Source organism: Pecten maximus, chromosome 3 (genome assembly GCF_902652985.1).
Source record: "Pecten maximus chromosome 3, xPecMax1.1, whole genome shotgun sequence".
In the NCBI taxonomy this organism is placed as follows: domain Eukaryota; kingdom Metazoa; phylum Mollusca; class Bivalvia; order Pectinida; family Pectinidae; genus Pecten; species Pecten maximus.
Genome location: NC_047017.1, coordinates 46,539,071 through 46,594,798, shown reverse-complemented (window position 1 = coordinate 46,594,798; position 55,728 = coordinate 46,539,071). Strand labels below are relative to the sequence as shown.

Below are 55,728 nucleotides of genomic sequence, written 5' to 3'. Positions count from 1 at the left end.
TCTACAGATTTTGAAACAGACATTGTTCGATTAGAGGAGGTCTTTAACAGAATTCGTGGTGCTGGATTTAAGATTTCTCCAGAGAAATGTGACCCATTTCAAAAGAAGGTCACTTTTCAAGGTCATATTGTCTCAGGACAGGGCATATCTACTGCTCCTGCTAACGTGGACATGGTAAGAGATTGACCACAACCGCAGAATGTACACGGCGTACGCAGCTTTCTGGGTACCTACTCCTACTACCATAGGTTCATCAAGAACTTTTCGAATGTTGCTAAACCTTTAAGCAAGTTAGCAGAGAAACAAAGATTTTACCTGGACATCAGACTGCGAGGAGTTCTTCAGAAGACTCAAGAACCTGTAAATTACAGCCCCAGTGCTACGATATCCAAACATGGAACTTTATTTTGGATACAGATGCAAGCAACTTTGGAGTTGGAGCAGTCTAACCACAAGTAGAAGATGGACAGGAAAGAGTAGTCGCTTATTAAAGTAAAGCTTAAAGTAAGAGTGAATGTAACTATTGCGTCACTCGATAGGAATTATTAGCCGTCATTTTTGCAGTTAAACATTTTCACCATTACCTATGAAGTGGAATTCCTAATAAGAACAGATTATGGAGCGTTAAACTGGTTACTCAAGTTCAAGAATCCTGAGGGACAGATGGCCAGGTGGCTAGAAGTTCTTGGAACTTATAGAGCAACCATACAACACCGACCTGGCAGGCTCCATGGCAATGCTGATGGAATGTCTAGATTTGGTTTGGTTTGGTTTATTTTGTTTAACGTCCTATTAACAGCTAAGGTCATTTAACGACGGCCTCACGTGCGTATGTGTGTTTTGGGAGGCTGCGATATGTTCGTGTTAACTCTCCTTGTGATAGGCCGGAACTTTTGCCGATTTATAGAGCTACCTCACTGAAGCATACTGCCGAAGACACCCGTCAGGACACCCCACCCCGTCACATTATACTGACAACGGGCGAACCAGTCGTTCCACTCCAAATATGCTGAGCGCTAAGCAGGAGTAGCAACTACCATTTTTAAAGACTCCGGTATGTCTCGACCAGGGGACAGAACCCAAAGCCTTCCTCACAGGGGCGAACGCTTAACTAAAGGCAAAACGTGAGGCAGTGTCAAGGGAGACGTTAGGAAGAAGAAAGTTGTTAAGAAAGAAGAGAAAAGATAAGATCCCAAATCTAGTCGCCTCTTACGACCATGCAATGGGGACAGCAGGTAGAAGACCGTGTCATCCATGTGATCATTGCAGCAATAAAGATGAGAACCTGTTGATAAGCCAATTCTGAAGCTGAGGACCACAAAATTAGTTGACCTAAGTCAACAATGGGAAGAACAAAATCTTCCTACAGACAGTTGAAAGATCCTGTATTATCTCCAGTCATTAGATGGAAAGAAACGTTTACAGAAAAGCCCAAGTGGGAGGACATTTCAAGTAATAACATAGAAAGTAAGGCCTATTGGTCATTATGGAACTCCTTACAACTAATAGACGGAGTCCTGTATATCAATAAGGAAGATGAAATTTCTGGACAGAAGATGTTGCTTGTCGTACCACAGTCAAAAATAAGATGAAGTACTTAAGATGTTATATGGCGATCCAGGTTCTGGACATTTCGGGATACATCGAACACTAGCTAGAGTCAAAGATCGGTTCTTTTGGACAGGATGTCAAGAAACCACAAAAAAATGGTGTACAAATTGTAAGATTTGTCAACAGAGAAAGGGAACTAACCCAACTCATCGAGACCTAATGAAACAATACATTGTAGGAGCTCCAATAGAGAGGGTCGCTATTGATATTCTGCGGCCCTTACCAGAATCAACGTTAGAAAAAAAGTATATTTTAGTCGTGACCGACTACTTTACACGGTGGACCGAGTGTTACGCCATGCCTGATCAGGAGGCTGTAACAGTAGCTACAATATTTGTAAACAACTTTGTGAGTCGTTACGGAGTACCTCGTCAGTTACATACAGACCAAGGTCGTCAGTTTGAATCTATATTGTTTCAACATCTCTGTAGCATGTCGGAAATAGACAAAACTAGAACTACAGCCTACCATCCTCAGAGTGATGGAATGATAGAGCGATTTAATCGCACGGTAGAAGATATTCTGAGCAAATATGTTACTCGGAATCAGAGGGTTTGGTTTGGTTGGTTCATTTTGTTTAACGTCCTATTAACAGCTAAGGTCATTTAAGGACGGCCTCCCATGCGTGCGACATGCATGCGTGTAGTGAGTGCGTATGTGTGTTTTGGGAGGCTGTGGTATGTTCGTGTTAAGTCTCCTTGTGATAGGCCGGAACTTTTGCCGATTTATAGTGCTACCTCACTGAAGCATACTGCCGAAGACACCCAGCAGCACACCCCACCCGGTCACATTATACTGACAACGGGCGAACCAGTCGTCCCACTCCTAATTTGCTGAGCGCTAAGCAGGAGCAGCAACTACCATTTTTAAAGACTGGTATGTTTCGGCCAGGGGACAGAATCCAAAGCCTTCCTCACAGGGGCGAACGCTCAACTAAAGGCCAAAAGTAAAGCATTGTCAAGGGAGACAATAGGAAGAAGAAAGTTGTTAAGAAAGAAGAGAAAAGATAAGATCCCAAGTTTAGTCGCCTCTTACGATCATGCAATGGGGGCAGCAGGTACAATTCTTACGCCCTACCGGCAGGGCAATAAATAAATAAGTACTGCCATAAAATACTGACCTATCCCCATAAAATACTGACCTATCCCCATAAAATACTGACCTACCCAGCATCAGATGTTTATGTTCAGTTCTTCAATATCGAATTAATTTTACAGCCTCACCAATTAAATCAATGAAATAATCAATGATTGATGGAATTCTATAATCTTACCATCGGTAAAAACTTATTTCACTTACACACCTCCTTCCAAACTTTGTTTAAAAATGTGAAAATATGAAGGGGAAATTTGCGTTGTACATGTAATTAAACATATCATAAAGCACTCATCTACCCTCATAAAAATTCATGTTTTGTTTGAATGCAGTATATTCAAAACATAAGATATAAATGTTTATAAAAGTAAAATTTTAGTGTATAATAATTCATTTCATTTCTACAGTATTTGATAATTACAAGCTTTATAAGGCTTCAAATTATTTCTCTTCAGTAAAATATCACAGCTATACATGTGTGCTGGTCACCTGTCTGTGTCACCTGCTCACACCTGTACTGTAATAACTATAATTAGCCCCCGGGGTCCCACAACACTATGACACCCTGTGTATTACCTGGGCTAACATGTGGAAACAATAAATTACAGATTAGATGATTAAATACTGCTTTAAATCTTGTATTAATGTAAACTGTTTCAGCTCATTTAGGGGGGGGGGGGTCAATATTTTATGCATAAAATAATGACCCGGGTCGGTAATTTTTAATGGGGATCAGAATTGTATAGGACACCGGCAAATCAGAAGAAAGCACCAATGGGAACCATGCGCACCATTAGACCGGATAGCCACAGACCTCATTGGTCCATTACCAAGGTCAAAGAGAGGGAATCGTTATATATTAGTAATCACTGACCATTTTACAAAGTGGGTTGGTTTGGTTTGGTTTATTTTGTTTAACGTCCTATTAACAGCTAAGGTCATTTAAGGACGGCCTCCCGTGCGTGCGACATGCAAGCGTGTGGCGAGTCAGCGTATGCGTGTATTGGGAGGCTGCGGTATGTTCGTGTTAAGTCTCCTTGTGATAGGCCGAACGTTTGCCGATTTATAGTGCTACCTCACTGAGGCATACTGCCGAAGACACCCAGCAGGACACCCCACCCGGTCACATTATACTGACAACGGGCGAACCAGTCGTTCCACTCCAAATATACTGAGCGCTAGGCAGGAGTAGCAGCTACCATTTTTAAAGACTCTGGTATGTCTCGGCTAGGGGACAGAACCCAAAGCCTTCCTCACAGCGGCGAACGCTCAACCAAAGGCCAAAAGTGAGGCATTGTCAAGGGTTTCTTATAGAAATAAACAAACTTACGCCACACTTCTTTACTTAAATTTATTAATGCCTTATCTCCACCACATGCCATTTCACATACATACAACCATAATATTGGACATATAACCATCAGATAAACCTAAACTATGAAAAAACACTTTTGGCAAAGACAATATATCCGGTTTACGACAGCTGATGTCGTAAACCGGACAATGTCGTAACATTGTCGTAATCGTGTGACTAAAGTTTCGTATATAAATACAAAAACTTAGGTCACACTTCTTTACTTAAATTTAATAATGCCTAACTATAGAGGGAAATATATCAAAATCATAAACCTGAAACGTGTTACTTCTGTACTGAAAGGCTATGCCATTGATTGTATAATGGATACTTTTCCATTGGCAAAAACAATAATTATGTCATTGCATATATGTCAAGCCTAAATGACCACAATGTTCTGGAAATATAAACATAATATATGTAAAATGTCTGACTTTATAACCTACAAACATTACAAACTATGAATCATACTGCAACCCTTTAAAACCCATATGTTCGTAGTCTACTGGCCAGGGGCCATAGGATGAACGTAATGATCATAAAAAACCTCTTTGGTTTTCCAGCGACCAATATGCATAGCTGTTTCAGGTTCACAACCTGACTTAATAGCTGCATTAGCAGCTGAGGGACGGAAACACTTGGGAGTAAAACCTTGCCCACCTAATCCTGCGACAGAAATTGATTCTGCAAGAATCGAACTGATTGTATTAGCCATAATACCCTTGTATGGTCTGCTCAATGACACAAACACGGGTCCATCCTCCGACACAAGATTTTTAGTACGCTCAAAGTAAGAACGGAGAGTTGATACTTCGTCCGTTTTATCACATGACGACTTGGGAATGCGAACTTCAAACCCAGTTCTGGTGGTGTCATTTTTTACTCCGAAGAAGTATACAGTAACTGACCCATCTGAGTGAAAAGCTACTTGTTTTCTGGAAAATGTAAACGCGCCACACGAGCTTGATGTTGGATCAAAGTATTGCCCACGAGGAGCTAGGTCCGAGGGTCGAGCCATAAATGCAAGAGCCAATAACGTTATCGCCTTAAGCCTGAGGTCCTTTAACGACAGCTCATGATTGTCCTTCCATACTTGAAAAAGATCCATAAACGCGACAATAGGCATGACCGAAGTCCGTTTAGCAGGCTTCGACGTACCCGATTTGATAAGCGCAGTCGTCAAGTTTCTCAAAGTAACACAATGCATGGGATTGTTACGTCCCAGTGAATCATACAAGCACGATATCGAAGCTGTCGCCATTTTTAATTGCGACTGTGGTCTGTCACTACTATCAGTAAGTGAACATAGAAAGTCAGCAAACACACTTGTCATTCCAGCGTCTGGTGGAAATATAATACACTCTTTCTCACAAAATGTACAAAAACGTTTCACATATCTATTCTACTGTGATAGCGTAGATTTAGCCCAACAACTCATAAATTGTTCAATAGCTCTAGCAGACCATCCAAAAGAACTTAATCTCTCGCGCCAGAAATTCTCCAAGCATAGATTTTCCATTGACGGTTTTTTAGAGGTTCCGGAAGTAAATTTACTGTCAAGCAAGACTTGGCGTTGTTCCTTATACGAATTGGCGGTGATATTGATAGCCGCCTCAGGGTATGAAGCCATGGTTTGCCTGGCCACCAAGGGGCGATAACTGTAGCTAACGCTTTTTGGCTGATGATAACCTGATAATTCTTGGAATGATTTTGAACGGGGGGTTGACAAAATTGTTGTGATGTAACCAGTCTCTCTGACCTAGACAGTGGATTCCCGAAGTAAGAGGGTCGTAATACAGGCTGTTGTAACATGGCACCTGTCTTGTTAGAAATGAGGCACATCTGTCTATAGTGTGTGGCCCCCAGAGTTTGTCTAGGTAACGAAAAAAGTCTTGGGTTTAATTTCCAGTCCGAGTGGGAAGCCACTCTGCTTAGAAAGTCTAACTGCTGGTTCCGACAACCGGCTATGTGCTTGGCTACCAATGTAACCTTGTTTTTTATCAATTCGGCCCATATCGCGATAGCCAGTTTTGTAAGTCGGTGACTTGTCCCGCCTTGATAGTTGATATAGGCTACAGTTGAAATATTGTCGCTCAAGAGCTGTACTACCTTGTTCCGAATATCTGTACGGAATGATTTTAGAGCGAGGAGAACTGTCATCATTTCCCTTACATTTGAATGTTCTAACGACATTTCCTGATTCCACAATCCGCGTGCTTCCTTGTTGTCAAACACTGCACCCCATCCGGTGCTTGACGCATCATGTCGCACGCACGGGAGGCCGTCCTTAAATGACCTTAGCTGTTAATAGGACGTTAAACAAAATAAACCAAACCGAACCAAACCGTAAGTATCTGTAAATCTATAGCTCGATGTATAACCTTTGTACCGTTCCACGAAAACAGTGCCTTGTCCCACCATTGAAGATCTTGAATGGTCCAACTGTCTAACTTTAAATTGTCCTGCCATGACAACCTCTGTTTGAGGAGTCTGTACAAATTACGCAATAACAGCTTCCCTGGCAAGATTGCTCGTGACATAGAAACACATTGTCCTGCAATTCTAGCTAGGCCTCTAGCAGTTATTATACCCTTTTTAAGGGCCACATTAATGTCATGTCTTACTTTTATAATGCGTTTTTTAGGTATGAAAATCCACACGTTGCCATCATCATTCACAGTATCAATGGTATAACCTATATAGTCTTTTCTACATTCAGGTTCAAGACTAGATTTTTGAAAATAAACATTAAGACCTAGTCTCCTTAACAGAGATAACACAAAATCTCTCAACACACAAATGTCATTGAAATTTGCAGATAATAAAAAATCATCAACATATACAGTGATACAAACGTCTAAACTTCGAAGGTAAGATCATATAGGCCGCAATGTCTTGCAGAAAAAATATGGTGATACTTTGAGACCAAATGGTAATCTTGACCATTTATAAATCTTGTCTTGAAATGAAATACCAAGATAATTTTGAGAATCCAAACTTACAGGAATATGATGAAAACCATCTTTAATATCTAAAGTAACTAATTTCTCATTAGGTTTTACAATATCCTGTACAATCTTAATATCTTCGTAATGGAATGATTTTTTGAGATATAAACTCATTCAAAACTCTAAGATCAACAATAAGACGAAGCTTTCCATTTTTCTTTGGCACACAAGAAATTGGCGAAATACATACTGGTATATCATCAAAACATTCTACCAATACTCCCTCATCAACAAGTCTTTCAATCTCGCTAGATATAAACTGCGATTCTTTCGCAGAAAATGATCTATTTGGTAAACAAAATTTCTGAGGTAAACTATCAAACGGAATTGTAACACCATGCGAAATCCAATCCAACGCAGTTTGAGGAGCATTAATATCTCGCCAGTGTTCAAGTGAACTATTTAGTTTTGAAACACACATTAGTACAACTGTGTAAATATAATTTTGCTATGACCTCGAAAGTCTTTGGCCTAATGTAAATAACCATCATCTGCAGGATGGTCTTGCGGAATGGGAGATTGGGATATGTTGTAACCCTGTCCATCCATCATAGCTCTATATGGCCGTCGTGGATATCCCCTGTCGAATTGTGATCTTCCATAAAAGTAAGAGTTGTCGCGCCTGCTGTACTGACCTCGGAAAGGTGGGACATACCTCTGGAATGTATTAGTATTGCCAGTTCTCTGTTTAATGGCTGATATCTCAGCTGCTGTTTTCAAATTGTTTAGACTTGTTTCAGTGAATGTGGAATTATTGCGTTCCAAGTTCTTAAATAATTTTGACGTTTCTTTGTCAAATGTATTCTGCACCAACAGACCAGTATACTCAGATTGCAAAACATTAATTTGCGCTGACAGGATCGTAAACAAATGTCCCAAGTCAACCACAGACACGGGTTTCTCTTCAATATTGATGGTCTGTAGCCATCTCAGGACAGTCTCTGTGTAACGCGCCGATTTACTGACCGAAGTCAAATGCGCCTGATCTATTTGTTTATTTCCCGTTTTATTATCAAATACTTTCAAGTCATTCGGGAGTTTAAGCTTGGACAAGGAATCTCGAATACTTTTATACTCCCTTTGAATGTCGGATTTGTCGGCTGCACTATATGTTCTAGTAGTGGGACCGGCCACCTGTGTTTGAGAATCTTCACTGTGATGAGCACGTGGCTGAAATAAGTAATCGTCTTTTCGTCGACTCTCGTTCTGTGAACGTTCCAAATCTATCAGTATAATGTGACCGGGTGGGGTGTCCTGCTGGGTGTCTTCGGCAGTATGCTTCAGTGAGGTAGCACTATAAATCGGCAAAAGTTCCGGCCTATCACAAGGAGACTTAACACGAACATACCGCGGCCTCCCAAAACACACATACATGTCGCACGCACGGGAGGCCGTCCTTAAATGACCTTAGCTGTTAATAGGACGTTAAACAAAATAAACCAAACCAAACCAAACCAAATCCAAATCTATCATCCGTGAATCGAACGACCTCTGTGACTCCTGTATAACTTTGAGACACGAAACTATCTCATCTAATTGTCCATAAATGTTCGTTTTTTCGTCTTCGAAAGACATGGTCGTCTACCCGTGAAATGGCACTTTTGGCAAAGACACTATATCCGGTTTACGACAGCTGATGTCGTAAACCGGACAATGTCGTAACATTGTCGTAATCGTGTGACTAGTGACATTACGAAGAAGAAAGTTGTTAAGAAAGAGAAATATAGGATCAGAAATTTAGTCGCCTCTTACGATCATGCAATGGGGCAGCAGGTACAATTATAACTGCCCTAAATGGGAGGTGTGTTTGAAGTTTGTAACAAATAATTAATATCTAGTGCGAGTTATTTCCTCAAAAATGTAGGGAAAAAAAAACTTTGTTTTTCAAGTTGATAGATAAGTATATTATTTCATGTTGTATTGTTTTTATTATATTAATACGTATATTGACTGTGAAATAACATTGCTTATAAATACGTTAGTATATACATGCACATTCATATTTTCATGTTATTACCTTGTAAGCCATGTACATTGTTTTTTCATATTAACCTCTTGTTACTCACTTTGTGTGTCCTGAGCGATTTAAAAATCTTGAAGTCTTGGTAAATGTATGCATCAAGTGTTATCAAATTTACCTACAAATTTTCCTAATTGGATGTTCGAGGTATTCAATTGAATAGCAAATTATGTTAAAATAACATTAGATATACCCAATATAAACCAAAAATCAAACCACATGATGGTATTTTAAGAAAAAAAACAAAACAAAAAACCATTTATTTTTAATTAATGATGGCATTTTTTGTCAGGGTTTCTAAACAATGCATATTTTTTTCTTACTCTCTTATTCTATTGTGGTTGGTGTCATACTAGGCAACTGGCATTTTGTCATGAATGTCTGAACACCACTTGTGACAATTGTAGATAAATGCAATATTGAAATGATTATATACGATTATACCTATAAATGATGATAATATAGTTTAAGAGAACATGTTTCGGATTAAGATAAGCATATTTGGAGCGCGTGTGCAATTAATGTTAAGTCAATTCAATCCACTTGTGACAATTGTAGATAAATGCAATATTGAAATGACTATATACGATTATACCTATAAATGATGATAATATAGTTTAAGAGAACATGTTTCGGATTAAGATAAGCATATTTGGAGCGCGTGTGCAATTAATGTTAAGTCAATTCAATTCAGTGCCAGAGCTTCACATTGTCTTTTAGAAGGGAAACGCTGTCTACCAGTTAGATTGTAATACCCAATGTCTAGCCAGGAACGTTCGGTTTGTAACCGCTGGAGATACTGTAGTCGATGGGCACGGTCACTAGGACCCCAGTCAAAACTCGGCTCTGTCAGGGTTATCCATTTCTGTGGATAAATAAGCATAGAATTGTAAGCGTCTTCACATCGAAATCGGAAATCGACACTGCGTATCGTACAATGTCTTTATCACGGACGTGTTGTCATTGATGATTGCGTTTTAAACTAGTTTTACCGATATATTATACAGTAATGGGTTACCAATACATAGGCAGGTGCATATTAAACTATTTTATGCAGAGCACTTCTAATATTTGTAAACAGACGGTCTGAACAGGTGTTTATGAAACATAATAACGATTCTGTATTAATACTATGTAGCTAATAAGAACATACAACGATTTATTTTTTTTTTTTTATCGTAAGATAATTTTCACATTTCCTGATTGGATAAAATAATACCACGTGTTGCACAATACAAATTTTATTGATCTGGTTGTATTTATTTTTCTAAAATACATCACAAATCTTGCATGTTTTTAAATGCATAAGTTTACAGGTCAGTTTGATTTTGCGATGTTTAAATGACATAACTACACAAAACAGTCTCTATTAGGACCACGATTACCCGAATTCGTCGATTTTCAAACTAAAAATAATTATTTAATGATAACTATTATAGCCAATTGATTCGTTCAATACATACTTGTAATAGCCAGATAAAGGTATTAATATCCGACTTCGCCTTCGACTATTTTTTTTCTCGGGTTAATAAAGCCGCGTGTCCACCTTATCGTAGGGCTAAAATTGTATACTAATATTTGACACGTTGACATTACCTCCCTAAGTGGTCCATGCAGCTTGATGAACTTGAAGACCATATAAAGTGGTATCGGAATGATAACAGAGCACGATATCACCCAGCCAATCATAAGTGTGTACTCCGGGTATTCGTACGAGCCGTACTTCGGTGGCCGATACTTGACAAAGCTAATCAGGAGCAGCAGCTGAAGCCAAGATAACGGATAATTAGTTTGAGTTTCTTTATTTTACATGTCTTACATTTTACCACTGAATTAGGTGAGAAATTGAATTTGATTTTATTATATTTTTTTTCTCACTGAAAGGATACACAGACCAAGTAGGCCAGGTGTAACAATATACTACCTACGAGAAGTAGGACAGGTGTTATGTAATATACTACCTACGAGAAGTAGGACATGTGTGATATAATATACTACCTACGAGAAGTAGGACAGGTGTTATATGATATACTACCTACCAAAAATAGGACAGGTGTTATATAATAAACTACCTACGAGAAGTAGTTCAGGTGTTAAATAATATACTACCTACCATAAGTAGGACAGGTGTGATATAAGATGCGGCAATTCGGAACACGTGAGGCATTTTTCGTCCAGTCATGTCTTTAACACCTAAGTCGACGCGATCGCCTCCTGCAAGATAATTTTAACTTCATCAATATCTATACTTTAAGCAACTTGTCTTTTTTTCAAGGTACTAAATTGAAAATTCTTCTTCAAGCCTTCAGGTACAATAACGACGGAAAATTCAGATCTACGAATCAACAACTGACAGTGCATATGGCGCATTGTGTTGATAATAGAAGCAATTCCAGGACAGGTCTATATATATTTGAAAACATGAAAATGTTTGATGAGCCACAGAAATGTTGTACACAAAATTTGAACATTCCAAAGGAATAGCTCCTATCATTACTATATATTTTCTTTGCATGTCTTATCAACAAAAATGAATATTCAGATTATATTTTTTAAATTTGTGAATAGCTCCATATATATTTTATGCATCACACTTACCATACAACCACATGATGGCGATAACCTCTAATAAGGCTATCACTACCACCGACCATGTAGGTAGATACCAATCTACTAGCTGGAACATGTAATGTCCCGCCTGAAATCAAGAAATATTTTTTCCATAGAATGATCTTTTGAGTTATGAGTATGTATAGGTTTGAGGACAGGGAATTTCTTACAAAAGGGAATTCGGGATAAGAATTAAAGGTTAAAAAATAACAAATCTCCCTCTTTTTTTAAAAAAACAAACCCTGCAAACCGCAAAACACTCCATCCTCGAAAACATTCAATTGCTAATCTATTGAAACAATTTTTAACGACTCTTTTCATATAATACGTATATCAAATTGGTCTGACAGCTATAGGTATATATATTTCCTTCTTTGTCTTTTCATGAGGATCATTAAAGATCTTTTAAAAGGCATTTGTACAAAAATATTAGACGTACGAAATTCGTTATTTTTCAAAAGATCTTTTTCAATATTCAATCAATTTAAATGTAAATAAAAATGTTATGTCCTTGGTCCGTTTACAGGGAATGGGCAGGGCACGGAGTACAGGCGTTCACTCCAAATAAATCCTTGTCCTGTATGGCGTAATAATTGCACCTGCTGCCCCATTGCATGATCGTAAGAGGCGAATATCTTTCTTCTTCCTCATATCTCTCTTTTGGCCTTAATTGGGAAGTTGGCCCATGAGGATGGCTTTGTGTTGGGTCTCCTGGACAAGACATACAAGAGCCTTTAAAATAGTAGGTGCTACTCATGCTTCTGGTCAGCATATTAGGATCAAGACGACAGGTTTGCCCGGTGTCAGTATAATGTGACCGGATTGGGTGTCTTCGGCAGTATGCTTTAGTCAGGTTTGGTTTGGTTTATTTTGTTAAACGTCCTATTAACAGCTAAGGTCATTTAAGGACGGCCTCCCGTGCGTGTGACATGCATGCGTGTGGTGAATGCGTATGTGTGCTTTGGGAGGCAGTGGTATGTTCGTGTTAAGTCTCCTTGTGATAGGCCGGAACTTTTGCCAATGTATAGTGCTACCTCACTGAAGCATACTGCCGAAGACACCCAGCAGCACACCCCAGCCGGTCACATTATACTGACAAAGGGCGAACCAGTCGTCCCACTCCTAATATGCTGAGCGCTAAGCTGGAATAGAAACTACCATTTTTAGAGACCGATTGCATAGTCCTAAACTATCAAAAGAGATTGCAAGTGTCTTTGTAATCATTTTACGTGTGCCTTCAACAAATGTCTTTCCATGTTAAAAGTTTCCGTTTTCATGGAAAAAAGCTAATGTTTTGCCTCTATATGAGAAGGTAAACGTGATGACTTCAAAAAATATCACCAGATACCCTTATGGAGTGTCTTAGGAAAACGTATTTGAACGTTGCATTTCAAACATCTGTATGATTCCCTTCATCAAATTAGTCTTCTTACTAGCTGTCAATCAGGGTTCTTATTTAGTGATTCTACTAAAAATTAATTAATTAGTTTATCTTACAACTGTGGTAAAGTTCCTGCTTCAGGAAATTTGGTTTGGTTTGGTTTATTTTGTTTAACGTCCTATTAACAGCTAAGGTCATTTAAGGACGGCCTCCCGTGCATGAGAAATGCATGAGTGTTGTGAGTGCGTATGTGTGTTTTTGGAGGCTGCGGTATATTCGTGTTAAGTCTCCTTGTGATAGGCCGGAACTTTTGCCGATTTATAGTGCTACCTCACTGGGTGTCTTCGGCAGTATGCTTCAGTGAGGTAGCACTATAAATCGGCAAAGGTTCCGGCCTATCACAAGGAGACTTAACACGAACATACCGCAGCCTCCCAAAACACACATACGCATTCACTACACGCATTCATGTCGCACGCACGGGAGGCCGTCCTTAAATGACCTTAGCTGTTTATAGGACGTTAAACAAAATAAACCAAACCAAACCAAACTTCACGGATCATCGTGTCAGTTGCGCCATCCAAAACCAATGTACTCATCATTTTCTTCGATCACAAGGGCTCTGTGTAAAAACTGTTTGGCGTGGCTTACAATCAGTTCACTATCAGTGGCGCCGAATTCACCAATTTAGCGACGTTATATACATCCTGATATGCGAGTGTTTAAATCCCATGGAGATGCAAATGTTCATTTACATGTACAATGTCCTAGAGATATTTACATAAGAAAATTGAAGAAAGCGCGGATTCATTTCCTGAATTTGAAATATAATAAACAATAGCGTCACTGAAACAATGGTCCTTATGTCATACTAGTACATTTATTTTATTAGGTCCGTGATTAGATTTTGCAGATTCAAGTCCTATTGGTGGTCACTAAAATTACAGTTTTCCTATTGTAAATAATGACATCATCGGAGAAAATGAAATAAAATAAATCGTTTGATTAAGAAAAATGTCCAAGTATGTACCATAAAGATAACAAGTTACAACTCCCATGTTTCCTCTCGCTGCCAAAGCAACCGTAGTTTGAAAAAAAAACAAAAAAAACCGCACCTTTAGACGTTGTGTACATGTAAATGTCTGACAATATATGTTACGTGTTGGGGACGGTATATAAATTCTTCAGCCTCCCAAAACACACATACGCACTTACCACACGCATGCATATCGCACGCACGGGAGGACTTCCTTAAATGACCTTAGCTGTTAATAGGACGTTAAACACATAAAACAAAACCAAACGACGGGATGATGGGAATGTTCAATAATTAGTTTTAAACCATTTAAAGTGTTAATTAGTGAGGAGAAAACGAATAAGTAATGAAGGAATCGAATAGGTAATGGATAAAAAAGTAATCAACTTCACGGAGGTACTCGCAACACGCATGTAAGTCGCACGCACGAGAGACCGTACCTCAGCTCGATATGTTCTTGGTGGTATTTGTTATGTTAACATTACAAGTTTTAAGAGTTGTTCCCCATCAATGATAATTCTGCCGGAACACTCACGATAACCGCGAAGTATTATTAGTAACAGCACATCTTGATTCTATTATCGGTCATGAATCTAACTTATCATTTTACCTGTGTACAGAAAGGGAGGTTAAGGAGGAGCGTGACGAGACTGGTCAGCACAACGAACAGCAGATGACTGTGTCGGCCTAATTTATCACCGAATCCTTCCAGGAATGACACGACCGTCTCAGTGCACACAACCTATAAATATATATATATATATATATATTAATGAGTACAAGGGTAAAGGTACTGTTCTGTACCTTTTAATAACTCCTTTTACGGACATTTAAAAATATTCTCTTATATCAATAGCATGAACAGGGGAAACTAGTGGGAATACTCCTGGCAGACATGAAATTAGACACGGGTAATCCAGAACCCAAGGCTCGCCGTGTGCTAGCACGCTCACTTATAATTTCTGTGATCCCAATTTCATTGCTTCGTCAGACTTATTCCCTACAACTTTTATAATGTGCATCAGCATGTTTATACAGTTTGGCTAATATAATAAATATTTACATATTTGTTAATATGCTAATTGAGTCGAGCGATTTCTATAATATATTGAGTAGATACATCTTTAACCTTTTTTTAAATCCGAACTTGTGAGAAATATCCTTTTGAAATGCTGCTTTCATCATATTTATCAAGTACCCTTCCCATCATCGAGGTATCGTTTTCTATTCAAGAAATCAATGCAATGAGTAATTTTATAAAGTTATGCTACATGAGTAAATTCTTTGCGATCTAATGTTAGCATAGTATTACAAATTAATTCGTACTAAAGAAATATTTGCTCAAACTTTAAATCATCCCATTTGACCACTCAGCATTGATATTTCACAAAGATTTTTCACGCAAAATACAAACTTGCTATATCAATTGATAATTCAATGACATACTTTCTAAGATAGTCCTACATGACCATGTCAGATGGGGAGAGGAGATAGTCAGACGGTCGACGGAATTAAAAAAAAAAACATGCAGCCTCCGGCCAATTTACAGCGAGGCACAACTAAATAGGAGTTATAAACTAAAGTAAGTACAACTCGTTGCGATATCATACCTCCGCATCAAGATCTACAATAAGAACAGCAAAGAAGAATACCACCGCCCAGACATAAGGCGCGGGAAGGTAGGACAATGCCCGGCTGTAGCCGACAAGGCCGATAGACATTCCTAGAGCAAAAACAAAGACAATATAAGACATGCATGAAAAAGTAATAACAAAATTACGTGGATTACAAAGTATCCCAATATGTTTTGCAATACTGATCATCCACCAATGAGATATAGTTATATCAACCGAATTCAACATGGTTATTTCTTGTAAATTTTCTTTTCATCAATTAATTTGATGCGTTATTCATACCAGATTGTACAACGTCCTCGAACGGGACACCAATCGCGTTAGCCATCACGCCAAGGACAGCAAATAAGACAAAGCTGTTGAAGACCGCAAAAAATACATCTCCGCATATGCTTAACATCACAGTTCTGCAACAAACAAGTATCCATCAAATAAGAGTCGTACTCGTACAGTTAATTTGTTAATATGAAGCTTAAAATCATCATAGAGACCGATTTTTGACCGATATGCACTCACGATATTAAACTTATTATATAATATGACATTGTTTCAACGCTTGAACGTCAGAGAGGAAGCGGCTAGAAACTGGTTTGTGTTTCCGGACACATTCTGTCTAGAATGTCCCACAGGTGCTAATACAAAACTGTACATTATGACAGCCTACCAGTGTTGTGTTAAGGCATATTTTGGTGAGCTCTTGTTAATTTTAGAGAAGTTTTGGTATCAGTCTGTCAATCAAGTGGAGGTAAAAACGAGGAAACATAGCATGGAAATCAGGACCATTTAAATAAGTAAATACAAATTTTAGAGCACGAATTATGTGATAAATCTTATTTTATTTATTTCAATTTTATTCAACGTCATCATAGCTAATTGGTTAGTGTGTTACAATCATTTAAACTATTGTTAAAGATAAACATATATTTATGTGTAACAAAATAGATATTTGAAAAGAAATATACCGAATGTTACCTCAGACATTTATTGTGGAATTTCATATGACTTCCCATCATCATGACGCCGCCCCACCCTGGGCCAAGACTGTAGAAGGCCATGAATACTGCTTCTATCCATACCTATTGTGAAATATGTACTACTGTGACAGTTGGGTCATTTCAAAAATCGAATTGTTCCATTCATATCCTTGAGCTAACAAATCAAAACTTATAAAATGTATTCGGCAAATTTTACTTTGTGCCATTACGTTTTTCGTGACGATCCATATAACTCTATGGATAGCATTATATGTAATTGTATATTCTCGTAGAAAAATGAACTCACCCTGGAGTCTGCAAGTTTGGTAAAATCTGGTGTAATGAGGAACAGTATACCATCTTGGACGCCTTCATAACTAAACGTTTGAATCAGCATCGCCAATCCGATGAGGAGGGGAAGAAATGTTGTAACAAGCATCAGCTGTAAAGGTTGGAACATTAGCCAGAGTGTTAGAAGATGAAGCCAAAAAAAAAAACTTGTACCGGATACATTTTTCAAATGATAATTAATTGTAATATTCTATCATAAAATTACAAGTTTCCTATTCGCATTTGGTCTAAGGAAAGCATACCAACCTTTCCAACGGTCTTGACGCTCTTCAAAAGACTGATAACGATAATAACTTTCAGAAGAATTGCCCATAACACGAGCGTCCACCGCAGATACCCCACCTCGTCTATACCACTCGACAGTGATAAAATATTGTATCTGTAATGTACAAGGTCATTTTTACCGTTTGACAGTGATATTAATTTAGTTCATATGCAATGTACAAGGTCATTTATACCACCTGGCAGTGATAAAATATTATTGTACATTGAATGTACAGGGACATTTAGAATAGATAGCGGTAAAGCTGAACAAATAATACTCTGTGATGAAAAGTAATTATTAAATTCCGATCATATGGATTTGATAATAATACGATTGCACGGCCACAAACGTTAACAGCAACGCTGAACTTTTTTCGGTTCGTGTAGACAAGTGTAAAACATTACTCAATCAGCTGATCTCACACAGAAAGATCATGAATAATAATTCAAATACATTCAATTCGTTGAACATTTTCGATGACAACACTCGTGTGTTTTGATGGATTTAAGAGATTCAGGTCAACAACAATCGTATGTTGTATTTAGTTTTCTGTTCGATTTAAATAGGAATTGAAAATGCTTAAACGATGAACAACTTACTTCAAGAATTCTTCCTCCGCCGACTCTGCTGCAGTAAAATTTATGTAACCAGTAGTGTGTGCTGTGGTATTCTGTAAACTTCCATTGACACTCGAAGAAAATAATGCAAGCGACGTTAAGCATGCATTGGTGTTCCATGCGTTCCCGCATGAGGTCCAGGGAAGTTCGGACGTGAATGACTGTCTCAAATACTCTAGTAGCCAGAAACGCATTGTAGATATATAGCTGACAAAACATAGATTCAGTAGAGCGATGGAAATTCCAATACCTGTAACAATGCAGTGTTTAACATTATTTGGAGTGAGAAAATAAAACCGATGTTTGTAATAAATGGTTCATGTAGAGTTACAATCAGCGCGGAATACCTTTCAAAGGTACGACTGAAGTTTAGTCTCTGTATATAAATGGTCTAGATTTCCTGTAATTCAATATATACAATAAAATAATATTAAAGCAGATAATCTATTCGCGGAAATCAAATGTTTCACCTATTTTGATTGCTTGATCAATTTCTAATTTGATCAAGTGACCCTTTTCTAAAACGGTTTTCATTTCAAGATAATCGGTCAATAAAGAAGAGATATCACCATATGATGTGAATTATAAATAGATGGTTAAATTTAGACTTTTTGAAGTACGGTTATGTTTGGTTTATTTTGTTTAACGTCCTATTAACAGCTAAGGTCATTTAAGGACGCCTCCCGTGCGTGCGACATGCATGAGTGTGGTGAGTGCGTATGTGTGTTTTAGGAGGCTGCGGTATGTTCGTGTTGAGTCTTCTTGTGATAAGCCGGAACTTTTGCCGATTTATAGTGCTACGTCACTGAAGCATACTGCCGAAGACACCCAGCAGCACATCCCTCCCGGTCACATTATACTGACAACGGGCGAACCAGTCGTCCCACTCCAAATATGCTGAGCGCTAAGCAGGAGTAGAAACTACCATTTTTAGAGACTCTGGTATGTCTCGACCAGGTGACAGAACCCAAAGCCTTCCTCACAGGGACGAACGTTCAACTAAAGGCCAAAAGTGAGGCATTGTCAAGGGAGACGTTAGGAAGAAGAAATTTGTTTAGAAAGAAGAGGAAAGATAAGATCCAAAATTTAGTCGCCTCTTACTGGGAATATGTGCATACACTTGCTAGGCCTAATGTACTTGCTTGTAGATTATCTACAGTATCTCACACCATTTTTATGCAAACAGCGTTTTTTGATTGAACGTCTAAGTTAAATGTTATTAACAGAATTCACGAACACACCTTACTGGGACGTTATCTACACACATCTTTGGCAATGGAATTTTTTACCGTCACACATTTAATATTTTTTTTAAACATGCATATATACGAACTGTGATAGCTTAAAATGTCGAGAGTATTTTCGAAAAACCAGCTGCATAACAAGTTAGAGGGCTGGGACAAAATGCGGGACGGAAAGCTTTCAATTTGATATTTGAGAGAATGGCCCACATACGACTGAACAATCAAAAGTTTACTTAACATCACAGAACGTAGGATACAAATATGTGATTATATTCTTTATTAATCAAAATATATTTGACTGACGAACACTTCGGCATCACCTCTTTCCCTGCAGGTATGGCGTTAGAATTATACGTGCTGCTCTAACTGCATTATCGTAAGAGGCGACTAAATTTGGGATCTTATCTTTTCTCTTCTTTCTTAAAAACTTTCTGGTTCCTAATATCGCCCTTCACAATGCCTCACTTTTGGCCTTAAGTTGAGCGTTTGCCCATGTAGTCTAGTCAATCTACTCTCAAAATATCGTAACCTTAAACGATTTGCAAAAAACAATTTGGGGGGGGGGGGGGGGGGTTAACGCAGTGAACACATTATATATTTCAGTCATTACCATTCCCCATCAGTAAATTGACGACAAACAAAAACGTTGAGCATGTATTACACATACAAAATGATTTAGGCATGGTATTTAAAATGATTTGAACTTTTGATTTTTGAGAATGTTAGCTTATTCTGATTGACATTTTGACCTGTATTTCTTTTTGGACGAGCTGTCTGAATCGAATTAACCTATTAGTTGAAGAAAGAAAACACGGCTTCTATGTCATATTACATTTAACTGAAATCTGAAAAGACAGGGTTCATTATATATATATATATACATTGTATTTTGGGGCGAGTTTACTCTCTAACTAATGTTCTTGATAACTAGAATGACATAATAGTGAGATCCTGTTAAGCTTGTTATCGAATTCCTATGATACACTTAACTATGGCGCGGGAAGGATGTCATAATTAAATATTTTTGCCTAGGGAAAAATAAAATATTGCCTAGGCAAAAATCGAATTTTGCCTAGGCAATATCAAAATTCGATTTCTGCCTAGGCAAAAATATTTAATTATGACATCCTTCCCGCGCCATACTTAACATACTTGTTCATTTATCAAAATACATTATCAAAAAATGCAATGAATGCGGATTGTAAATCGTTTGTAATTGTCACTTTAATCCTTTCCAAAAACATCAAACATATTAGATTTCGAACAGCTATTTCCTTTGCAATCAATACATACTGTGACAAAATCCGGATCTGGGGTGGTATATAGTAGTATTTCTTGGTAGCGTGAGGCCGTACCCAGACCCAAGTAGCAAATTATGTTTTTCGCTGTTTTATATTTAATACGTGGGTTTGGAATACAAGTCCAAAGTATTACTTCTCTGGAGACGACTAAGAATTGAAGCTAACGGTACAAGTTCAACTATATATTATACAACTAAGAAAATCACAACATCTGTTTAAAATTTAAACACGATAACAAATTATATACATGTACCTTCTACACCCTGCCCTTCAGATAGGGCGTAAGAATTGTACCTGCTGCCCCCATTGCATGATCGTAAGAGGCGACTAAATTTGGGATCTTATCTTTTCTCTTCTTTCTGAACAACTTTCTTCTTCCTAAAATTAGGAGTGGGACGACTGGTTCGCCCGTTGTCAGTATAATGTGACCGGGTGGGGTGTGCTGCTGGGTGTCTTCGGCAGTATGCTTCAGTGAGGTAGCACTCTAAATCGGGAAAAGATCCGGCCTATCACAAGGAGACTTAACACAAACATACCGCAGCTTCCCAAAACACACATACGCACTAACCACACGAATGCATGTCGCACGCACGGGAGGCCGTCCTTAAATGACCTTAGCTGTTAATAGGACGTTAAACAAAATAAACCAAACCAAACCAAACCCTTGAAAATGCCTCACTTTTGGCCTTTAGTTGAGCGTTCGCCCCTGTGAGGAAGGATTCGGGCCCTGTCCCCTAGCCGAGACATACCAGAGTCTTTAACAATGGTAGTTGCTGCTCCTTGCTTAGCGCTCAGCATATTAGGAGTGGGCCGAATTGTTCGCCCGTTGTCAGTATAATGTGACCGGGTGGGGTGTGCTGCTGGGTGTCTTCGGCAGTATGCTTCAGTGAGGTAGCACTATAAATCGGCAAAAGTTCCGGCCTATCACAAGGAGACTTAACACGAACATACCGCAGCCTCCCAAAGCACACATACGCGCTCACCACACGCATGCATGTCGCACGCACGAGAGGCCGTCCTTAAATGACCTTAGCTGTTAATAGGACGTTAAACAAAATGAACCAAACCAAACCAAACCATTGCATGATCGTAAGGGGCGACTAAATTTGGGATATTATCTTTTCTCTTCTTTCTGAACAACTTTCTTCCTAATGTCTGCCTTGACAATGCCTCACTTTTGGCCTTTAGTTGAGCGTTCGCCCCTGTGAGGAAGGCTTTTGGTTCTGTCCCCTAGCCGAGACATACCAGAGTCATAAAAAATGGTAGTTGCTACTCCTGCTTAGCGCTCAGCATATTTGGAGTGGGACGACTAGTTAGCCCGGGTGGGGTGTGCTGCTGGGTGTCTTCGGCAGTATGCTTCAGTGAGGTAGCACTTTAAATCGACAAAAGTTCCGGCATATCACAAGGAGACTCAACACGAACATACCACAGCCTCCCAAAACACATACGCACCCACCACACACATGCATGTCGCACGCACGGGAGGCCGTCCTTAAATGACCTTAGCTGTTAATAGGACGTTAAACAAAATAAACCAAACCAATCTTTGGCAGTATGCCTCGGTGAGATAGCACTTTAAATCGGCAAAACTCCGGCCTATCACAAGGAGACTTAACACGAACATACCACAGCCTCCCAAAACGCATACACACTCGCCATACGCAGGCATGACGCACGGGAGGCCGTCTTTAAATGACCTTAGCTGTTGATAGGACGTTAAACAAAAACCAAACCAAAAAATCTGTCTTCTACTATCGGACTGGTTGCAAAAGGTAAATTTGTTAGGTAATCCCCCTTGTATGGTTTCAGCCGGTTATCGGGCGCTTTCATGCACACATACGCGCTCACCACACGCATTCATGTCGCACGCACGGGAAGCCGTCCTTAAATGACCTTAGCTGTTAATAGGACGTTAAACAAAATTAACCAAACCAAACCAAATGTACATTCCAGACTTTATCTTGGACGATTTAATATAATCTTGAATAAACTAAACCAAACCAAATGTACATTCCAGACTTTATCTTGGACGATTTAATATAATCTTGTAAAGTTTGTTGAGTTTCTATTTCTTTCGGAGGTTTCCCTAAAAGAAGATCAAATGCATACATGCATTGGACTGTATCCTGTACTTTCTTGAATTTATGAATGAATTGCCATTGTAGCAAAAGGTAAATGCATGTCCCAATCCCTCTGCTCCTCTGAAATATATTTACTAAAAATAACTTCTTCAGTTCTGTTAAATCCCTCTACTTAACCATCACTTTGAGGATGGTATGGGGTAGTTCGGGTTTTATCAATATTAAAAATGTGGGAAAGTGCAGACTCAAATTGTCTCCTTTGTTCTGTGTTTAATTGTCGATTGGGCATGGCATAGCACTGTCCATCTGGTGAAATAGTCAGTTACTATTAAGATGATCTTGTTTCCAAGAGTGGACTCGGGCAGATATCCTAGTATGTCCATTTATATTCTGACACCAATCCTGTACAGACTGTGTCATCCCTGTCCAGAAAAATCTCTTTAATTCTACCTCACCGAAGCAAACAGGTTGTGTTCGGCACTGCCCTGCAGGTAGGGCGTAAGCTGCTGCCCCCATTGCATGATCGTAAGAGGCGAGTAAACTTGGGATCGCTTATCGCTCAGCATATTTGGAGTGCGACGACTGGTTCGCACGTTGTCTGTATAATGTGACCGGGTGGGATGTCCAGCTGGATGTCTTCGGCAGTATGCTTCAGTGAGATAGCACTATAAATCGGCAAAAGTTCCGGCCTATCACAAGGAGACTTAACACAAACATACCTCAGAGATATGCTGGCTCTATGGAGGTTTTTCTCTGCCAGAATAACTCATTCAAGATGGCTACCCAGCCATCTTGAATGAGTTATTCTGTAAGAGAAAAAACCTCCATAGATGTCATCAATTCTCTCCCCTATATCTAGGTTTCAAGTTCAGAAGTGACATACCTTTCTTTAACTGTATTTTCTTGAGATTTTATCTGTTCAGGATGAAAAACCTTCTGGAATTTTAGTCGTGATGAAGATTGAAGAAAAATATGTTGAAGATTGTATTAAAAATTAAAAAAAAAACATGAATTAAAGTTTTATTTATAAAAAAAAACATTTGTGAAAATTTGCCATGGCCCTTTCCTTTTCCACCTCTTTGTAGGGGATGAGGTATGTCTGGAAGAAAAGAAGTTGAAGATAAAATGTTTCGACTTTTTCATCATTTTATAATTATAATAAAATAGAGGGGGAGATATGAAATAAAAGATATGAAAACTGATACTCACTATTCTGTTTCAGCCTATAGCTGTTATATATTACAAATCTCTGTAAGTCTGCTATTTGGGGATGGTTCACTGTTATAACTTTGTATGTCTCCCTTGACAATGCCTCGCTTTTGGTCTTCAGTTGAGCGTTCGCCCCTGTGAGGAAGGCCTTGGGTTCTGTCCCCTGGCCGAGACATACCAGAGTCTTTAAAAATGGTAGTTGCTGCTCCTGCTTAGCGCTCAGCATACACGGAGTGGGGCGACTGGTTCGCCCGTTGTCAGTATAATGTGACCGGGTGGGGTGTGCTGCTTAGTGTCTTCGGCAGTATGCTTCAGTGAGGTAGCACTATAAATCGGCAAAAGTTCAAACCAAACCACTTGTTCTTTACCGTCTTCAACTTGTGACAAGACTGCTCCTATTCCACTAGCATCGGTATCAGGAATGAAAAGTAGTTCAAGATCTGGATATCTCGGATAGGTGCTGTGACTAGTTTGTCCCTTCACTGTTGGAAGGCATCTTCACTCAGTCGTCCATAGGAATTTCTCCTGTTTCTCTGTCAATCGATGTAAAAGGCTTAGCTAGTTTGGAAAAAATCCTTGATGACTCCCCGATAATAAGAACATGTACACAAAAAAACTTCTAACATCACTGACATGTTTGGGTTGTGGCCAGTTTCTGACTTTTTCAACCTTTGCCGGATCAGTATCTACTCCTTCGTTGGCCACAATATGTCCCGTAAAGGAAACTTTCTGATTGAAGAAGTCGCATTTCTTTGGTGAAATCAGTCATGCCTCAGTGTTCCTGGTCAAAACCTCAGCTAGTCGTTCCAAATGAGTAACAATGTCTGTGGAGAATACAATCACATCATCTAGGTAGATCAGACAGTGGGTATACTGAAGTCCTGCTAATGAACATTCCATAAGTCTTTCGAAAATCGCCGGGGCATTACATAACCCGAAAGGCATTACATTAAATTCAAATAAACCTTCTACTTGCCAGTCTAAAAGAGCGTCCAATTAACCACAGTCCACTTTTGGAAATGCTAAAAGAAGTGCCTTTGGATATCAAAAAAAATATATAAATCGGCGAAAGACAGAATCTGCGACTTGGGTGCTAGGTACGGCCTCACGCTACCAAGACATACTACTATATCACAACGCTGCCACCACTGTGACAAAATGCGGACCTGGTACATTATATTATCCTTGTCTGAATGTAATGTGTACTTTAGATATTCTGTTTATGAAATCTTCGTTATGAGAGGAAATAAAGGCAAAAATAATCATGTAAATGATGAATTACATACTGATGGAGAAAAAATATACCCTGAATTATGATATATATGAATTACGTACCTCGAGAGTCAAGATATACCGTTAAATAAGCAGACTATAATATGTTTATTATGAAATGATATGTTCGAAATCATTAATCTTTTCAATGTGACACTAAATACATATGTGAATGTGAATTTGTTTCTCAATTGTCAAACTGGCTAGGTGTCAATACGTCTTGAAACAATTTGGAAATATCATTGATTACGTATTGTACGTACTTGTTATATTGACTTGTGACACGTTAATACAAAAGATTATATTGTTTATAATCTGATAAGACGGAAGGTCTTTCTCACACCTGTTTCGCGATGTTAATTTCATGTGTATTTGTGTCACGCAAAGATATTTATAGGTATCTCAAGGAGTGGTCATGACCACCCAGGGTGTTAGCCAATTACAGTCAATTTCATTTATAGCAATAACATTACCTAAGATTACCTGGACAGATTTTCCTATATAACGGTAAAATGAACAGAAGACATATCCGTGAAATAATACTTTATAAAGATAAAATGATCATATATCGCTATATATTATCGTAAAAGTATTCAATATATTTGTTTTTTTCAATTTCAAAATAATCTGTGGATCCTTATCAAGAAATTCATAAGATATCTTTTACGTCATTTTAATAGTGCATAGTCACAAGTAAGGATGTTTATCAATTTGTTATTGCTCGATATATATATTTCATTATATTCGATTTGAATATTGATACTAGTAACCCTTTTTAGCATAAGCATATGAAGTAATTATTTATGTATTAACTTATTTTACTAATTTGATTTTTAAAACACACATATGATAATGTATGTATGTATGTATGTATGTATGTATGTATGTATGTATGTATGTATGTATGTACATTATATTATGTATGCATGTATGTATTTTTTTATGATACATATTTTTTGTATTATATTCAAACTCGCATCAGATCCTACTACAGATTACGCAAATCACGCATGAGCACCCACAACATCATAATTCCGACTAAATCAGACAATGAAGCCTTCGAGACAGAGACAGATTTTATTTCGGAGACTATTCTTAAGAGATTCCATCCAGTGACATTAGAGGAACATGTTCCAGCCAAAATCGGCGCCGATGGAAACTTTTTGTATAGAGCGATATCTTTAGGGTTGACTGGGACACAAGACTATCATTTGATAATCCGACTGAAAACTGCCGTAGAACTTATACTAAATAAACACCAGTATAGTGCAACTAGTCGCCATACCCCTGAACCACTGAATGACGTTAGAGTTGTAACTTCCGACTACCAGAAATTAGTTAAGGACGTTTGTACAATTGGAGCTTACTCGGAGCTTACACACATGTACGCTGCTAGTGCTGCACTGAACAAGACATTCAGATCATACTACCCATCGACGATGACGAACTTCTTTCATACTCAACCTTATAATAGGACCTTAGCTGGATAGAATTGTAGGGACTCTCGTTCGACAGACGTAACGATCCTGTGGACACAGCTTCGTGTACCGAACAAGCACACGGACTTTAGACCTAATCATTTTGTTGCATTACTTCCATTGGCAGAGTCTGACAAAGTTGTAGACCTGAGAGACGTGGATGACAAACATGAGAGAGACGGAGGAGACGAGCTTAAGAGAGACGGGGGGAGACGAGCTTAAGAGAGACGGGGTGAGACTAGCTTAAGAGAGACGGGGGGGGGGGGACAAGCTTCAGAGAGACGTGGGAGACAAGCTTAAGAGAGACGGGGAAGACCACAAGGCAGATGTAGATTATAGAACAGCAGGTCGATTAGATGGCGGTACATTCCTCGACACCCCGACAGTAGTTAATTTACTGTTGACTTCGACCGATTATGTAGACACGATCCCATTAGGAACGAAAAACAATGCTTATTTCATATTGGACAACGAGAAGAAACTTAAAAAGCGGACAAAAAACATGACAATTGCATTTTCTGATGACTGCGGGGTTTGGGATTCGAAGTCTGGGTGTTCACCAAAAACAACTTATTTAATTATTGATGACGGACGTAATCTAAAGAAACTCTTTACGAGAACGATTGACGGACAGAAGACTTTCTGTAATGAACTTATAGTGAAAGGAAAACGGACATATATCCCACTTGACCCCCAACCTCGCCCTGACGACTTAATCGAGGTACAGAGACAATACAGAACTTTGAAAATATGGCTGAATACTGCGGTGACTACCCGGGACTGGCACCCCATGGCAATAGTAAAACCGACGTAACTGGCCACATAAGGACGCCGACTGACGTTATGGACGACATAAATGACATGGTGCTGCACGGTGGATCAAAGCCAAAAAATATATATGACAAATTAGTACAGACCCACGATGAATTGACTGCTCTAACATCTGTTAGGCAAATTAGAGACGCACGTAGACGACAACAGACACGAGACCGACAAGGACAGACTTACGGACGGACAAACATTGTTGACAATATTGTCCAACTACAAAACCTTGTAAAAGACAACCATCCTTTCGTACGATCGGTAATACACACTTCTGGGAAGACGCCGAGTGTAGTATTATACACGGACGAACAATTGACAGACATAAAGAACCTTTGTTGTACCGGTCAGACAGTTTTAGGATTAGACAAAACGTTTAATCTATGCGACATACACGTGACAGCTTCAAGTTTCAAGCAACTGACAGTGACGAGACCAGACACCAACGACGCACCTTTATTTTAGGACCTCTGTACATACATGACAGTAGTGACTACGACAGCTACAGCATTTTTTTCTCCCATCTGAAAACTAAACTGGCCGGAACAGACCAATCTAATTTGATCATTGGGACCGATGACGAAAGATCAATGGTTAACGTCATCAAAGACATTTTTAACCAATCCACCCACGTGTTATGCACCAGACACTTGCGACAGAATGTCATCGTAAGACTGACAAATGACAAAATATACATACACGACAGGAAGACGCTTGTAGTCAAACTGTTTGGTGACAACGGCGTAATTGACAGTGGCGACTCTATGTGTTTTGACGAAAACTGTGACGAATTTGAAACCTGATGTCAATCGATAGCTCCAAATTTCATGACATATTTTAACAGACGTTTGAAGGACCTTCTACGCACTAAGGTCAGCGAACCAGAGCGACCTGGAAAGATAGACAAACAGTGGACTAACAACAACTGTGAAAGTGTCAACCATATTTTGAAGCAGACAGTTGACTGGCGTAGTAAGCCACTGACAGAGTTAGTACAGTTAGTACAAGACCTAGTGACAGTGCAGTACAAAGACCTCCGACGTGCATAATTACACACAGGACAATACAGACTGGCAGACACTCATAACCATTTCAAAATGAACAGAGAAGTTTGGGTCAGGAAGACTACAGACGAACGCAATAGACATTACAACAGGTTCAGACGTTACATTCACAAAGACACATTAGAAGTAACGTCTACTGACAGACAGACATTCATTCGTGGACCGCGGACGCACGGAAAGAAACCAGGACAGAGAAAACTCAAAGTAGCGGAAAAAACGACCACGACGAAGCGACCAAATCATGACTAAAGTTAAGAATAGGCTAAAGGATAAAAGACAGGAAAGAAGGTGGGGTATTGGACGTGTGAAAAACCGACAAAGACTATAATATAACCGTCACCACTTCCTTAATATGGGATGCGTAGGCATAGGTCGGGACGGCTGGACTAACATGACAATAATCGTGGACATAGGGTAAAAGACATGGAAGAAGGTGGGGTATTGGACGTGTGACAAAACAGACAAATATGCAAGTTTAAAACCAAACTAAAAACATCACGAATAATTTAAAGGTCCGATCTTGTCTGTGAGCCGCCCGATTCTGCCCGATCCTGTAAATCGTCTTTTGGTCCAGTGCGCGCAGTACGTTTATGTGGAAAATACTCAATAATTCGTATAATTTTTTTAGAATTAAGCCTTAACGTTTAAAATATGCTCGTTTAAAATCAACATAAGTGCATTGGCATAGCCTAAACGGTCCGATTCTACTCCGATCCTGCCCGATCCTGTAAATCGTCTAACCGGCCCATTCATCCTTCTTTGCTGACCGCTTCTGTTGTCCTTTGGAAATTGGTTGTTCGGACTTGGATGACGTCAAAGCCACGTTTTCTATGCGATACTTTTGCAAAATTTCCACAAAATATACAGTTCTCATTGAAATCGAAATTCGGTTTTAGCGATCGACGACCCGGAGTGTTGGTATTTTCTATGTTTTATAATTTTGGCAGAAGTGTTATTTTCTTTGCAGCATAATCTTTACACTTTCAAATGAATCAAAGCAAAAGAAATTCATTAAAATACATGTATGTTCACTTTAAACGCTGAACATTAACTTTACAGATAAGTACGCAATACGAGTAACGTTATTCGCGCTCGCCACATCAAGGCTCCCATGCTTTTTGTACGTCGTACAAAGAGAACACTTGTTTTAACATATAAATTCGTAACATATCAATTTCTACTATGTAAGAATTGAATAACAATGAGATTTTAGGTTTTTACACAAGATATGAAAAATTATTATGATCAAATTCCGATTCTAAATGTTTATTGCAAATAACGAGCCGTGAACAGCTACGTTGAAAACAGTAGACAAGTAAGTACTGAAATTACGTCTCGATATCATTATTATCTTCGGGTTTTTTGGGGTGTTTTTTTCAGTTGAGGTCATAGTTGTGTTATTTTTTGTTCTGCGTCCTTAAAGATTTCCAAAAACTACCAGCCAGCAAGGGTATGGCTTCCCAAAGGAGAACTTCAACAGAAATGATCATCAAACAAATACATTTTATTCATAACAAATAAAATAACAAAAACAAAACAGTTTTAGTCTACTTTGAACATCCTTGATAACTTGTGATGACATTTTGCTTGTATCACCAGTAAGAAATTGATACAACTGTCAAGATTGCTGCAGATCAGGGGCCCTTTTCACGAAAGTTCGTAAGTGTAATTTTGATCGTAAGAGTAAATTTACGATTATGGTGGATTTCACAAAGGAACTTACGACAATCTTCAGCGCAAAATTCATCGTAAGTCTACGAGAGCACCTAACCCGCTCGTAAGTGTAAAATTTTACTCTTACGATGAAAAATTCGTCGTAAGCGTGATTCTTAGGGGTAAAATAAAGTGTTTGAACAAAATGACGGCAGCGTTCTTTGTTTTATTCCAAAACAATCGTGCATAACGGAGAGAACGGGTATTCATTGATCGCTCCCAGAGCATAGATACTTTAACGGACAAGGAACTTATAGCTAGGTATCGTTTCCCTCGTCGGGCTATACTGCAGTTAACAGACCTTGTCAAAGATGAGATACAACATCCCACATCTAGAACGCAGCCAATTCATCGACACTTGCAAGTAAGTAAACACTGGCGAAATCGATTTCTCCGGTTAATCCCCTTGATTCACACTTCCGGCTGTCTGCTCGCTTTTTGGCCTGTTGACATGGTCTACCGGCACATTGTTACCTGTATGTCAACACTATCATTGCTTGAAACGGTCTACTTTCACAAACTTTCTACGTTTCTGTTAGCAGTAACTGTCATTTTCCATTGCCTATAACAATATACTTTTAAAGTACATCACATTTTGTCAATTTCAGTGTATTTTAATTTTTATATCAATCTAAAACGATTGTTTCACAATTTAATTAGACAAAATCATTCAAAATATTCTTGCAAATCTTGTCTATTGCTAGATTTGATACTTGCAAATTATAAAGTACTCACTGTTGATAACAAAATAGTGTTGTAAAATTGAAGTAGATGCAATGACACGGCTGTAACAAACATAATTATTTCTATATGTCTTACATGTAGTCTAGTATTTTTTCCAGATAAAAAATAACACTGAAAACAATAAAATGTGAAGACATTTGGCACATCACTGTATATGATAAAATGTACAATTTGATTAATAAAATGCATTAAGGGAAATTACAGAAGTGAAAATAACAGCATAATTTGAAGTGTGTCAATTTTTATTTCTTAACAAAATAAATTTAAGTAAAATTTAAAAGAAAAAATGTGGAACCAAGACATACGGATATGATGTCAATACCATTACCATTGTCAAATTAATATCTGTAGACAACATAAATGTAGATAGACAGACGGACAAACTGGAATTGATACTAATATGTTTCAATATACACAAATGTTTAAACACATACTTGCAAGATATATCCATGGATGAAGGTGTTCAGTACTGTCAGAGATTTCAGTATTTTTAGAATTATATTCCTTACATCGATCTAGATCTAATACGATATAGAACATTCAAAATTTGTTTTTTTTTACAGGATGTTTGAACTGTTCTGAACTTTCAACGATGTACATATGTAAACAAATTTTATTTTTGGAATTGAAATTAAATAAAAGGCCATTTGCCATGCAAGTTCAATTTGTGATGTGAGAAAGCAGACCATTCCAACAACAAAATGGAAAAAGAGCTAGATCCAAGAGGCATCCACCATTGGATTGAATTTTCTTTTTATTGGATTATGATCATTAAATGTAATATTTTAAAAAAAATCTAAAGGGGAAAATTCATGCCAAATTTTAAATAGATTCCTTCACTATTTTCTGTGATTTATCAGTGAAAAACTTCAATTGTCAAAATCCAAGGTGGCCATCTGTCTGCCATGTTGGATTCTGATCTCTGAAAATTTAATATATGTATGTACAACTACATTCTACATATACCGTAAGGGACACAAAAGGATTCCTTCAGTTATTTTAGTTAAACAATAGCAATATCAAAAATTATTCAAGGACAGACGACGGATGGACTACAGTCACAAGGTGATTTGATTAAAAGATGAAATAACAATGATCCAAATAAGACAAGGGCCCGTTGGAGGGCCATTGTTTGTTTTTTGTTTAACGTCCTATTAACAGCCAGGGTCATTTAAGGACGTGCCAGGTTTTGGAGGTGGAGGAAAGCCGGAGAAAAACCACCGGCCTACGGTCAGTACCTGGCAACTGCCCCACGTAGGTTTCGAACTCGCTTCCCAGAGGTGGAAGGCTAGTGATAAAGTGTCAAGACACCTTAATCACTCGGCCACCGCGGCCCCACCGTTGGAGGGCCACAACATACGCCCGCCGCAATATTTGACACTTGGAAGGGGGTAGTTTCACAGATTGTAATGCTTTAAAATGAAGTATCATTGTTGGAAAGTTGGAAGAAGATAATGATACACATAATGGTGTGTAGTTGACACCGAAGGGCGACTTTAAATGATGAGATGTATATATGTTGCAAATATGGGAAACCTTGGTTTAGACACAACAACACTAAAATTAATTCACATGTTTATATACAGAATATACAGAGCCTGGGTCGGGTAGTATTGAAGTTATGGTCCGGTAAAGTAAAATCATCAAAGGGCAATAACTCCGCTAATAAGGGGGTAAGGGGCATACTTTTGGTATGCGACACTCTGGCTCATCAAGATGTATATTTGTGTCAAGTATGGAGAGCCTGGGCCGGGTAGTATTGGAGTTATGGTGCGGACAAGTAAAATCATCAAAGGGGAATAACTCCACAAATAAGGGGGTAAGGGGCATGATTTTGGTATGCGACACTCCGGCTCATCAAGATGTATATTTGTGTCAAGTATGGAGAGCCTGGGTCGAGTAGTATTGGAGTTATGGTCCGGACACCATATGTGCCCGCCCGCCCGAACGCCCGTCAACATGATAACATAATACGTTCCGTCTTTCGTCGTTGGGGTCTTATCTTTTCTCTTTTTTCTTAACAACTTTCTTCTTCCTAGCGTCTCCCTTGACACTGCCTCACTTTGGGCCTTTAGTTGAGCGTTCGCCCCTGTGAGGAAGGCTTTGGGTTATGTCCCCTGGCCGAGACATACCAGAGTCTTTAAAAATGGTAGTTGCTGCTCCTGCTTAGCGCTCAGCATGCAAGGAGTGGGACGACTGGTTCGCCCGTTGTCAGTATATTGTGACCGAGTGGGGTGTCCTGCTGGGCGTCTTCGGCAGTATGCTTCAGTGAGGTAGCACTATAAATCGGCAAAAGTTCCGGCCTATCGCAAGGAGACTAAACTCGAACATACCGCAGCCTCCAAAAACACACACATACGCACTCACCGCACGCACGGGAGGCCGTCCTTAAATCACCTTAGCTGTTAATAGGACGTTAAACAAAATAAACCAAACCAAACTTTCGTCGGGCGTATACAAAAATATCAAGGGCAAGGGACATTGTTTTGTACGGTATGCAACAATCCAGTTCATCAAGTTGTACATGTATTCCAAATATGGACATTCTAGATTAAACAAGAAGCCCAGAGGGCCCGTATCATTCATCTGGTTTATTTGAGTAAACATAAACATAATATTCATGTTATTAGCCCACCATCTGATGATGGTGGGCTATTCAAATCGCCCTGCGTCCGTGGTCCGTCGTCCGTCCCTCCGTCCCTCCGTCCGTCCGTAAACAATTCTTGTTATCGCTATTTCTCAGAAAGTACTGAAGGGATCTTTCTCAAATTCCATATGTAAGTTCCCCTTGGTGCCTAGTTATGCATATCGCATTTTGAGACCTATCAGAAAACAACATGGCCGACAGGCAGCCATCTTGGATTTTGACAATTGAAGTTTGTTATCGCTATTTCTCAGAAAGTACTGAAGGGATCTTTCTCAAATTCCATATGTAAGTTCCCCTTGGTGCCTAGTTACGCATATCGCATTTTGAGACCTATCAGAAAACAACATGGCCGACAGGCAGCCATCTTGGATTTTGACAATTGAAGTTTGTTATTGCTATTTCTCAGGAAGTACTGAAAGATTTCTTTCTCAAATTACATATGTAGGTTCCCCATGGTGCCTTGTTATGCATATCGCATTTTGAGACCTATCGGAAAACAACATGGCCGACAGGCAGCCATCTTGGATTTTGACAATTGAAGTTTGTTATCGCTATTTCTCAGAAAGTACTGAAGGGATCTTTCTCAAATTTCATATGTAGGTTTCTCTTGGTGCTTAATTATGCATATCGCATTTTGAGACCTATCGGAAAACAACATGGCCGACAGGCAGCCATCTTGGATTTTGACAATTGAAGATTGTTATCGCTATTTCTCAGAAAGCACTGAAGGGATCTTTCTTAAATTTCATATGTAGGTTCCCCTTGGTGCCTAGAAATGCATATTGCATTTTGAGACCAATCGGAAAACAACATGGCCGACAGGCAGCCATCTTGGATTTTGACAATTGAAGTTTGTTATCTCTATTTCTCAGAAAGGACTGAAGGGATCTTTCTCAAATTTCATATATAGGTTCCCCTTGGTGCCTAGTTATGCTTATTGCATATTGAGACCAATCCTTAAACAACATGGCCGACAGGCAGCCATCTTGGATTTTGGCAATTGAAGTTTGTTATCGCTATTTCTGAGAAAGCAATGAAGGGATCTTTCTCAAATTTCATATGTAGGTTCCCCTCGATGCCTAGTTATGCATATTGCATTTTGAGACCGATCGGAAAACAACATGGCCGACAGGCAGCTATCTTGGATTTTGACAATTGAAGTTTGTTATCGCTATTTCTCAGAAAGTACTGAAGGGATCTTGCTCAAACTTTTTTGTAAGTTCCCCTTGGTCTGTTGTTCTGCATATTGCATCTTGGGACTGATAGGAAAACAACATGGCTGACAGGCAGCCACCCTGGATTTTGACAATTGAAGATTGTTATAGCTATTTATCAGAAATTGCTGAAGGGATCTTTCTGAAATTTCATTTGTAGGTTGCCCTCTGTGCCTAGTTATGCATATTGGATTTTGAGACCAGTCAGAAAACAACCTGGCTGACAGGCAGCCATCTTGGATTTTGACAATTGAAGTTTGTTATCGCTATTTTACAGAAGGTACTGAAGGGATCTTTCTCAAATTTCATATATAGGTTCCCCTTGGTCCCTGGTGTTGCATTTTGGGACCAATCCGAAAACAACATGGCCGACAGACAGCCATTATCGCTAAATGTTAAATTTTATATATAGGTTCCCCTTGTTTGAAAAGTACTAGAGGGCTGTTTCTGAATTTACACAGATTAGTAAGACTTAGAGGAAGGGAAAAGTAGGGAAAAGATCAATCTGACAAGGAACCTATAAAGATCATTTAATGGTGGGCGCCAAGATCCCCCTGGGATCTCTTGTATTTGTTAATGTCTGGTTTATAAGTTGTTTTTTAATTGATATCCTTTTTGAAATCATATACCAGGAATCAATTTTTCAATCTTAATTATTAAACAGGTTATGACAACTCTACGATTCATAGCAAAAGGGGAATATCTGTCTGAAGTTGGAGACATCCATGGAATCAGCATATCATCATCTTGGATAATTGCCTCTGTCTGTAAGAGTATTTCACAGACTTTACAAAACATCACATTTTTTGGAAAATGAGGACAGAATTTTAGAAATAAAAAATGGATTTTATAAAATTTCCAACTTCCCAAATGTTGTTGGGGCGATAGATGGGACCTTGATTCCCATTCAAGGGATGTCTGGTGACGATGAGCCAAACTATGTTTCAAGGAAAGGATTCCATGCAATTTATGTGCAGGCAATTTGTGATGGAGACTTGAGGTACAATATATTTGTAGTTAATGTCATATTGTCAATTGTAAAATTGAGTTGATTCCTTTTCAATAATATTCACATTTGGACTGGGAAAAAAATGCCAACTGAAAATTGAAATGGAGATTTGGAAAGTTTTCATCAAACATCAGAGGATACAAATGTATAACTATATTTAGAATTGTCTTCAATAATTGCCATATGGTTCTAATAATGTATTTTACTAATTAAACATACACACATATATATATATACACAGTCAAACCTGCTATAAAGGACAACTCTGTATAAAGGACACCTATTTATATAAAGGTCGCCTCTACATAAATCATAAAGGGCATATTGATCAAAGCCACTTGGTGCAATTTACTGTATCATAACTGACCTCTAAATTAAGGGAAACCTACCTATATAGCACACTTTTGCATTGTCCCTTGTGTGACAGGTTTGACTTACATATTAAACAGCCATATTGGTAATCAGGTTTCAGAAGATGATATATAATTCCATTATTATTTCAAAATCGCTAAATTACTGAAATGATTTATGCTGTAAATGTATTATATTTTATACATTTTAGGTTCACCAACATTGTAGTCAGGTGGCCAGGTTGTACGCATGATGCCTTTGTTCTACAAAATTCTGATATACCAGAATTAATGGCAATGACAGATGGGTGGCTTCTAGGTGACAGTGGTTATCCATTAAAGAAGTGGCTCATGACCCCAATCTTAAATCCAAATACCGTTCAAGAACAAAGATTTAATCATGCCCACATCAGAACAAGAAATACCATCGAAAGAATTTTGGTGTTCTCAAAAGTCGGTATACATGCAATACAATCATGCATAGAACATCAGATGCATGAGATTATCAAAACAAATTGTATTTGCCAAAATATCAGTGCATGAATTGTAATATGTACTTACTTACATGTACATTATTTTAAGTTTCAACAAAGGGCCATAACTCTGCAACTAATTCCTATTAACCCAAAATGAAACTTATTGATGTACTGAAATTTACATTCAACTGTCTCAAATTGCTTCAGTATTTAAAGTTTTGTAACATTAACTATAATAGAGAAAAGTATCAATATAATTAATAATATAATGATTTGCAATATTTTAACCTTGATTTCAGATGCTTGCATAAAACTGCTGGATCTCTTCAGTTTTCCCCTGAGAGGAGTGTGAAGATCATAGAGGCATGTTTCAGATTACACAATGTGGCTGTAAAAGATATGATACCACACCCAGTTGATGATGACCATTTCACCTTTTTGGCAATGATGATGTGTATCAGTACAATGCAGCTGCCATCAATGAAGGACAAACCACTAGAAGGAGAGTCATACACAGGTTTTGATTCGAAAATTAAACTGAGTTAAATTTTATCTGAGTTGATTTATAAATCAAACTGAGCTATATTGGCAAGATAGAGTAACAAGAGGCCCGTAGGGCCTGTATCACTCACCTGGCTGGATTTTACTAAACATCAAAATAATGCTAACGTTCAATTCGTTATAATAGCTTTATTTGTTGATGTTGACCAATGCTATAAATGGTTATGGGGTGGGGATCTGAAAGGTTTCAAAAATGCAAGTAGCAATTAAAAAGACTTAATTCTATCGGGGCTCCGCCCCTCTGGCCCCAGGGGGTTAAAGTCACAATTAATTCAAAATCTGTTCCCCTTCCCTTAGGAAGTTTCTTATCAAATTTGGTTCAAATACATTTAGGACTTTTTGATTAGTAGCGATTGTTGACGAACGATGAACACCGCATCATGGCATAAGCTAAGATGGTTAGTTAAAAGATTAATTTAATTTAATGATAGGCAATACACAATTTCCTTGAGACGGACTACACGTATCAGTACACAAATTTGAGGCAACAGTCTCCAAGGCAATTGTTGATCTTTGAAGAGCCAACATCTCCTCCACAATCTGTATTTTCTTGGAGTGATATGTTTCTATTGATGTATGTTTGGTCTTCTCCAAAGCCACAAATTCCTGCTGAATTGTCTCTGCATCGTCATCTACAAATTTATTATACATTTTTATCATTCAAAAACAAAAAAAAACAAAAACAAAAATCTAAACAAATATTTCCAAAACTGAAAATGTTGTTTTTAGATGGACCTTCCTCTTTTAACTTTGTGTAATATAAAATACACTCGGATAAGTAAACATTCAAGAATATCCTAAGCATTTAACAAGAGGTTCAAGTGGGATCTTGCACCATGGCACCTAACTACCATTGAATGCTCTGGTATATGTCTTGATCTATGACAGACTGTTTTTTTCCTCTGTTTTTCTCTTCTTTTGTGTCTCAATATTCAATTTACCTGTAAACTATCATCCATATATATCTGTCCCAAGTGCAGGGTGATTTGAATAGACCACAATCTGTTGATGGGGGCCTGGGATAAAATTAATTTTGGGGACTGAAAGGCATATTGATATGCAGGCACTTCATGTTAGAAGCAATTTTACTATTTTTTGCAGATTCATATTTTATGTACATATATATATATATATATATATATAATTCACAAAAATAATTTCACATTTATATGTCAGCATTACACATGCATGGTGAAAATTCTTACAGGTACGTTTTCCCTTCTTCTTTGAAAGTGAAACTCCCGCTGTCATGTGGTTTTCACTGCTTGCTGCTGCTCCAGAAGCTGAAAATCAAATACATGCAATCATGAATGTAAGGATAAAGAAAGTACCTGCAATATATTTTAGGTTCAATCTCCAATCTGGATAGACTAGTGAGCAACACAGGCACTTTTATGAAAGAGGTCTGGGGAACTTCCTTGGAAAATTGAGAAATTCCCTAATAACTAAACATAATCTCTATAAATGTACAATAAGTTGAACACATGGAATTTCATTTCTATTGCTTTACAATTGGTATATATTGGCATTTTCAACATGAAACATGTAAAAATATACCTATTCTTTTAAAATACAAAGCTGTAAACACAATAGAAGTACATACAATTTAAACAAAAAATAGAACAATTAAGGTGTGGGATTGGGTGGGGGCACAGTCAGCTTCGCTCCCTCCAGTACACTAATATTTAATTAGAGTTTAAAATGATGTAATTTGATTTGAAATACTAATGTTATTTTTTACATTCAAATATATTACAATGTACAGGTCAATTTAATATATGTTCTATGTTGTAATTGTAAATGTCATTTATTTTACCTGAAGTAGAAGGTACTTCTGGTCTACTACATGTGTATGCAGGGTCTGATGCCTCACCCACAGTATTGTCTGTGATCACAGCTGGATATCCTATATAGATAAATAAGATGAATTAGTAAAAAAAATTCAAAAAGCACCATACATACTCTATTGGAAGAACTATATTTGTTTTAACCACATATTTATATATATATATATATCACTTCCTCAAAGACAAGTACATGTACATTTGTACATCTTAATAAAGTTTTGTATTTTTTTCAAATATATTAAATATAATTAGCATCTTATCATTCTAGATTTAAAGCAGTTTTAATGCATCATTTTTTCTAGATTCATGCAGAATTACCTGATATTGGTAAAAGACTCTTCATATCCTCATTCGGCGGCAGCACTGAGATGGTGTAATCTGTAATGATTAGGTTGAAAAACAATAAATGAAATTATCTGTGAGGAAATCCATTTCATTATTTAAGATTTTTATAAATTACTCTTTACTCTAACTAGATCACTGAGGATTACTGCACTTGAATTAATAAAAAAAAATTGGTGGACAAAACAGGTAGCTTCCTCTTCTGCAAACTTTTTTTTTTGTCAAATTTTTACTTAAATTAAGCATATCCTTAATCTGATAAATTATATACATGTAACAATAATTATTTCCGCTAGCTGTAAATTATTTGAAGCAATGAAATGATATCATGTAAAATTACCAAAATCAGAAATTTCTGAATGTAGACCACTAGTGGCACATACTGAGGTGTCAACGCCTCCATCTATTCCTTCCACAGCACATTTACTTAAAGTTCCAACTACCTAAAACATTATTTGAAAATGAAGACATATTAAAGAAATATTCTATTTGTAAAATATGTGTATGCCAGTGCCAGAGTTAGTGAATGTTGTATACATTCATATTGCAATCAACCTTAAGAGCGCCCCCTTCCATTTTTTTGAGGTACAAAGGTACAAACTAGTATGCTGTTACATGTAAAGTGTACATTTATTAGTTACAATATTCTAAATATTTCACATTTGCATGTGCCTAATAAAGTCCATCCATTTTTTTGCATATACATCTAGATGCCATAATATTATGGTAAGTGATATGAAGAAAAAAGTTATTTTGCTTATCAATTTTAATGTGCCATTGCTTAAATGACCAGAGGGCTCGAAACATGACGCATGCCTGTTCTGAGCCAGGCCGGACTACAGACTAGTCCGATCCTGAAAGACTGTACAGTAAATATGTATATGCTTACTAATCTCTCCCAAGACTTCAATGTGTCCTCTGGAGCAGGACCACCACCTGTCAACCTCTGCTCCCTCACTCTTGAAGACTCCTTCTTTTTTGTTATGGAGTAAATATCCTGCCATTTCTTTTTCACTTCTGACACTTCCCTCACACTTGAAGGCTGCATTAACTCTATCAAAATATTTTCAAGAGTATATTTTTCACAATATGCTCAATTTATACAATATAATGTTTTAGTATGTTCAAATATTACCTATTTTATCAATTTATTGAAAAAAAAAATGTCACTGAAAATACAATTTAATATTCCAATCAAAAATCATCTGTTGATATTTTCGAAATATTTTCAGAGACAGTTCATTATCATGAATGTGTCTTCATTTGAATAATAGTTCATTATCATGAATGTGTCTTCATTTGAATTATAAAAATATATTCCCTTCCTATTTATTAAAATGTGAAACATGCTATAGTTTTTGTCAGCAACAATCTTTTTTTTCTCATATCCGTTATATCAAAGTTTAATAACTCTAATATTTTTACTTCCATTTGAATTTTTCAATTTTTTTTTTTTTTTTTATTTTCCAATGGCATTGTGAATATTTCATTTGTTTGAAAATAAAGTGTGAATATTTGTGATTTCATCATCTGTTGCTATCTATCAGTCTATAAAATTGGGCCATTCCTCCTGTACAGCAGTCCATCTTTTAATTGATCAGAAGGATACAGATATAATGTATATCAAATATCAGCAAAATATCTTGATTGCCCACTTAGTAAAGGGAGATAATTAAGTGTGTTTGGTGTGATCAATAAGTTTAAAAAAATAAAGCTGACTCCAACAATTTAAGTGTACTATTTTCATGCACCAAATCAAACTTTTTTGTGTAATCTTAAAGGAGCAAACCTACAACCTACAAACAAGCTTTTTCCGTCAAACCTGTCAACAGACTAACTTTATATTTAGAAACATTGTTTTACATCGCTACAAGTACGCTGTTAAGTACTCTGTGACCTCCGCTAGTGACCGTCATACTGTAGCGGACTGAGCAATCAGAAAGAAGCTTTCAAAGTCGGTCAATTGGCCACGCCCATACTGGCGAGTTTTCGATCTCTATGTTGACGAAACGTTGTGTTTGGATTGTTGTGAAAGTACTCTGCAGTATGCATAGCGATATGTGTTACGCTGTGACAAAACCAGTGTTGATGTGTTTCTATAGGCCCAACTGTTATGTGAAATTTTGTGCACATGTTCCATTTCATTTCGGATTTTACGTGGCTAGATGCCTACACACGGACGGAATGAACGTTTCAATCAATAAGTGACGGTAAAAACAATATCTACTATTTTTGTATAATATATTAAACTAGTCCATCCTTTTTTATTTCTTCACTTTCATTTCCCATCCCAATAGTCATTAATCATAAATGTTGTGGAAGCGAACTTGATGCCAACCTATTGTTTTGACGTGGCTAAACACGAGACCTACGAAAATGGATTTGGTTAACAATTCTCCGACAGAAGTAAATAAAAAAAAAAAACGCATTTCACTTACCTGTCTGTTATCTTTTTCCAACACTTATTTTTCGCCTCGTTTGTTAAGTTGATTGAAAATTTGCCGCGAATCACACGCAAATTCTCTGCCACAGACTGCGCTAGCGCTTGCAGTTCAGACTCCGTCCAATTTGGCTTTCTTTTGCTCATTGTTGCAATGTTGTTGTTATCGTATACGTAGTACAGGTATGACGGAAGTTAAAACGAGCGATCTACGCATGTACTTCAAAAGCGAAATTACGTTGCTAAGGAGAATTTTACTCGTAAGTGTGATCGTAGCAGTTTTCGTAAGTGTAAAACTTATGAATTATCGTAAGAGTAAAAATAATCTTACGAGTGCTTTCGTGAAAACCACTTAAGATTTCACTTACGATAATCGTAAGAATAATCGTAAGGGTAAAACTTACGAACTTTCGTGAAAAGGTCCCCAGTGTGTTAATCTCCACTCCTCTACTTTGTGTATGCATTTGTTTTTGATGGATCTGTAACCGAGGTTTTTTATGCAAACCATAAACTACAATAATTAACACAACCACGGTGGTAGCAGTTGTCTTTCTGTTTCAAAGTGTTTTCCAGCTCAAGATACATTTTTATTTATTTCTCTGAGCGAATGCTGCCCTTTATATTGCTAACCTGCTATGAAATAGCATCAATTTCATCGTAAACAGACCTTGCTGGCTGTAAAGTCTGATATATAATTTTTGTCTTTGATTCGTGCTGTTTAGATTGCCCAGATATGACTGGACGCCTTTGATATTTGCATCTAAGGCATCTTTGAGCTTTCGGAATCTCGGATAAGACATGGACACAGAATGACTTAAGTTTTAATTCGTACAAACCTTGCAACTTTTTGTCGAAAATGCCGGCACTTAGCCTTGAAACATTTTTGTGATTTTCTGGAACATTGTACGTCTGGTGAAAACTTTCAACATATTTCAGAAGACAATGGAATATTTCAGGGAAAGCAAAGTTTCTTGTACATAGTTTCGATAGGTGTGGCAAAATGTAGGACAGTAAATCACAAACAATTTATGATTTCCCAACTGTTTTATCAAGACCTTGAGGAAATCCTATAACATGTTTCCTTAAAAAAGGTCAATATAATCGTTACGTATTCTGTAGTCACCACGCGAACATTCAGAAGGATTTGATCGCAAATTCAAATTTTGTAGAGTATTCCAACGGAATAGTTTTACTAGCCGTCATGAGAACAGTGGATTTAGAACCGTTAAGATAAACTCAATAAAAGCACCAAACATTTCACATCCACTCGAGCATTTTATGTTAAGATTAACCTCGACGGGCTTGGAAGATTGTTTCGAATGTGAAACGGAACACTCGATTTTTGCTGTATTCCATTTTTTTGTATTATATTTATCTATTAATATAGATATATAGTCAATAGGAACAGTTTTTGTTGCATTTAGTTTGAGGTCAACTCGTCGATTGACTAGACTGCTGTGAGGAAGGTTTTGGGTTCTGTTCCCTGGCAGAAACATACCAGAGTTTCTACTGCTTAGCGCTCAGCATATTAGGAGTGGGACGACTGGTTCGCCCGTCGGAAGGTGTGTCCTTCTGGATGTCTTCGGCCGTATGCCTCAAGTGAGGTAGAACTATACATCGGCAAATGTTCCGGCCTATTACAAGGAATCTTTACTCAAAACATATTGCAGCCTCCCAAAACACGCGTACGAAACCACCACACGCATGCATATTGCACGCATGGCAGGCCGTCCTTAAATGACATCAGCACATGATAGGACGTTAAACAAATCAAACCAAACCAAATCATTCTCAGAGAATTTAGGACACGATAAAGGTACACTGATAACATCTCTTCAGTTCCACATGGACACTCTAAACCTGTTCCCGTTTACTCTGCACCAGGTTTTCCTTTTTCCATATTGTTGATTTTGATTTGAATTGAAGACATTTCATTTGCAAATCTACGAATGGGACCACACACAAGTTTCATCTTCTGTCAAATATAAAAGATGAAATGTAGGAATGATTACAAATTATTCATAAAGGACTGCTCTTTTAGTAAACACAATTGTTGGAGAAGATGAGTGAATTTATAGCCTGCAACGCGGCACGAAATTAGGGTCTCGTCATTTCACGTTGCATTAAGCTGTCTAATGCACGATGATTAAAAACGAAGTCATTGAATAACAAATGCAGGTATAGATATGAATCAATTACCCTTTTTAAATCTCACTGCCGACAAGAACATTTGTGAGTGTTATTTCTCCGAGTACGAGATTTCAAAGGCGTTAGCTGAAAATAGCGTGCATTCCATGATTGATGACTCTGATAATATTACTTTAAGGTCTTAGATAAAATGAAAGTCGTGGTTCGTTTTATGAAATGAAAGAAGTATTCAAATTACATATGTGCTAATAGATTTAAATATCTATGTCGTTGGAAGTGGACGGTAATCACCTTATGTTAGGGACCCCGTTCGTGGTGAAGGAGGACATTGAACCGGGAGAAACCACAACGACTTTATTCGGTTTTAGAATATGACCTGCCCTCTATAAGTGTTAAACAAAAACAAAAAACAAACAAAAAAACAAAACAAAAACAGGTCTTTCCAACTTGTTTCCAAGCACCGACAACATAAGGGAAATGTATGTTCCGACATCCAAACACAACACGTGTATTACCCGTCGATACGAATTCCTTCCGGAACATTTCAACGTTAAATAAACGTTTTTAAATATCTATGAATATATCACAATAAAAAGGAGATGAAACGTGTACAGACAGATTTCAATTTGCTATCACGTTCGCATGCTGTCATCCTAGCTAAGGTTTGAGCAACACAATGTGGAATTTATTTAGTGACATAGACAATCTGATAATGTTTTGTTTGTTTTATAGTTCAAACCAAATATCCACTCAAAATGACTCGCACATGTATACAAAGTCAACAAAATTTTCTCAGGGATCTAAGAACTTTTTATAATCAACTTGAAGTTGGACCTATAAAACATTTTTAAACGTTTTGGGGCTAGACTAACCCCCTAACTGTAGGTTTATTATAAACACTAGAGGTGTCATTCATACCGAATGTCAATCTAGTGCCCAAAAGTCTTAAGACTAATACACGTGACTGTAACAAGTTATCAGGTCCCTATGACTCATATAAGTCATTATCTTTAAAGCATTTCCAATGTACAGTAAGCTGTACGTGTATCTGTATAACATGCAGTGCGATTCTGTGAAATACAGTAGCTGTGCATATCTTACATGTAAACACTCTCAAATCGCTTCAGTAGTCGACAAATACATTACGAGAACGACATTTTTATTGATATCTTCACCGTATACGTAAATTAAGGTGGGATGAACCATTCACATATACAGGTAATGTGTTAAATAACATCTTGTTTTGTGTTAAAATTTCTGTTCTTGAACGGTCTTTATTGACAGGTTTATCTGTATTGAACAAAATTACCTCGGAGCAGTGGAAAGAATCCCCATATGGAAAAAAGTCCTTTTCCGGAATATTGACCAATGACGACTTCAAGAAAATACAGCGGTATACCACAAGCAACCAGAGTCATCCCGTATGCTAGTAGAAATGCACCTGCCAGAAGCAAATATGTTAATTAAATATAAAATTAATGTCGATATTATTATTATCAAATGAATTCTATAAAATTGCCAAGCCAAGTGCATAGTATATGCTGTACCAACTGGTATTACATATTTCTCTGAGTTTTGATGGAGAACAATCACTTTTAAGTTTTCATCAGTTTACACCTGAATGTGTGTACACTGAATGAGTAGGCCTTAATATTTACGTCACGATCTGAGTAATAAAACAAAATAAAAGTATAATTGAGGTAAGGAGTCTTAGTTGGTCCTTCGTAATGATCCGTCTCACAAAACTAAAAAAGCTGGTTTTATCTCAAAGTCTCGAAATGCTTTGAATACAATTGAAGTTGGTTAAGATTAAGGAAATATGTCTTTCCATAGAATAGTGTTTAGATACTTAAAGGTCTATTGATTGCGTTATGTTTTCCAATTAGTTACTTGTAGTAGTCAAATAAGATACTTGTTGTAGTTCAATATGTTACTTGTAATCGTGTTATAAGTTACTTGTACAGATGAAACTATCCAATTAGTTTGTTGTAGTGCGATTAGTTATTTGTAGTAGTCCATTAGGTTACTTGTAGCTGTCCAATTTGTTACTGGCAGTGGTCAAATAAATTACTTGTAATAGTACAATTAGTTACTTGTAGTGGTTCAATAAGACACTTGTAGAAGTGCAATTAGTTACTTTTTGATGTAAAAGTAATTACTTGCTGTTGTCCAATAATTTGCTTGTAGTAGTCCAATAAGTTACTTGCAATTGTCCAATAAATAGATTACTTGTAGTAGTCCAACATGTTTCTTGTAACTGCCAATTAGTTACTTTTAGTGGTCAAATGAGTTAGTGATCTTAAACTGCATTTGACTGATTTTAAGCTGTTGATTACTATTTTTATCACAGTGGCAAAATGATGGAATCAATATGTAGACAATAAACTACACTCAATCAAAGGAAATATCGGTGAATGGTCTCCTTGCTACAGAAACAATCGACGAGACGAGGTTGTTCTTTCCCGTCTTAGGATGGGCAATACATATATAACGCATTCCTACTTATTGAAGCATGATGACCAGATCGTGAGTATACCAAAATATATTAACATGTTTCTTTTTTTAAGTAATTTCGTCTCTTGCCCATTTTGCTCGTATTTCTAATAATTTGTTTTGCCCTTATTACCTTTAGTGTTGATGGGCCGTTAATTGATACGTTACTTACAGCTGTAAAATGAGTTACTCTTAGCTTTCCTTCAAGTAACTTGTAGTTTTCCAATACGATACTTTTTGCTGTCCAATAAGTTACGAAAAGCTTTCAAATAATTTTTTGTAGTTGTCTAAAAATACATGTTACTGTGCAATGAGTAACTTTTTGCTGTCCAAAACGTAACTTGTAGCTGGTCCAATAAGTTACTTAAGGTTGTCAAGTAAGTTACTTATAGTAGTGCAATTAGTTACTTTAAGTAGTCAAATAAGATACTTGCAGTTGTTACATGTTGCTGGGCAATAAGTTACTTGTTGCTGTCAAATAAATTACTTGTAGTTCTCAAAAACTTTACATGTTACTGTCCAAGAAGTTACTTGTTACTATCCAATAAGTTACTTGAAGATGTCAAATACGTTACTTGTAGCTGTCCGATAAGTTACCTGAAGTTGTCTATAAGTTACTTGTACAAATATAGCTGTCCAGCTAGAACATTTCTTTTGTAGGTATTGGATAACTACAGGTAATTTCTCAGTTTTATGCTAGATTAAGTACTCAAATAGCAATTGATGACAATTTGATATTTGCTCTAAAAGTATAGTTTAAAACTTACCACCTCCGTTTCTCCACACAAGGTAAGGAAATCTCCAGAAATCGGACATTCCTGCTGAGTACCCGATCATTGAGGCAACACATTCAAGTGTGTTGCTCCATGTTATACGTTGTTTGGATGGCTCGCTTTCTTCCGAAATCTCAACATTGGTTTCCATATTCATAGAATGCCTACAAAGGTTATAAGGTTTATAATCTCGTTTTTGATTGACTTGTACAGCCCCGTAATAATTGCTAAGATAAAAGATGTCAATAAAGTAGATCTGCAAAGGAAATCTGTACAGTAAATTAAAGGGTACATGTAAAGTTCCGGCCTATCACAAGGAGACTTAACACGAACATACCGCAGCCTCTCAAAACACACAACGCACTCATCACACGCATTCATGTCGCACACACGGCAGGCCGTCCTTAAATGACCCTAGCTGTTAAAAAGACGTTAAACAAAATAAACCAAACCAAACATGTAATACTGTAACTTGAATATATTTAAAGTATACTCCGTCTCGTGTTATTGCTCCATTACATAAAAATGAAATATACAATGTATATCAAATAAACGCCAACGACATTAAATGAAAATAGCATGGACCCCGTAAAAGGTTTATTGTTAATGTAAATGAACCGAATCTAAAAGCAATATAATGCCTGTCTACCTGTTTACTCCATGCCATACAAGAAATGCATTGTTACAGTAGGACAGATATTAACAACTAAAGCGTCTACTCTACAGTGTTTATGTAGTGGAACAGCTCATAGCGCCATTTATCTCTTGACAAAGTTTTTTCCACGCGCTGTTTGCAGACAATTTTAAATGCCACAAAACATTTGAAAAGTTTAAAAGTACAATTATCTTAATCTAAAAATATATATTAAAACAGCAAACATAGCGTACTAACCTTATTTGATTATCACGGCACATTGCGGAGGCAATTTAAAAACTGAGTAAGGCGGTCGTCATTAAGAACATGGCTAATTAAGAATCTGAAGAGTTACATACAAATGTATAGGGTCATTAAAGAACAGCGGGATGTACATGATCTGCTAGTAGACAGAATATTATAAAGTGTACGAATCATCTTGCTTCATAAAAGGATTGTGTTTCACTTTTATGTTAACCTTATATATAGCAATTCCTCTTCACTCTTCGAGTGGTTAAAAGCATGGTTAACATACAAGTGAAATCTAATCACTATATTTACACTAACGCGACTTACTTTATAATTATTGTTATTATTCTTATAAAAAAAATTATTATTATCTATTTTTTTTTAATTTAAATCAATCCTCATTTGTAAATGACATCGTAATCCCGTAAAAGTCGATTTCTGGTTGATATTTTTTTTTTAAATAACATGTGTTTGATAAAAGAAGTTAATGTATTGTAACATTTGTATACACAAGGTCAAAGGTCAATGTTTCCATGCAAGAATGGTTAAACTATAAATCGGCAAAAGTTCGAGCCTATCACAAGTAGACTTAACACAAACATACCGCAGCCTCCCAAAACACATATGCACTTACAACACGCATTCTACCACCAGTCAACTGTATTTGATTAGACAAACGAAAAAAAAACCAATAATACCACAGTATGATTGAACGTAGCTGTTTTAAAAACTACGTAAAACTAGAAACATGTTTAAATAACAGGATACATCACACTCTTCGTAATTATATGTATACATCATGATAATGCGGATGTAACTAATGATGGAAGGGTTGAGGGAGTGGAGCAAAATCAGCCCTCCTGATATGTAAAATTATAACCAGTGAAATATCAAGTCTTCAAATACAGTAACACATAATTTGGTTACTTATTTAAAAAAAAAAACATACAAAATGTATTTGAGAAAATTATACCAGCAATATAGGAATTAGTGGAGATTTAGGGAATGGAAGCAGGATCCATATTACAAGGTATGTATATACATGTATGGAGCGATCCAATGACCTTTATAGGTTGGAAGATAAAAGCTTGTCTGTTATGACGGCACTGACTTACATGCCAACAAGCAAATAATGACAACTCCAAAATACACTATTGATAGATTTAAGTATTGTGAAAGTGTTACACAAATGTTATGTAAACGCATTTAAATTCCGATTAATTATCGACAAAAACAATTATGTTTTTAAAAACACACATGTTAACTACTAATGTGATATACTTACTTTTCAGATCCGGCAAAAGTTTTGATAATACGTCTGCAATACACAAATCGTCATGGACAACAGGTACGGTCATGCACGGCAAGCTGAAAGATTGTGAGTTACGGGGCATGAAGGGACACATACACTAAACGGGTGTCGAATGAATAACGTGTAACAACAGGCCACACGCATCACTTATTTGAATAAAAGCCATGATATATCTATGCATAAGGACTGATCACAATGTTGAAAGTGTGCGCAGTAGTGTGTTTGCAATGAACATATTGAAGGTTCTATGAAAACAGTATATTTGTTTCAAGCAGCGTTAATACAGTTGTATCACGTCGTCAGAATGATAACCTGTTATAATATCACAAACTCGCCACATTTATTAGGTCATCTGACCCAAAGGGTCAGGATGACCTCTAGTCATCGTGCTTCGTCCTTCGTCGTCCGCCGTGCGCCGTCCGTAAACTTTTTCTTTCAAAACGCTACTCCTCCTTAATGCTTGGGTGGATTACTTCCAAATTTGGTTTGAAGCATCATCGGGGGAGGGCAATCATATTTTGTATAAATGAGGCTGGTCTGACCCCTGGGGCCAGAGGGGCGGGGCCCCAAAAAGGGAACTTAGGTGAATATTTGCTATAAAATCCTACTCCTTCTTTACCCTTGGGTGGATTACATCATGGGGGGAGGGCGGTCATATTTTATATAAATGAGGTTGGTGTGACCCCTGGGGCCTGATGGGCTGGGCCCCAAAAGGGGAACTTTGATGAAATTTTGCTATAAAATCCTACTCCTCCTTAACCCTTTGGTGGATTTCAACCAGATATTGTGTGAAACATTTTTTGGGGAGGGTGATCATATTTTATATAAATGAGGCTGGTGTGACCCCTAGGGCCTGAAGGGCGGGGCCCCAAAAGGGGAACTTTGATGAAATTTTGCTATAAAATCCTACTCCTCCTTAACCCTTTAGTGGATTTCAACCAGATATGTTGTGAAACATCATTTGGAGAGGGCAGTCATATTTTATATAAATGAGGCTAGTGTGACCCCTGGGGCCAGAGGTGCGGGGCCCAAAAAGGGAAACTTTGATGAAATTTTGCTTTAAAATACTACTCCTCCAAAACCCAAAAGTAGATTATTACAAAATTTGGTGTGGAACATCGTTGGAGGAGGACAATCATATTTTATATAAACGAGGCTGGTCTGACCCCTGGGGCCAGAGGGGCTGGGCCCCAAATAGGGAACTTTGGTGGATATTTGCTATAAAATCCTACTCCTCCTTTACCCTTGGGTGGATTACAACTTTATTTGGTGTGAAACATATTTGGGGGAGGATGGTCATATTTTATATAAATTAGGCTGGTGTGAGCCCTGGGGCAAGAGGGGCGGGGCCCCAAAAAGTGAACTTTGATGAAATTTTGCTATAAAATCCTACTCGTCCTTAACCCTTTGCTGGATTTCAACCAGATATGGTGTGAAACATCATTGGGGGAGGGTGGTCATATTTTATATAAATGAGGCTGATGTGGCCTCTGGGGCCAGAGGGGCGGGGCCCCAAAAGGGGAACTTTGATGAAATTTTGCTATAAAATCCTACTCCTCCTTAGCCCTTTGGTGGATTTCAACTAGATATGGTGTGAAACATCATTGGGGGAAGGTGGTCATATTTTATATAAATTAGGCTGGTGAGGCCCCAGGGGCCAGAAGGGCGGGGCCCCAAAAAGGGAACTTTGATGAAATTTTGCTATAAAAATCCTACTCCTCCTTAACCCTGTGGAGGATTCATTCGGCGAGGGCGATCATATTTTATATAAATGAGGCTAGTGTGGCCCCTGGGGCCAGAGGGGCGGGGCACCAAAAGGGGAACTTTGATAAAATTTTGCTTTAAAATACTACTTCTCCTAACCCCCATAGTGAATTATTACAAAATTTGGTGTGAAACATCATTGGAGGAAGACAATCATATTTTATATAAATGAGGCTAGTCTGACCCCTATAAATCCTACTTCTCTCTAACCCTTGGGTGGATTAATACGAAATATGGTGTGAAACATCCTTTGGGAAGGGTGGTCATATTTTATATAAACGAGGCTAGTGTGACCCCTGGGGCCTGAGGGGCAGGGCCCCAAAAGGGGAACTTTGGTGAATATTTGTTGTTAAATCCTAATCCTCCCTAACCTTTCGGTGGATTACAACCAAATTTGATGTGAAACATAAGGTGACGGCAATCATATTTTATAATGAGACAGGTCTGACCCCTGGGGAAAAAAAGTTGGGCCAAAAGGAGGGCTTAGGTTAAACATTTCTTAAAAATGCAATTCCTCCTTAATGCCTTAATTGATTTCAACCATATTTAGTATGAAACATCATTGGGGAAAGGCAATCCTAATTAATATAAATGAGTCTTGTCTGACCCATTGGGACAGAGGGGCATGCCCCAAAAATGGGAACTTGGCTAAAATTTTGCTTTAAGATGCTGCTCTTCCTGGACAAGCTAAATGGATAAAAACCAAATTTGATCTAAAACATAACTGGCTGCGATAAATAATTTATGGTAATAATACTGGATTGAGGGGTGTGTCCCTGCTGTAAGTGTAAGTGTGTGTCAGATGACCGTTAAGGCCCATGGGCCTCTTGTTTAGCTGGAAATTGAAATCAGGATTTACATTGGACATATACTTAACCATAACAGTAAAATCATGAATTTAAAACCCTAATGTAGGATTTTTTTTTGTTTTTTTTTGTTTTGTTTTTTTTCAAGATGGCGTCGATACGATCAGACGATGTACAGAGCTCCGGTCCGATGTTGCAGGTAGGGCGTAAGAATTGTACCTTCTGCCCCCATTGCATGATCGTAAGAGGCGACTAAATTTGGGATCTTATCTTTTCTCTTCGTCCTTAACAACTTTCTTCTTCCTAACGTCTCCTTTGACACTGCCTCACTTTTGGCCTTTAGTTGAGCGTTCGCCCCTGTGAGGAAGGCTTTGGGTTCTGTCCCCTAGCCGAGACATACCAGAGTCTTTAAAAATGGTAGTTGCTACTCCTGCTTAGCGCTCAGAATATTTGGAGTGGGACGACTGGTTTGCCCGTTGTCAGTATAATGTGACCAGGTGGGGTGTGCTGCTGGGTGTCTTCGGCAGTATGCTTCAGTGAGGTAGCACTTTAAATCGGCAAAAGTTCCGGCCTATCACAAGGAGACTTTACACGAACATACCGCAGCCTCCCAAAACACACATACGCACTCACCACACGCATGCATGTCGCACGCACGGGAGGCCGTCCTTAAATGACCTTAGATGTTAATAGGACGTTAAACTAAATAAACCAAACCAAACCGATGTTTTCAAGATTTAATCATCGCTTTACACATATTTGTACATTTGTACACCCAAAATATGCAGTTCGCTGCGGAAACTTCGTCGCAACGGACAGGTATCAGTGAAATTAAGATTGATGCTGAAAGTTCCGATGAAATGAACATTTATTTGACACAGTCGTACCATATATATATACCCATATACTCATATATATTGCATAACAAACCAGTTCCTTTGTGTTGACTCGCTCTACGCGGAAAATCGTCACGCTCTGATGGGTTCTCGCTTTACCCGTATAAGTGTTACCTGTGTTGCCTTTGTCATCGTGTCAGTGACAGTCTAAGTGATATATAGCTATGGCCAAGCCTACATCCGAGGTTGTTGGAGGAGCCCATGATGTGGTATACTCAGAAGATTTTAGTAACTCCTCAACTGACCGTAAACTTGATGCAATATTCGATCTTATCTCTAAGATGGATACCCGATTGAACAATAAAGTTGACAAAGTACAGGATACACCGTCCGCCTTGTCTATTAAAGTAAATAAATTGAAACACGAGTTGGGCAATGTAAAGGTGAAAAACGTTGAGTTGGAAAAAAAGATTCATGATATTGGTTCCCAATCTCGTGACATAGAGGAAAGCACCAAATACCTTAGTGGCAAGTATGACACTGTGAGTAGTGATATTAAAGTTATCAAAACCTCTGTGAGTGATGTTAAGAAGAACACTGAAACCGATCATTCTACAATAAGGAATAGTGTTGAAAGTATGAGAAAAGAAAATGACGCCATGAACGAAGAGATCCTAGATATTCGTTGCCGTTCGATGAAGAACTATCTCATATTTAATGGATTGCATGGTGATCAGAAAGATGAGAATACGGAAGCATTATTACGTAATTTTGTACGTGCTGAACTTGGTGGCGACTTCCACGTCGAATTCGGGAACGTACACCGGTTTGGTCGATCCAGGAACGGTAAACCACGACCAATAGTTGCACGTTTTCTCTATCACAAAGAGTTGGAGTACGTTCTTGGCCAGGCCTACAAGTTACGAGGTTCTTCTTTTAGCATTAATGAAAAGTTCCCTGCTGAAATTGAAAGCGTGCGTCGCAACCTGTATCCCGTGAGGAAACAAGCCAAGGCCAATGGACATAACACTCGTTTAGTCCGCGACAAACTTTATATCGACGGTAACCTTTACACAACTGGACAAACTGGTGATACTGCGGCAAAAGGTAATCGCGAACGAAATGCTGGTAGGAATGCCGGAACCGCGCCTGATCATGGACGTTCATACCGCGACGCGCTGGAGGCCACTCCAACAACTAGTCGCCCCGACAATAAGAGGAGGCGTAAATCTTCCACTCCCAGATAGGGATGTCAGGAGGAGCCACATAGACAGTCTGTTCCCGATAGTGACTTGAAAATATTATCATGGAATATAAATGGTGGATTTGACAAGAAGCTAAATGAACCAAATTTTAAAAGCTACATTTTGTCGTATGATATTGTATTTTTATCCGAATGTTGGATCTCCAATGATTATTCTGTAACCATTGACGGTTTTAGTTCTGTTTTCATACCTAGAAAATTAACTCGTTGTACCCAAGGTGGAGGTAATGTACTATTGATAAGTGATCGGATATCTAAATATGTATCGGTTGGAAATCCTTTGTTTGACACGCTAATACCGGTCACTATCGATAGCCGATTAATAGCTCAAGATAAAGACATTACTACTATTTTTATATATATCCCTCCATGCTCGTCACTATATTATGTACAGTATAACTGTGATATTTTCCAGGAGTTAGAATCATTAGTACTAGAATTTTCAGATACAAAAAATGTTATGTTTATTGGTGATTTTGATAGCCGTACACGTACGATTGATGATTTTATCTTATACGACACCATTCAGGAAAATGTGAGAAATCATATTGAGTCTATTTTTCAATACTATGGTGATGATGCTGATGAAAATCTGTCTGTTAGGGTCAATCCAGATCCTGGTATAAACGTTTTTGGTAATAGGTTGATAAATTTGTGTAAATATACTGGTATTCGTATCAGAAATGGTAGAGATACTATTGGATCTGCTTCTAGTGACTTTACTTTTTGTGGTACAAATGGAATGAGTGTAATAGATTATACATGTATGTTAATGCCTTTCGCTCTATTTGATTTGGTCAAAAAGTTTAATGTTGGTAGTTTTACAAGTTTTTCTGACCACGCCCCGTTACATGTAGAACTTTTTGTTAAACATTTACGCAAAGAGGCAATTTATTGCGAAGATAAATGTAATGGTAAAATTAATATTAAGTATGTATTGAATGATGATTTGAAATATCAATTTATTGAATCTTTGAATATCAACTCTGATAAATTAAAGGATAATGTCAAAATCGCAGGGGAAGTTAATCAGGAATCAATTGATACCTGTACAAAAAAGTTTACTAAAGAATTACAGAATTTGATGGATCCATTTTTCCGAAAGGTTGTTGTAGATGATATATCCGAAAAAACTCCAATTGATGTAATTTTTTTAAAAGATAAGACCATGGATGATAAACCATTGTTTAACGATGAAGTTCGAAAATTTCGTAAACTATACTTGAAAGCATTAAATGATATTAATAATACCAAAAATGAAAGAACCCATACAGAACTAACCCTTAGAAAAAGACAATATAAATTATTGGAATCTAGATTGAAAAGACAATATTTAAATTACGAGGGCGGCAGGCTGGAGTTTTTACGGAAATACAATCCAAAATGTTTTTTATAAAAACTTTGCTAAAAACAAGCCCAATAAACCAAAAATGTCCACGGGGAAAATTTTTGATCACTTTAAGCAAGTAGCAAATTCTGGTAATAGTAATGTTGAGGATGCGATAGATGACGTCATCAATGATGACGTCATATTCGACGAACTAGATCACCCAATTTCACTCCAGGAAATAACAACATCAATCATAAATCTTAAAAAAGGGAAATCCCACGGTCCAGACGGATTGTTAAATGAATGTTTTATTGAAGGAAAATATTTTTTACTTCCGGTTTTAGATTTA

At 37.7% G+C, this 55,728-nt stretch overlaps 1 protein-coding gene across 1 annotated transcript; it reads right to left on the bottom strand.

Moving 5' to 3' along the window:
* Positions 1–8,976: 8,976 nt before the first annotated feature.
* Positions 8,977–49,692, bottom strand: LOC117324351 (sodium- and chloride-dependent glycine transporter 2-like). Its single transcript, XM_033880163.1, has 14 exons — positions 49,353–49,692; positions 47,179–47,348; positions 45,228–45,359; positions 17,939–18,206; positions 17,321–17,453; positions 17,031–17,165; positions 16,722–16,825; positions 16,032–16,156; positions 15,726–15,838; positions 14,726–14,857; positions 11,687–11,786; positions 11,202–11,302; positions 10,685–10,852; positions 8,977–9,953 (listed from the first exon to the last, which is right to left on the bottom strand). Exons 2-14 carry the CDS (start codon positions 47,339–47,341, stop codon positions 9,774–9,776), a joined length of 1,854 nt encoding a protein of 617 aa, XP_033736054.1. The 5' UTR covers positions 47,342–47,348; positions 49,353–49,692; the 3' UTR covers positions 8,977–9,773.
* Positions 49,693–55,728: the final 6,036 nt, after the last annotated feature.

Excerpts from the sequence above, each read along its gene's own strand:
- LOC117324351 (XM_033880163.1), bottom strand. The coding sequence starts at position 47,341 with ATGAATATGGAAACCAATGTTGAGATTTCGGAAGAAAGCGAGCCATCC. Across the intron at positions 11,303-11,686 it reads CGCCATCATGTGGTTGTATG|GAGGCGATCGCGTCGACTTA; the intron begins GTAAGTGTGATG and ends ATTATCTTGCAG. Across the intron at positions 10,853-11,201 it reads TCACACCTGTCCTACTTATG|CTGCTGCTCCTGATTAGCTT; the intron begins GTAGGTAGTATA and ends TCTTGGCTTCAG.